The 72,089-nt window shown below is 26.7% G+C and overlaps 5 protein-coding genes across 9 annotated transcripts in view; 2 read left to right on the top strand and 3 right to left on the bottom strand.

Moving 5' to 3' along the window:
• Positions 1-5,942: 5,942 nt before the first annotated feature.
• Positions 5,943-8,984, top strand: LOC112597992. The gene is made up of 3 exons (XM_025344281.1): positions 5,943-6,092; positions 7,473-7,613; positions 8,607-8,984. Exons 1-3 carry the CDS (start codon positions 5,945-5,947, stop codon positions 8,954-8,956), a joined length of 639 nt encoding a protein of 212 aa, XP_025200066.1. The 5' UTR covers positions 5,943-5,944; the 3' UTR covers positions 8,957-8,984.
• Positions 8,985-14,842: 5,858 nt separating this feature from the next.
• Positions 14,843-27,193, top strand: LOC112593015. Its single transcript, XM_025337227.1, has 3 exons — positions 14,843-15,320; positions 21,857-22,211; positions 26,565-27,193. Exons 1-3 carry the CDS (start codon positions 15,111-15,113, stop codon positions 27,029-27,031), a joined length of 1,032 nt encoding a protein of 343 aa, XP_025193012.1. The 5' UTR covers positions 14,843-15,110; the 3' UTR covers positions 27,032-27,193.
• Positions 27,194-29,584: 2,391 nt separating this feature from the next.
• On the bottom strand, positions 29,585-37,208 carry LOC112595399 (repressed by EFG1 protein 1-like). Of its 5 annotated transcripts, none has more exons than XM_025340581.1 (7): positions 37,132-37,201; positions 36,564-36,732; positions 35,721-36,127; positions 32,260-32,403; positions 30,706-30,829; positions 30,528-30,623; positions 29,585-30,431 (listed from the first exon to the last, which is right to left on the bottom strand). In XM_025340581.1, exons 3-7 carry the CDS (start codon positions 36,069-36,071, stop codon positions 30,226-30,228), a joined length of 921 nt encoding a protein of 306 aa, XP_025196366.1. In that variant the 5' UTR covers positions 36,072-36,127; positions 36,564-36,732; positions 37,132-37,201; the 3' UTR covers positions 29,585-30,225. The 5 variants fall into 5 exon arrangements, with proteins under 5 accessions (XP_025196366.1, XP_025196401.1, XP_025196375.1 ...); XM_025340616.1 differs by having other exon boundaries at positions 30,528-30,617; XM_025340590.1 differs by lacking the exon at positions 36,564-36,732 and having other exon boundaries at positions 37,132-37,208.
• A 4,120-nt stretch (positions 37,209-41,328) lies between these two features.
• On the bottom strand, positions 41,329-52,954 carry LOC112591235. The gene is made up of 5 exons (XM_025334995.1): positions 52,316-52,954; positions 45,176-45,448; positions 43,009-43,203; positions 42,739-42,939; positions 41,329-41,882 (listed from the first exon to the last, which is right to left on the bottom strand). Exons 1-5 carry the CDS (start codon positions 52,743-52,745, stop codon positions 41,737-41,739), a joined length of 1,245 nt encoding a protein of 414 aa, XP_025190780.1. The 5' UTR covers positions 52,746-52,954; the 3' UTR covers positions 41,329-41,736.
• Positions 52,955-71,646: 18,692 nt separating this feature from the next.
• The window catches only part of LOC112596672, an 11,508-nt gene continuing 11,065 nt past the window's right edge, over positions 71,647-72,089 (bottom strand). Inside the window, exon 4 of the mRNA XM_025342438.1 lies at positions 71,647-72,089. This exon is cut by the window's right edge and continues 95 nt beyond it. Coding sequence (XP_025198223.1) covers positions 71,769-72,089 — 321 coding nt within the window. The 3' untranslated portion in view covers positions 71,647-71,768.

Here is a 72,089-nt window from a genome sequence, read left to right as displayed (position 1 = left end):
TTATATGTGTGATTGAAAAACAATTATTAGAAGAAGAATTTTAACTATCGCTATAAAATGTTTTTATTTATCAAGATAGCTTCAACATTTGAACCATTAACTAAAAATTGTTCACTTTATATAATTTTTTATACATATAAATAATAAAATAATGGTAATATTAAAAATATTTTAAAGGTTATATATTATTATTATACATACCGTACAATATGTATTTATTTTTTTTTTAAACTAGTTTATTTAACATTATAATTTTCTACAGTTTAGTTTAGATATCTTCTACTTTATAAATTAATATGCATCAGTAGATATAAATGTATAAGATATTACTATTTTAAAAAAAATATAATAAAATCCATGTTATTAACATTTTTTTCGGGCGATCAGACTTCATTTTTTTTTTCTATTAGGATTAGTCCAAAACTTTCTCTTTCCTTAAAGTGGTTTTAATGGTGAAACATCGTTAGATCCGGGTCCACTGCTGTATTATAAATACATCACAAGTAGTAGTTATCATTCCATATTAAATATTACTATAGACTATTGTAATAATTTACTCATACGTTTTCTTCGAAAATATTTAAACATACAATAATAAGTTAAATAGGTAATGAAATTATGACTTGAAAAAACTGTTAAATTAATCAAAAATGTACAAAAAAATAAAATTTTATATCAGTATCGATGTTATATTAAGCTTCATCCTTAACTCATAAAAACGCATAATAACTATTTTTATACTTTTACTATGATTATAACACATAATACAATCGTTTCGATAAAATATAAAAGTCAGAGATACATACAATATTAACGTTTAGGTATTATTATATTTTAATTCAACTAAAAGATGCACTCGGAAAATTAATTCTTAAATATTTGCTTATTTTTTACAACAAAATTTGCCTATATTATGTTAGTACCTATAAAGAATAGTTTTATAATACAGAAATTTTATAAAAAATGTGTTTATTTTACAATATTGAAAATTATACTATGTAAGCTAAATAAGAACAACTCATGATTGAAGTTAGTAATAGTGTTGGGTGTATAAAAATGCATTGTGTTTCTCAAATAATATAAAATAGTATTTTATTGTCATAATTTATCCTGAAATATCTTAAAGAAAATTATAAAACATTATAATATAGTTATTAATATTATATACAATTTTAAAGAAAATACGTCATGCTGTAAGGATATGATAATAAATATCTATATTTAATATGTGTACGGAATGTTAATGTCATTTTAAACTTTTGTTTAGTATGTATATTATATTAAACAAATTATTAAAATTTAATTTTTAGGCTGTTGTGTCATAAATTTATATTTAAATTATATTATTCAATTTAATCTAAAACTAAGTTACTAATTGATTGAATAATATTTCTAGCGTTATTAACTATATGCTTATATCTACTATAACTAACATAATCTATACATTATGAAAATATTTTTGTAAAATAAAAATTAATTATAGTATATAATATATATATATATAAATAATATGGTTATTATAATGATATGCATAATTTCAAAAGTAAAACGTTATATTATTGTTTATTAATATTGATATTTAAGATGAATAGAAAACATTTAAAAAAAATCATATATATATAAATATATATATTATATCCGTTAAATTCAAATCAATTTAGTTTATCTATCCTTTATAAAACGTTACATACCTCTGTTTTCAAATATTTAATAATTAATTTTAATATTTTAACTGTAATAAATTTGAATCACTAAGGTTTAAAGTTGGTCAGAGAATCATAATAAATATGAGTGTTGCTCGTAAATAATATTATTCATAATATGATGAAGAAAATATTTTGAACATTTATAAAAATTCTTTATTATTAAATACATTAAAAAAATAAAATCTATCTTAAAGATAACATAATATTATGAAGTAAATTAGGAAGTTTCGATAGATTTTATACTTTTAGATTTATCCAATATAAAACTTAAAATCATCACTAAATATAAAATATATTTATTTATTACGAATTTGAGAAACACAACTCCTCCTACCATTATACTATTATTATAAATCTGAGTTCTTCAGCGTGTAATAAATTGATTAATTGAATAAAATAACTGTTTACCTTTTCGAAACATGTCGAGACGTGAAAATAATTCTAATGTGATTTATAATATAACTCGAAAATAAAAATAAAATATCTTTAAAATCCTTATAATTTAAATTTTTAAACAATTTTTAGTATAATATATTAAACAATGATGAACGAGTTAATTACAAATTGTAAAGACTCGAATAAAAAAAAAAAAAACTCGGTTATTTAGACTAATTTATCAACAATATGAAGTACAGTAAAGATGTAAATTAATTTTATACTTTTATAATATATTTATAAACTAGACAATCAACAACTATTTTATTATTATTAAATATATATTATACCTGTTGTAGCAATGACCATATTAAATAACAGAAAATTTACAAAGGTATGCTTAAAATTAAAATAGTAGATAAATTATTGTTTATATTTCTTGGTAGGTATTAACTATTTTAATAAATTTGAGTAGTATTATTGTTGCGGTAGGATCCAGGTTGAATATTACAGGTATTTGAAGGTAAATAGAGGAAAGCGTTGTTTCACGCTCTTGTTGGAGATTGCGGCATTCTAAAGGAGAGCTATGTTTTACCGTGAGCTGTACGTCATAAATATATTAGGTAGTAGGTACCTATGATTCAATTTTTCTCCAACACGAAGAATCGATAGGTTAATAATGTATGTCCTATTTTGAGTAGGTTAATAATTATTTCTGTCTTTAAGTGAGGTTTTTGTAGATGAGCCAGCCGCTAGAAGTAATCAATTTTTTTATTTAGTTATTATTTATTTTTATTTTTTTTTTATAACTATTAGTACACAATAATATGATAGCTTGACAATTCTTATTAATATAAAATATTTCAATTTGTTTAATAAATAAATTTTTCCAATAATTTGTTTAGGACTTTATAGTACGTTATTTTTTAATATCCAAGTATAATGCGCTTGGTTTTTGTATACCTATGCGGTGGTGTGGGAATGTTATGAGAGATTGCTGAGGATATAGCTATACCATTGAATCTATATAAAATATATATTTTTATTATTTGACTAAAATATAAAAAAGTCATTATGAATATTTCTTACTGTATTTGTTGAGGTGTTGAGTATTTTGGGCAACGTGCTTAGTATTATGAAACAGTTGTCTTCCACTTATTGTTTAATACATTTGATTACCTTGACAATTGCTAAGATTTCTGTGGTGTATATCGAACAGTTTTTCAATAATTTTAGTTGAATTTTGATGTCTATACATAATTGCTGCTTCTAATCATTTAGACTTTTATTAATGGTTCTATAAAAATCTGAATGTAAGATTGGCCTTATGCTATGATATTATTTTAATATGCATTACAAACAAATTTTAGACGAAATAATTTGTAAAGTTGAATATTTATTTTGGATAAGGTGGAATTACATATTAAAGCTAAAGATGTTCATGTACTTTTATTTTAAATACATTTATAAGACAAAAATATTCCCAAGAGGGTATTGAGATACTAGCAGCAAAACATTCGTAATCAGAATATAAGCCAAAATTTAGTATACCAATGTGTCAGTTCAAAAATTATGAATTATAAATAGTAAATAAGTCGAAAAACTCGTAAAAGTGATAATTTTCATTTATTATGATTGAGCTTTTAATTCTGTATTTGAATAGTAGCTGTTTCAACGAGTAGAATGAAATATAACGAAAGCAGCAACAATAAACCGTGCGTTTAAATCTCTAACATATATAAAACGACTCTCAATTTTTTGAATAAATATCATCATGTATTTATAGCATTATTATGATGAAAATTAAACAAAAATGTTATTATTTTAGTGATCTATAAGTTATGAGTTCACAGCTATATTATTATATTAAGGTGTAACACCATGTTTAATACATTTTCTTCCTCGAATATTAAACGGTTGTAACGACTTAACATTTTTATTTTATTTTTTTTCATTATTCGAACGTAGGTAGCGTAGGTATAACTTAACCCATCTAAAATAATTACAACAAGTCGTGGATAGGCGGTATATATATGACCTGAATTCGTGTCCTTGATGTATGCGTGTGTGTATATACACATGGATGGATGGGAAACGTACGTCGGAATGTTACGGCCAAGGTTGTGTTGACCCACAATAAGAAACTAGTCGCAAGCGCACAGTCCCTATACAGTCATAGATATATAGGTATTCTAAGTGCATGAAATAAATAAAATGAACATCGATCCGCGGCCTCCAGACTACTTTCCATCGTCAATCGCCCATCAGGCATCTGCAGCACTTTCTTCTCTCTTTTCGAACGCGCGTGCGCGCGTGTGAATCAACCGCGGCTACTAGGTGGGTTAGGTATATATAATATAAAAAAAATTACCGACATAAAACGTGCGCACACCAAGCAGACACACCTAGCTATAGAACCGATGATTCTATTCCAGGTCCAATGTACTGGCTTTACATTACTAATTTTCTTATAGTAATATAATTTTCTTTTTACATTCTACTATTGTTATATATATATATATATAGTATTATAATACACACTATTATTGTGAATGAATCTTAGCTTAGAATAAAATCCTCCAGAAACTTCTAGATACATAATAAAAAGTTTATATTATAGCATATAAGAGAACAAAATATAAGAATGCTGTTAGAATAGTGTACGATTTTTAAGTTCTAGAGCTTAAAATATTTTCTTTAAAGCCAAGAATATACATATTACATTATAAATACGTTTTGAAAATTATTAAGTTCATACTAAAGATCTTTTTATTGCACATGTTTTAATAAATTTTCAATTTCTTAGGTTTTTCTTCGTATTGTATTCTAAATTTTATTTATTTATATCATATTTATAGTTGTTCTTTTACTCCAATAATTAAAAATTTGTGGTAATAATAAGATTTTTATTTATGATATATTATCTGCTTATCAAATGTCTACATCTAATAGTTTTGTTAGGTACTTAATTAAAAAAAAACTACGTGCAAATTAAAAGAAATTATATTTTATCAACATTAATTTATTATTGTATATTGTTAGATCGACACAAATACAATGTAATTTATGTATTGTATAGTCTGATAGACTATAGTTATGTCAAAAAAATTAATATAATGTATAATTTATGTTTTTTTTTCAAGTAAAAAAAAGGACTTTAACTCACTTGTATGATTTTAGTTAACTAAAATAATATTTGTAAACAACAAAAATACACATTGTTATTGAATATAGAGGACTCTAATGAACTATATTATTATAGGATTAATTCATAAAAAATTATAATAATAATTTTAAATAAATAGTTATAATGAATTATTTTCTTACATATTTTTTTCTTATAATTAAACGGTTTTAATGTGGACTGTAATATCTGACATACATATTCACATAATATGATATTTCTAATAATGATAAATATTCAAACATTGATATTTAAAAAAAAAAAATTGAGACACAATTTATTCTTTTATAATTATTATATATATGCATGAGTTGTTAAAGAACAATATAATACACCCACGCTATACGACTGAATAGAAAACACAAAATACTCATTTACATTACAAATGTGTGATACGAGTAATCGATTTCAGTAAACACTTCATTGTGGCTAACAAGAAGAAAGAAAAAAAAATTACCAAAGCAAAACATTACAGTCAAAGATGACTATTTTGACTTGAAGAAGATGTGCGCTATTGTTCTAAAAACATGCACTCAATTGTTTACACAAAGACACACGTAAAAAAATTAAATAAATCACAAACAGTTCACACACTAGCTGACTTGGCATTTGCTAAGTTTTATTAATAAAAGACATGTAAACATTATGTTCAGTCTTCATCGAGGTGTTATCATAGTCGATGGCAATGTGTTTTCAAACCATAATGTCTCTGAAATTAATTTGTGTGGCTACTCTTGCTACTGTGATACCTATGTCAGCGTTTAACCATAGTGCCGCGAAAAAAGAATCTGAATTTAACAAGTTTTGGGAAACATCGATGAAACAAGGTATTAAAATATAGAATGTTATTTCTAATTATTGGTATTGTAATTTATTATAAAAAAACGACTTGTCATTTGAAAAGCAAAAGATTCGATAAATTTCTTTAGACGTTTATATTAAACAAATAACGGTTTACATGATATTATTATATTTGTTCAAATATTATAATGTTAAAAAACTTCTTTTTTTCAATAGTTAAATTCCTTAGTTAAAATGTAATTAATATATTATTTAAAAAAATTAAAACAAAAACATAATTTATTTAATTTTGAAAACTATGTACGTAATATATTACGTCTTTGAATATTTTAATTGTTTTAACCCCATTATGTGTTTAATTTTTAACTAATAATGTGATAATCATTTAACATATTTTCAAATGATTACTAATATGCCGCGCGTATATTATATTTACTCATGCATTAAAATCAGAATACACATATGAATCATTGTTCAAAGACTATTTTGCAACGATCAAACATAGAATATTGAATGATTTACAATACGAAATTATTACATGCATCAAATTAAATTCTTAATATTTTATTTATGTCAACATAAAAAAAAAAAAAAACTTTAATAAATTTATCAATAGAGCATTTAAAATATGTTGAGCATAGTGATGTCATATTTAATAACAATAAAAATGTCTGAGTACTTATAATAGCATTTTCAGATTAGGTACGTAAAATATTAAAAATAATAAAAAGGGGAGGAGGTTAGAATCACTGACTGCACATATTCGACGACGTAGTGATTCATTGAAACATTTGAAACTATATTGTTTTAAGAACGATAAATGCAAAAAAGAAATTATATTATGTTAGGAAAAATATACAAGAACTTTGAAAAGGATTTAGGAGAATAATTAAGGTGAATTAATTTGGAAAGTCGCGATAACAAAAAAAAAAAAAAACTATTTATTAAATTATATTGCTATGTATGATTGATGCAATTTAATACCTTTAAACAACAAAACTATCATTATTGCTCCGAATTTCAAAACAGTTGGATGATATACTGTTCTTATCTGCCAGTATAGTTGCCTATTCCATTTAACTGTTATCGACTTAATACTTTCAAAATAAACAGATTTAATATAATCAGAGTGCTTTCTAGCGATTAAAGAACGAACTAAAATAATAAATTTCATTATTTCTTGTATTGTATGGAATTGATACTTCCACACTCAGATATAGTTTATTTATATTTATCTTTACAACTATTGGGTGTAATAATGCTACAGTATTTTAACAAACATCCAAACACACATTGAAACTCATGGTTTTTTTTTTTCTATAAACACATTTTTTCCGTTTAAATTTAATTACGTATAATATAGGAATCAGTGCGAATAAAACATTAATACAGGCTTGGATTTTCAGAAGAATTTGATGGCATGCCACTACCCGAGAATTCAGATCTACCGACATCCACACAAATTACACCAGCAGTTGTGAACATCGGACAACGTTATGGTGTCCCGTACACACAACTTTTGGGAAAAAAGAAACATCACTCTCCTGGTTAGTAAAAATAATAAAAATGAAGTCTACATTCTACAATGTTAACTCTACATTATACCATTAAAACATTACCTTTAAATAAACTATGATAACTGAATAAAAAAAAATATTATTTTTTTTTTTTTGCATTGTTATGATGATATTATATTAGTTATGAAGAAAAAATTTCCAAAACTATTTTATTACTAATAACAAAAAAAAAAGAGATAATTATTTTATCATTTCACTATTTTAAATTGTATTATTAAAATATTTTAATGTTTTTATTTATTACTTCAATCTAAAAAATATACACACGTACTTTTTTTATTGATCTATGAATGTTGTGATGCACAAGACGTAAGCTATTAATATTTTAACAACATTTTATTAAGACATAAAATAAATCATGTCACGAATATTTTATATTCATGTGTAAAATTATAAATTTATCTTTTTTACTTTCTTAATGAAAATACATAAAATATTAATGAAAAACCATAGTTTTAAAAAACTTAAATTTAAAAATATAGGCAAACCATTCGACACCTTTTATTGTTTATTTGATATTTTAAGTAATACAATTTTCTCTTCGTTATATTGATAGATATTTTTTATTTAAAAATAATAAATTTATATGTGTGTTCATATTATTGATATGTATTGATCTTGGTGCGTTTAATATATCTTACAAGTTTTTATCTATTTTAGTATTTTAAAGTGCATTAGTCGATATAAATAAATAAATCGAATTTGCTTAAGAATGCCATTATAATATTTTTTTGGTATGAACATTATAGTTTAAAATAAAATATTTATTTCTTATACAAACGGTGTAATGTTTTAGTATGACTATTAAGTGTGATAATTTTTAATGATTTGCCGTCGCCTTGGACTTCAGAAGTGTGGGGAATCGCTATGGTTAACATGAAATATACCTTTTTAATATTAATATTATTAGCCAACAGATTATAATATTGTTATAATTTATTAATATACGTTATATTTTTTCAGGAAAAAAAGACGATATCATGGAGCATGTGGTGGGTGCGTCGCTCATTTCGGGCGGTACACTGTTCTCACTGGGCGCACTGTCGATGGTCATAATGGCCAGCAAAGCGCTGTTGTTTGCGTTCGGCGCTATCATGTTGACGTGCTTGAGCTCCGGTTGGATATCAGGATGGCACAAGTCTGGAGACAAGGCAGGAACTGTATATGAAGTTGTCGCCAAACCACAGATTACGCATGGTCACAGCTACTCGTCAGAAGTGCACCATGAACCTTATACTGCAGGGTACCCACAGCAGCAGCAGCAATCGATCGGAGAGTACTACAATGGATATCCGTTACAACCGCCGCATTAATACAGTAGCCCACCACATTCTTATTCGTTTACACGTCATGATTATATTTGTTATTATTTATTATTATTATTATCCTTATAATATTATGAATGTAATTGTTGTTATTATTATTATTATTATTATTATTATTATTATTATTATATTAATGTATTCGATTGTCTTTTCTAAAAAAAGTATAATACACAGATCTATAAAGAGTTTTATTGAAACGTGTTTATTGCTGTTGCTGAACTTTAATTGAACCGAATTTGTAGGACAATACTGAAAATATTTACTAATATCATTAATCACACAAATGACAAGATGTCAAGCCAGACGATCAAAAATGGGTGATCTACAAGGTTGCTGTGTTTGAAGAAAGCTGCAGGAAACAACAAACGACTGCGGGGACGACTGGAATTCGCATACCACCAAGTCAAAGGGTCTAAAAACGTCAATTAACACTAAAAAAATATTCGACTGTCGTATATTCGTGGAAATCGCGTCGGAGAAAAATCAACGAATCGTCATACGATATTATTCTATTGGCGATGTGATTTTATTGTTGCCGTTATTATAACTGATTTTCATACGCGTTCCGACAATGACGATGTCAACGAATTTCCACGACTTTGCACAGATTTCCTCCGTGTCTGGGTATATCCGTCAAATAATAAAAACTTCTAAATTCGTACGTAACTATTATTGTACATTATACCGCATGATATATTAGGCATACCGACAACAGCTGCATTTCACGCATTTTATGCCGAAAACAATGTGATTTCTCGTCGAATATCATCACGTTTAATCGAACAGTACAAAATATTATTTATTATTATTTATCATACTATTATTATTAGCTGTCGATTTGCTGGCGCGTATTCTGCCCCTACGTGTTCATTTAAATGTCCGTCAATATACTCGAATAAGTCCATCGTCCGTACGATTATATTTAATATTATATTCGTTTCACAATAGTAGGCGATCAACCGTAATCGAGTCAACGATGTATTGAAAAATAATTCAATGACGCATAATCTCGCCAATTATTATCTCTGCAATCTTAGTTAACCCATTCGACTGTGACGTACAATCTGTATTTAAACAGCAACCATGTAAATTGTTCAAGCCTATATCTTACCTTATGTTTTTAGATTAATACTCAAATACTGTTCTACCAAAAAAATGTTTTCCTATGTGGTGGATAGAGCTCATACAAAACTGTGTGTATTCTTAAGTATAATATTTTCTTGAGCCAAGTATAAAATATATAAACATATTATTATTTAATTTGAGTCAACGCAATAACTTTATAAGACCGGATTTTTACTCAATATTGCTTAGATTTTTTTTTACCTACTGTTTACATATTATAGTCAAAGACATTTTCAATAGATAAAGTACCTAGCTTTTTAACCTATGAGGTAATAATTCCTCTTAGTTTATTCTCTTAGAATTTATTGATTAAAAAATATTTATCGAACTTTAGGAATTAAAGTAATAACTTAACCCATCCTTCTCAAGTATAATGGATTATATTATGAAAAATCATATGGAACAGATATAATTTTTTTCTAATTAAAACGTATCACTCATAAAAAAATTTTAATATACAGTATGCTATAAATAAATTATTATGTAAAAATAGAATAAAATATATTTATGATTTTAAGGCACATATTTTTATGGCTAAATTATTATTATAATTTAATTAATTTTAAGTTAAATTATCTAAATCAATGAATATAGTAATACAACGTTGTATAACAATTTCTTAAGTCTAACATAGTTATGTTCAATTTAAAAATAAATTATATTTACCAAGTGATTAGTTTTAAATTATTAGTGTATATATTATCTAAAATATATTCATTAAATATAATTTTAGGTAGCTGTACTTTCTTCAAAGGTGTTTGACTTGTGATTATATACTTAATGACTTGTTAGTTGTTACTAGTATCCTAATAATCGTATAACGTTTTTCGATGCGGTTTAAATAAATAATAATTGTAGAAACGTGACAAGCGATAGCAGCTATTCATATAATACAATACTTAAAAGATACCGATGTGTGCATAAATATTTTACTATTCGATATTATAAATTGCATATGCTCAATTAGCAATCGTGAATGCCAGATTTCTAGTACTATTGTCAAAAAATACACTAAATGTCCAAATAAAAAATTTCTAATTGAATAAAAAGCGATATCTCGGGATCATCTTTCTGTCTATACAAAAATAAAGTAATGATATGCAGTAGATGTCTAACGTAAAATATTAACTGTCAATAAAAGTGAAAATAAAAATATGATCAAATTTTTATTTCTAAAACATTTTTTGAACTAGAAACATTTTTTTTTTTGCAGTTAAATGTATTTTTAAAAATGTTTGAATTATTTTAAACATGAAATAATAGTGTTGATCTATATGATTTTCAATACTATAATATAATACCGACTTTACATGAAAACAAACAAATAGAAATTTATTACGATTGAAATATTGTACATATACAAAAAATATCAAACTATATAATAGTATTAATATTTATTATATAAATATTATACTATTTGAAAGTACTTACTTATATATACATAAATTTGTTTATAAGTTTTTGATAAGTCTAAATTGTTGGTGAGTTATTCATTTTTTTTTTTTTTTATACTAAAGAAAAAAGCTTAGATGACGGAACCATTGGTTTGTTTTACATAGATACTTAAATAATTTAAACTAAATTTATAATTTAATATTTTTCATAAATGATAATATGTTTTTGGTGGATTCTTTGTTAGGTCCGAATGTGTCGTGCTAAATTTTTCTATTTCTTCTAGATTTATACTATTTTTATATTGATCGTACCTATATTTCAATTATTCCATATTTATTTTGCATTGAAAATATTTGCAGAATGTAACGGTGTGGTAATGCGCTATTAAAGTTTTTTGATATAACATGAGAATCTACTAAGCAATATTATAATATAGATACATTGTTATTTATTACCGTTTTATTTTTATAACAATGTTGAAACTTATATGCGTGTTATATATTGTATTTGTTTTGAGCCGAATATTATTTTGATTTTTGGTTGTTTGATTTTTGATCAAAGATTTCTTATTACACGTTCATCTAAACAAAAAATATAATATTTATCACTCGTCTCATATTTACCGTAGTGAGAATAATCACGTAATTGAGTCTAAATTGATCAGTTCGTCAACGTTATACTAACTTAATAAACTTAACTGTCATAATTTTCTGAATTTTGTGCTAAGATAACGATCATAATGTACCAACAAGCAAGTCGCACAAATATTTTGTTTCGTTGTACAACACTTTAAATCCGACCACCATTACTACGAGTCATGGCATACGCATTATATTTTACTTACGCTTAGAACCTAAGAAGTATGATAATTGGAATAACTTGCCAGACCTTACCGAGGCGGACGTGACTTATGATCAAGTTCAGCAGTTTATCTCTGTTGCTGAAAAATCAGACAACAAAGCAATTATATATATACATAGCGAGATTATTATATGTTATTATTATGTTGTCATTATGAGTATTTTTACTTCTGCAAACGAACATCGTATATAGTACATGTATATAATTTATAGACCTTATTAAATACTTAAAACGCACAATCGTAATGAGTATTTATACTTATTTTAAGTTAAACAAAAATGCAAAAGGTTTATAATATGTATGTGTTTTCGAACAAATGGGCTTCGACGGGAAAATCTGTCTGAGAATATTTACGACCATAATGAGATTATTTACATGCTGTAGGTACACCAATACTATTATATTCCACATCTGAGATCCAGCATGGAAAACGTTATGCACTCAACAAGTAATTTAAGTGGTATTTATATTTGTTTCATAATTATATTCAATATAATATATTGTTTTTTACATACATATTAATCACCGTGTATTTTCTCCTAAAGTAAAATCTGTTAAAAAAACCGATCCTAATAAATAATAATATATATTTTAAGTCATGTCGTTTGGATAGGTATAAACAAGTAAATTACATTAAAAATATTTTAAGACTCTTGTTACAACATTTTACTGATAAGTTTGTATTTTACTAATAATAATTACAACAAAATCCAACAATTCCAGATTTATCTTTACCCTTACAGCGTAACCAAATCGGTAGTCGTTATACATTCACGTGGAACCACATCTAGCGGTAGCTGTTGACGAGTGACGTACTAACGTGATATTAAATTAAGCAAAACGATATCGTTGTCACGCAACGTTCCGTAGTATTCATATAGGTATAGTTATGTTTATGTAGTTGTACTCTGAGCATATTTAGGTACGCGCGTATGATGAGCTCCGGATCGGATCGTGTAAAAATGGTCAACGCACGTCGCGCGCGCGTAAATTTTAATAGTCTTTTATGCTACGTGAATATAATAGTAATAATAATATTATTATTATATTATATTATACATTATGACAACAATAAACACATGCGCTATAATGGGGCAGTCCGGTCGTGATATGATCGGCTCCAGCGACGCATTGTGTTTCCTTTCTTTTTCCGACGCGTAGGCGCAATAACTATTAACCATGCATATACATACATCATACAAGTTTTTTATGTGCCTAAGTGAAGTCAAAAATTTATCTGCAAAATGTATACGACTTTTTCAAATGGGTCCATAAAAGCTTAACATAATAATGTGGCAATTTTGAGATGCATCTTTCATACCCCCTTCATCACCATTTTTTTGAATCATTTGCGTAAAGCAATTACAATAAATATGAATAAATACATAATTTATTAAATGGTGTATTATTATAAACAAGGTGGTTCATTAATTACGCTCATCCGTTTTTTTGTTCTATGACAACAAATTTATTCAAATATTCCGATTTTCAGAATTCTTTAATACTCACTTAAAGTCTATATTAGGTATTTTAAAATAATTAGATATTTCAAAGACAAACTTAACTACCATTTTTTACTGTGAATTATTCATCAGATGATTTCTATGAACATTTTTAAGGCGTCTAAATCAAAATTCAAACTAGTAGTTTTTTTGAGTCTTCTTTATATATCAATAGTTAAAACCTGATAATCCTTAACAATGGTTTTACACTTTTACATAAAATGTATAATATATTTAATAATTTATATAGCATTTATTATATTCAAATAATTTTTACAAACAAACATTAATTACTTACTTTAAATTATTAATAGCTTTCATAATTCTATGTATTCTAAGTATATTATTATGGAATATATCCTTTGTACTTAAGGTTTAATAACTTAAAAACTACTCATAGGAGTTTCATTCTCTATAAATCAATACCATTAGATACATTTTAAATTACACACAAATCTAAGTATTTAAAAAAATAGTCTTAATATTCCAAAATTCTTATCGTTTAACGAAAAAATGGGGATGAATATAGTTGATAAGCAATCCAATAAATAGCCAACTATAATACTATTGAGTCGTATTTAGGACATTGCTTAGGAAATTTGGATTAAGTAATGCATACAGTCGACACATAAAATAAATAGTTTTGGTCAAACGCATCGAGCTTCAGTAATTTCTGTTTGTTAGTATGTCTCTAATCGAGTAATTTATCGAGATAGAACTTCTGAATAACCCATTAAACACTTCTAATCGCTTTTGAGTCCTAACTCATACACATCGTATACACTAAATACCATACTTCCCGTACGCATGAAATATCGTTAAGTCGTACATTATTTTCTTATGTTATAAAAATATGTTGATATAGTGTTTACACGAGTGTGTATACACACGGCTGTTTTCCCTACCGTGGTTTTTTCGCGAGGCGGGATGAACAGTTGCCGCGCGACCCAAATCGCCGGCCCCGCCGTCCGCCTATAACTGATCTCGCAGCGTCCCGGCGCATCACACAACCTCGCGACCGTCACAGCGTTCGATCGCCCTCCGCTCACAACTGTCGTGTAAAGACAAGCACGCGATTCATCTACATTATACACGACGTCATAACATTTTAATATTGTCGTGTACACGTGACGTTAATAATTATCACACGCACACACATTTCCGATTGGTCTTAATAGTCGTATAATATCAACGTCTGCCGTTCAGTAGACGCGTATAGGACCATTATATCGTACGTTGTATCACATCAAACCATCGTCATGTATGGTCGCCGCGACTTCGCGGTCCTGATGACCGCTCTTATGCTGTTGACGTTGTCCGAAACTCGGAGCCAACCGACTTCCGACGCCCCAGTATCGCCGGAAACAGCAGCGTTTGACAAGTCTGCTGCTGATATCAACTCCGACAACTCTTCCACAGCCGCCGCATTTTTCAGATCCTACAATGAATCAGCCGAGAGCATGAAAAAAGTATGTATATATATATACACGCGCTGTTCTATATTCCGTATAATAACTGTCTTACATCCTGTTGGACGACAAAAGCGTCTGTCTCTCCGTTCACATCGTTTCGTATATATCATTTACAGATGAATCAGAGTCAAAACTCGATGCATTACAAAAAAGGCGTAAAAAATTATGAAAGTTTATCTAAGTACCTCGAATTCACTTTAAGTTTAAATTTTAAATCATTTCAAAAGTTTTTTTTTTTTTTTGATATTTGCGTTAGTTACGAGAATATTCTTTCAATAATATAATTATTTTTTATCCCGTGTATTAATGCATATTAATTATTTGAACTATAGGTACGAATTATTCAAATACATTGTAGGTATTTTAGATCACCCGAATAATAAGATTAAAAATCAACATTAAACGCTTTACATTATTATTTTTACATTTATAGACTTCATATTACACCTGTATGCTTTACCGACATCTCCGTTCATGTACTTAACTGTTAATCGATTTTCGAACGGATTACGTTCATATTATTTGAGTATGTGCACACTGCGATAGAAGAAAAAAAATACAATACAATGAATGTCGAATTATGTACATAATATTATTATGATTTTTATAAAAATCTGTGAATAGCACGATAATATGAGTCTATTATTGAACAAAATACGATAATGGTGATCGGCATGGTTTTTTAGGGTTTGAATGAACTATCAAAGATATTAAATATTATACCAATTTGCTAGGATGCAACTAAAAGGTGATGCATGTGACATACCGGTGCTTTGTCATCGTTGGGATACCTAAAATTAAATTATTTTCAAATTGGATATGTGAAGAAAACAGACAATAGTTTTTAAGGTTTATAGATTTTGATTTTTGACACAAAATAATATGTCAGCGGGTATTCAAATCATAACTATAACATTTGCGTTCATGGTTTATGAACTCAATTATTAATGACCTCCGTCCAGAACATTTTTATAATTTTGTAGATAATATGATTTGTAAAAAAAAAGAAAAATTGATAGTACGACTGAATTGTAAGTTTCACGCGTAGGTAACTGTGGCAAAATATCAAAGAAAATATTAAATCAGTTTAACAACACCGTGGTTTAAATATATGCATTGTTAATTAACTCACGCTGAGAAAATAGATGCATTATTCGAAAACATCACGTTTTTGACGTTAGATTTTAGTTTATTATAAATGATTATATCGACTCACCAACGAAAAATAATATTGACGGTTAATGAAACAAACGTTTAAGTCTAACTTTTTCTCTAGTTTTTCATTACATAGGAAATATAATAATATTGCGGTTTAATGAATGAGCAACGTATATTGAATTATAAATAATAATATATAGTGACTGGACTTTTTTAATTTAAACTATTCTGATAACAATATAGTTCCTGGGTACCCAGAAAAAAAATATTGATAGTAAATAAATGACAAGAGTTATGATGAACTTCGGACAATGTCATCGTTATTACTCGAAGGTAATATTATGTATAAATTAACGGTTTTTATTTTTTGTCTTCGTATCATCAAATTGCTGTTTTTACTATGACATAATATGTTATCGATATCTATAATATTATAGGTTGTATTGTCTAATTTAGACTCACCATTTGAGAGTGAATTTCCTTGAGTTAAAAAGTGATGAGAAACAAACACAGAAACTCCTCATGATGTCTAAAATAATTATAACAACACCATGCGATCGGAAATATAAAAGTATCAAAAGATTTTTCTTAATTTAGTTTTCATCGATACTTCATATGATACATTTTCGTTTTATTTTATATTGATAGGTTTATATTATGTACCGAGTTTTCACTGTGTTATAAACCGATTATTAAACACTATATATTTTTCTTTTCATACATATCGGTTGATAAACTCAAATCCATAAGACATACAAATACGATTCCGATTGCGACGATATAGAAAATATAACATTATTGATGATACATATAAGTAGGTACAATAATATTATTACATTGAAATCCGTTTTCTTATTGTAATTATTTTTGCAATAGATACGAATTCGATCATTGATCGTATTTCGTACATATCGAAAGCGACATCGGTACTTTCATGTTACAAGTATAATTTCTAAAAAAAAAAAAAAAATACAACAACAATAATAACAATAACTCATGTATTATTCCCGATTCAACAATAATAATATTATACCGATTACGAGCCATTACGATCGTTCCGCGCGGACTGTTCACCAACACCATTCAAATATTTCAAATAGCATATACTAGTTAAAGAGGAGGTTAATTTTTTTTCTAGGAGGTATCGATTTTCTTAAATATGTGTAGGCCTTAAAATTGGTTTTCTAATGAAAATTATATCATCAATTATTCACTTAAAGTGGAAAAAATGAAATCGGTATAATGATTATAAACAGTTGTATTATATTATTATAATATTTGTATTGTGTTGGTGAATTGTTTTCTACCATGTTGAATTAAATTATATGATTTTTATTTTTTGTATTAATTTTTTTTATTGAGCTTGAAACCATGATGTATTATTTTAAAACTTTTTTGAAATCATAAACGTTGATAATTATCAATTTAACATAGATTCAAAACAAATCTCTAAAAAAGTAAGTTTTTGTTTTGTATAAATTAAGTTGCGCGCCTGAGTGCGTACAATCAAATAGGTAAGCCATATTAGCTTAACGATGGTAAAATATTAAAAAAAAGTAAGTTGTATTCTTTTTTTTTTTTAAACAAAGTAATTAAAATATTCTTATATTATTAAGATACTTTAATATTCATCATGTTAAGATATACAATCTAAACATATATCTAATGAAGTTTTAGTTCTTTTTTTGTGGGAAACTCAGCAAACTATTTTTTTGAATTTCACAGCATATATTGATAGTTGAGATCTGTATAACTTTGTATCTGTGCATAATATTACTATATTTTATCATTTTTTATATGTGTTTATTCAAATTATCTACTTATTAATATTGAAATAACCTAAAAAATAAATAAGAACCGTGAGATTCTAGGTATAAAATTCTTTAAGGTAAATATAATAACCTCGATACATACATACGAATCGTTCCATACCTATTTATTTGGTAAAAGTATACACTAAAGAAATAAAATTACGTCATTATACAAGTGTGATGAATTATTAAAATAAGTATTTATTTTTATTTTTTTTATTGATTTTATAATATCATTTTTATCTGGATATTAATTACAATAAATATAAAACTAACTCAATGACTATATTAAAATAGTTAGACTAGTGTTTTTCAACTAGTGTGTTACTGAATAAAATCAAATGTGTCAAGAAGTTTATTATTTTTGACACGATTAACAGAAGTTAATAGATATTTGTTATTATTTTTACGGTGATTAAAAATAAGTTATCTATTATCAAAATTTATCATTACTTTTAATGTTATATTTTTAATTTTACATCACCATTTAAAATTAAATATTTATTTTTACCCTTTATTCTTATATTTTTTAATTGTATCGTTAAGTATAAAATATTTTAATAGTTAGTCATCATAATTCAAATGTTGAAAATTACTAAATAAGAGACTTAGTTAAAATCATCATTATCAAAAAACACATTAATAAAAAAAAAAATTACAATAATAGCGTTTTAGGCACTAGTCGTTTAGTATACGAATACGTGTAGCAAAATTATAATTACATGATTATTATAATAATCATATTTCAACAATTATCTACCATCATGTTGCATGAATAGTTTATAAAACATTAATACATGCTAGGTTTTTAACATTGAATTTAAATTTAAATATATCTAAAGACCACATTAAAGATTTGGTCGCGTTTTATTATTGTTTTAGTTTTCGAGAGATAATTTTCACAGAGGGTTTTTAAGTAGTTTCAGAAATAATGTTAAAAATTTGGAGGCCTACTCATATAATACTATGTCCCGGTGACGATGCGTTTCGAATTCAGGCAGTCAAAGAAACGAAGTGTCGTGTGTTATCGCTTAACCTAAAAATTATAGATTTCAAATGATTTTTGTTCGCAAAATCTGGGTTGGAAAGTCACATGCTCACGCGGTCGCATACAATACACAGTCGCAAATACGTGACCATAATGTTGGCGGTGGTGACGAAGAGTGAAAACTGCTAGCCATACAACTATCCGATATATCGGTTGTTATTCAATTGCAAGTTGTACCTATATGCATCAGATCCAATAAACAGACACGTGTCAATTTCTTCGAAATCGATAATTTCGACAAGGAAGTCCGATTATAATATAAACGTGTAATAGGTACGCATTATTTTTACGTCATTTTACAATACATGTGCGTGCGTGTGTGATTTAGATTTTTGAGCGTCGACGAAACAATAGTAATTGGAATTAAAAAATGGAAACCGTCAATCCGTATTGCATTATAATTTTCTATCCACTATCGTAAAATCAGTTTTCTTGTTATAATTTTTCGTGTCCTAATTAATCATATCCATTAATTTATCTGCGAAAATGTATACATTATAAAATACGCGTGTTAGCATTTTTCGAGCGATTCCGCCAACAACCGTTTTCGACGCTATGACTACTCGTTAGTTAGACACAAACACGATCATAACACATCCTACATAATATTATAACAATATATTTTGTATTTTGACGTGAATGAAAACTAGCCAACGACCACGACGTCCCGCTGATCTGTCGCAAACACGCGTCCTAGGTATTCAGACGACAATGCATGTAGCGACTGTTTCGGGCGTACGTCCGTCGTAAAAAAATGTAGGTTTGCATTTGAACGGTTTTTGAAAATATTTTTCTCGATTATTATATTGTTCATCTCACGGTCGAATACCACAAGAATAATATACTTAAACGAAGAAACGCCTAATTGATTTTCTGTGTAAAAACCTTTCGAACACTCCGCTAATAGTTATTCTTTTCGAAACGTTAAAATGTGGTCACGGCAACGATGAAAAAATGTATTGCCTAATGTGTAGGTGCCAAATTTTATTCACTATTAAAAAATCAAATAAAACTATTTGTGTAATTATTTGCATACGCTTATTTATAAAATAGCTCTATAGAACAATTTATTGATGTTCTGTCAAATGTATTTTTTTGATGAGTGCTCGACCTACTTGTATCGATGCATTCATGAAACAACGGTGTTTAAATATTTTTTGTAAAATAATTTGTTATCTCCGGATCATCTCTAAATGATTTTTTCACGGACATACTTAAGATAGTTTTACGATAACGATTACAAACGTTTTCCGTTCTGAGATAATTGAAAAAAAAATTCAAGTAAAATCGACGTTTGGGGAAGACGACGGCAAAGTTTTTGATTTCGAGGTACATGTGGCCGTAAACGGTAGAAGCTATCCTATTATACAATATTACAATTTAAAGTATAATGTTTACCTATACATACGTTTAATGGAAATTATTTGAAAAACCAATTCTTCCACATTATTATATTAATATTTATGCGTGCGAAAACTGATTTGTTAACCATTTCTGTAAATTGATGTCATCCGCAAATCGAGTGTATGTGTTCGATCACCATTATATTGTTATTATTATGATCGAGCGTATCTGTCACGTACCTATAATAATGCGTGTCGTAAGGGGCGTTCAATTTTTCCAATACTAAGGACAATCGATAAAATGAAACTGGAGTGTGCATGTGTGTGTCCTATGCGAGCTGCTGTGAATTTCCAATAAATTCGATTCTGACAAAAATGAACAATGATCGTTGGCGTGCCTAGTTAACAGGTTTTCGCGATTGACAATTTGATTATTTCACATGACGATTATTGCGTTTGCGCGCGACTACCGTCAATTGAGCTCGCTGCACCTTTTTATTTATTTTCCATCACTCGGAAATTTTCACTTATCCGATTCTTCAATGTGGAAACAATGTTATATATTGGGAAATATAACAATATTATGCATGGTTACTGACGACTACTACAGTATGAAGTGTATATTTAAACATATTTTTAAAATTTTAAACTTAACTAGCATTATTTAAAATATTATTTTAACAACAATATAATTTATTTTGATAATACCTTAAACATCATTAGAGATCGGTGAACAAAACTGATATTAACGGTAATGCGTTTATTTTTACATTAAAATTCAGCCGAGAAGAAATATCGTACAAAATCGTTTACACATCCAAAATATTTTTGCACCATAATATTATATTTATTTTGGTGTTTAAATAATAATTTAGTACACAGTTAATAGATGATACACACTACTGATATTCTGGACGGTCGGGAAAAGTCGATATTTCATTCAACTGATGAGAACAAAAAAATTGGATCTATTATTGTTTGATTTTATAGGCCTAAACACAGCTGCAGGCCGCCCCTTTAGCGCTATATTATGTTAGTACATCCAATATTTAATTTATCAACTTATTAATCGACCTACGTCGTCTCTTGTTATATTTTTTTTTTTATCATTGTAACATTAATACATTATTGTTATTGTTAATATTGCGTTTTCACAACGACTGTTAAATTTAGGCCATGTGGAAGAGATGCGTGTCCAAGAACTACGTGACGTGTGCAAAGCTGGCACTGGTGCATCTGGTGGACCGTCTGGAGCGAGCCAACGACAGCTACTCGCTGGTGCCCGGCGTGACGGTGTCCAGCGAAAAGTTCCACGATCGGGCAGATAACAACGACAACGACGGTGGAGACGTAGCCGCACAAAAAATCACAGACCGTGACTCCTCTGAGGCATTTGACCGGTTACTTGTCGACAAGTTGGGTCGATACTTCGGTACCCTTACGCTTAACGTCAAACTGTTAGACGACGCAACCGTTCAGTCGGTCCGGAAGTTGGGAGAAGCTGCAGCCGATGCGACCATTCAATCAGGTATGAAACTTGTTTTTTTGTGTTGACGGTAATCAAATTAAAAAAATAAAAATAAAAATTGCATTTTTTTCTATACGAATTTTTTGTCTGAAAATTGGAAAAAAACTTTTATTTACTGCGTATATTTTATTGCTAATTTTAGAAATTGTATACGAGGTGATAAATATTTTTAAATAGGTATTAAAAATAAAAAAAGTGCAATCACACCGATGCAATTTACTACGTAATTCATGACTAATATTAAAATTTAGAAAACTTAAGAATATTTCGGTAAACTTTTTATAAATTAGTATCAATATCTTGATTCGAATTGTATCTCCTATTCAGTGATTTGTCTTCTGTAGTCGTCTGAATTGTACACCATTAATGTTATGGGCTGCTTAATTTATCATAGTTTATTAAATATTTCTATTAAAAATTACCTTTAATTTATTATATTAAAAATATTAGGAGAAAATAACTGTGTGTTATTTTTTACTTTTATGATTTTATTTTTCAGTATTCAAACTAAAATGTAAAAATAAATCCAATTATTAAGGTCACTTTTTAAACATATTAGATTCCCATTTTTTAAACATATTTTAATACAATTATCTAACTAATTATAAATTAATTTGCAATTTAAAAATAATTAATTTAATATAAATAATCGTAATAATCTAAATTGATAACCAATGGACGGACAAATTAGGGAAATAAAAGGTTTTAGATTTAAAATTAAGTAACTTAAAACTTTATAAGGTATTTTAAACCTTTGTTTAAAAACCTAAAATGAATAACTTAACCCTTTCAGTCCCTTGTACTATTTAAATGGCATAATCAAAGAAATGTCGTTATCAAATTCAATTAAAATTATTTTTGCTATGTAATCATTGATTTATACGTAAACACATGTGTAGAGTACGTCAAAAATAATAAGAGATTAATATGGACCCAAATAAAACAAAAGTATAAGTTAATTGATTACAAAATTGTAAGTATTTTTTTTTTTTCATATCATCTTTTCTTATAATTCCAAAATAATACAAACACTAAAAATCCCATTTCTTATTTTATTGAAGCTAAATTGTTATTATTAACATATTATGAAATGATTTTGTATTTACCACTTATCTTCATCATCTTATTGTGCCGTAAACATTATGCCATTGAAATGGCAATTGGATATCAAAATCATCATACATTTTTTACAATAAATGTAAACACTGCTTTGTTGATTTGTTCTTTAGCCTTCCTTTTTGTAATAATGTTTATTTTGTTTGTAAAACATTTTTTTTTTTTAATTGTAAAATATTTAAGATTAATTAAAAAACAAAAAAAAAAAAACTAAAAGTACTTGATTTATTGTTTTATATCTATATCCGTTGTAGCCCAATTGGATTTAGTAATCAAAAAATTCTCAAACTCAAAATAATTCTTAGTTTGGTCACGTATATAAATAATAATTACGTAACAAATATTTATTTTTCATCATAACATAATTTGAGAATGAAAGGGTTAATTTAAAATAATTAGAAACAATAAAATCTAAAAATTTTGATTATTTTCCTCATTTAAAAAAGTAAAAATTATTGTTTAAAAATTATTAATTTTTATAAAATAAAATAAATGAAATAAGTTCAAGTAAAAATGTAATGCAATGTAAATAAACACAAGTTTTTACGCATGCATTGCATTTCAACGAAATACCTATAATAGGTATAATCACTATTAATTTAAACGTGGATTAATTGTATTATGATTTATGACCAACGCTCACTATTTACGAACACAATCGCACGAGACGCATTATAATAATATGTAGTAAATTTGATAACAATCCTACAAAATCACGATTTTGCTTGTACAACAGATTGGGAGATTTAATACATATTTAAACATTTAATTTTTAAAGTTATACCTTTATTATTTTTATTTTTTATAACGTGTAATTTATGGAAGATTACATGATTTTTGCAATCTTCGTAAAGCCCTTTAAAATAATATCATATCAAATTTTTAAATATAATTATTTGAAACTATGATTATTAAAACCACTCAATTTCCATCCATCAACTTCTTTATTCATTAAATTCACCTGTTATTCGTTTATGCAACACAGTCGCTAATATTTTCAACATAAAATTATGTCGGTTGACCGAAAAAAATTAGAGCTTGCGTTCTCAGTAGGTCATATAATAATAATGTAGTTCCATTAACACGTTGACGGACACTCGATCAATTTTACTGCTGTGTCTATAATGGCAGGTTAAAATATTACAGCTAAAGCAGTACTCTAAAAACTTTCATAAAAGTGGCATTACTGCGATAGCAGTGATAATTCCAATGGTTTTTTATGAAAGATGAAGTTGTGTTGCCCACATTAAGCATATTGCACATTTGAGCGCTGTCGAATTTCAGCGAATTTTTATAGATAATTATTTCAATTTTATTTATAAACTCACATAGGTAATTCCAATAATATTTATCGAATATCAACAACAACGTTTTGCTTTATGGACGCGTAGCAATATTTAGTATTTACCAGTTATATTCGGCTTGTTGGACGTAATAGTTATTATAATTTAGTTACTGCTTCATGTTTATTATATTATTTGTGTACTATATTAAAGTTAAAATGACTGATTGTGAAGAAAATCTATTTAAACCAATTTAATTATTTGTTATTTTGCCAAGATTAATGTATTATTTTATTATTTATCATAATATCAACAAAAGTACTAATGTAATTAAATTAAAAATTTATTTTGACATGTTTCAATAAAAATAAAAGGCAAAAATCGAAGAAAATTAATAAAAATTATTATACTGCTGTAGAAAAATTTAATGATTTAAACATATTATTTACATCAAAATTTAGGCGTGTTATGGCAATATTGATATAGCAGTAATGAAAAAGTGACATTTTAAAGCATGCCTGTAGAACAAAATAGTATTTCTGACTGTCCGTTAACATGTTAATTATGATATCATTATCGAACTAAGTAATTATATAAACGAGATCGTAAACCATTTTAGAAATCAAATCTTCGTATGACATCAAGTTTGATCGAACGTGTAAAGTTTGTAAAAATCATTGTAAATCTGATATAGGTGTCATATATTATTTCTATTAAGTGTGTCTGTGCGTTCATAAATAAAAACATCGTATCAATATTATATTTGTCAAAATATATTTATGGCAATTAAAAAAGTGTAAATATTATAAGAGGAATTGAATTCAAAAATACATTTCTGGAAGAAAACTATTTTTGTACACTTATTTTCCAGGAAATCAGAATAGAATCATATTAATTGTTATTTATTTTAACGGATCGATCTGACTTTTTTTTTTGTTTAATAATTTAACCATCACGTCTACATTTTTTTTTATTAAAAAAATTACATTGTATTTAGAACCGATTCATCTTCATTTTGACAACCACTCAATTAAATATTATTGTATCCGAGTTATTCGCATCAGATTAGGAAATAAAAAATATTGTTTTCCGTAAGAATTAAAATTGAAATTAAAATTAAACAATAATAATAATAGTTCGAAGTTTTTTCTTACCCGTTTAAGAGGATGTCAGCACACTGTTTATTTTCTCTCTCTGGCTGATGCTTAACATAGACAAAACGTATTTAAACAGAATCTTTTTTTTTTATGTTTTTGAGTGATTTTACTCTAAAATCACTCATCAAGAAAATTATAGAAGATAATATTTTTGAAGGTATATAATATGACATATCAATTTGTCTAAATATTATCTCAAAACAATTTTTAACATAATTTAAATTTATAATTATATTTTTTACTTTTTTATTTATTTATTTTATATTTGAAGTTGAATATTCGGTCAAATAATAATAAAATACAAAACCAATATGTTAAACTCTTAAAAATATTATCCTCTATAATTTTTGTCTATTGTTTTTACACTATGATTAACTTAAAAATATCAAAAACAATAATTCTACGTAAATGCATTTTGTTACGGCTGGGTCAGAGAGAGAAAACAGTGTGCTGACATGTTCTCGAGTGTTTATAAGTTATACTCGAGGTGTGCGTCACTCTAAGAACGCATAAGTTAAACGCATTTATTTCCTTTTTTGAAACTCGAGGGGCACCAGACACTCGATTGCTGCACATCAGATCGATAATTATTATTGATGAAACAAATACGATAAAATATTATACACGCGATCGGTGATGACCCGATCATGGTTAGGTTAGGTTAGGTCATGTTCGCCCCGAAAACCCACACACACCGCCCAAATTGTGACGCGACAATAACAACACAAAAATTATAACAACAACAACAACAACAACAACAACAATAATAACAATAAATAATATCCCGTTGTCCGCAGGCAGGGGCAAGAAGCAAAAGTACGCGCAGTCCATCCTGCTGGCCGGATGGGTGACCGGGGCCATGCTGCTGGCGCTCGGCATGAAGGCGATCGCCGTGCTCGCGGGCAAGGCGCTGATGACAGCGCTGATGTCGCTGCTCTTGTCCGGGCTCGCGTCGTTCCGCGGTGGCCACTCCGAGCCCAAGAGCACCACGTACGAGATCGTCACCAAACCGGTGTACTCGCACTCGCACTCGACGGCCGACGACACGCACGCCGCCGGCACTCAGAACAACCCGGCTTACAGGCGGTCCATCGGTAGTGGAGCCGCGGGTGGCGGGGGCGGCGGCGTCGTGGGACTGCAACACGTGCCGGCCCTGTCGTCGGCCGAGGACGCCGACCACATCGTGTACCGGATCCACACTTCCGACAAGACGCCCATTTACATACCCATCATCGACCGCCGCCGACGCCGCCGCCGTCGCTGATCGCTTTTTTGTGCCCGCCAGCCGAATCGCGTTTAACTCGTTTGTGTGTGTGTGTGTGTGTGCATTTGTTATCGTTTTATTCCATTCGTCGGTGGCGATTTTTAATTTATTTATATTAACGTACCTATATCTCGTGTTTACGTTATTATTATTATCATCATCATCGCTATTATTTTTATTATTTATTAATCGTTTGATTATTTTATATATTTTATATTATCAATTTTATATCGCATGATATTATGCTGCTTTAAGTTAATATAATATGTTTATCTACGTACACACCAATGTGTCGAAGAAACAAAACAATTGTTAATTTTTTTTTTATTTTATACGTTTTTATGCAGATTTTGTGTGATTTTTTTTTTAAATTTATACGAAATAAATTAAATATTACACTTTAAACAGGCTTTATAAATTTTTCAAAAATGTATTTATTATTGTTTATAATATTTATAACAATCGACTATAATCCACGATTAAAATAATTCTGCTAATTGTCCATTCTTTAACCCGATTAATTTTATTGAATGAAGAGTTTTTGATTTGTGTTTAATTTGATTAAGCTTGCTAAAAAATTAATCACATCTACACTCAAAAACGTATTTTTTATCAATATTGCCCTGCATTTTATTATTTAGAAATGTTTCTGTAAGTCATTTCAAAAAATGTCTGTGTGCAGTATTAATACCAGCATCAATGAAAAATTGTTTCTGAAACATAACAAGACGTATATTACACTCGAACAAAAAGCAACAAGTTTTTTTTGCCGTTTTAAATGTATATCAAATAATTAAAAATGTAATATTGATTTAAGTTTATTAAACGTTGTAATAAACAAGACCATTTTTTATTGAATAATTCATTAATTGATTATAATAAAATAATTATTTGTATTGATTAAAAAATGTGATTTAAAAGTGTACAAATTAAAAATGTAATATTTTTTGTATAATTTACATATAACCTAAGTGTTTTATTTTAAGAAGAACAACTAAATTAAGTTCAAAATATGAAATTATAAGCATAATTATTAATCTATTATCAATAACTAATAACAATAATAACTGTTATTATTTTAAAATGTTCTTAATAATTAGATTAAGTTTTTTTAAAACGCTTTGTGTAATGCAACAATAATTATTTCTATGTTTTGTATTATAACATTTAAAAAAATAATAGAAAATGCACGCTAAAAAAGGTAAATCAATTATCTTTTATCAAAAACTGTCATTCAAATAATAAGTAATTGTATGGATAAAATTAAAATTGTTAAAATGAATATCAAATTTATGTTTCATACAAATATCTATAATAAACTAGACAGTCTCTCAAGTTAATGTAAATTAGTCAGTTTACCATAAATCACCTAGAATTCTAGTGAGATCGTCTCTGGTTTTGTATTTATTATATTAATATGGATAACACTTTTGAATTTGTTTTCATTGTTTAATTGTTACCAAACTTATAACAACATTATAAATTTCAGAAAAAAATATGAAATTAATAAAAACAGAAACAAAATAATACACAGTAAAAAGAAAATGAATTATATAGTTTATCAAGTTGAATATTAAAAAAAAAAGGTTTATAAATAGCTCAAAGAGTCCAAATATATTATTAACTATACTATGTGTAGGAAACGATAACGTAAACTTCTGGGGGAAATTATGAATACCTAGTTGATTTTAAAATTATGTCTTAAGATACACTAAAAAACAAGATTGATTTTTTTCAAAAATCAGTTTTGTGTTAAAGTTCCTGTTTGTTCTATTTTTTTTTTTTTTTTTTTGATTTGTTTAATATTTTGAATAATACTGGGAAATTTTAATTTAAACCTCTTTAAAATACAAACTAAATCTAATTTAATATCGAAAACTAACCTTATAGTAAAAATTGAAGTATTTTAGTATTTATTTTGTACCTACACTGTACATAGATGTATTGTAGGTAAAAAATGATAAAATCTTAAATCAACACAATCGCCGCTCCGTTTAAAATCCAAAATATTGTCCATTAATACTATGTTATGTAACTATATTGCCTATATAATGCGCCATGTTGTAAATTTTATCGTTTATTTTTCATAACAATTTTATAAAATAATAGATCAGTTACCGAGAACTAGATTTTAGTGAAATGTAGTACGATACAGTTCATGTACAATGTAAAAACACATATTATTATGATCCTTACAACATTGATAATTATTATTGGGAGTATTCATCATTCCCATCTAACCCAATTGATAACACCATATTTAATCAATAAAACAGTGTAATATTAAATACATATTTTATTCGTGTGTATTTCTTACATTAAACTGTATTTATAACAAAAACTAATTCTCATATTACCATTGAATACTAGGAGTGAAACCTGCTGTACGATACTAAAAAAAATTTATAGTGTACATCAGATAGCACACATCTTGTTAAAAAAAAAAAAAAAAAAAAAAATATGTAATATTTTATAAACACAGTTTCATTAATTGTATATCACATTTTATTAGTAAAAATTTAATACATAATAATCATATTATATTGTGTTAAAATCAATTTTTAATATAAACATATGGTTAGAGTGCAACATAATACATGGACGATCAGAAATTCTTATTTCGAAAGTGTATTGACATTTATACCAGAGCATAAATGCAATAATTACATTTATACGTTCCATAAAAATGTGGTGTCTAAGTTTAGAACAACCACAAACAAAACGTATTTTTAACGTGCATATAACTGATTTTTCAAAAACGGTTATAATACATTATTATACGATCGATGCCTAATATATTATATTTTTTTAAATGAGTTACTAAGATAGTTACTATGTTCCATACAATAATACAGTAATATTTAAGACTTAAGAATAAAACAGTCGTTTATATTTATATTGTATATAACATAAATAGTACAAAATCCAATACGTATCGATCAGTCGTGTGTATCATATAATTATATTAATATACTCGTATTAATGTATGAAATCGATTATGAAGTAATACCGTGTCAGGTCCTGCGATAGATTGAACGTACATATACATAAATAATAATAATAAAAAAAAATGATGGTGATAATTTACTGTGAAAACTCACGAAACCATAATTACACTATGGCAATATTCAAACACAGTCATTGATGTTCACTTTTTTTTTTCTTTTACGACTTTTAAACAGTATTTGAGCTATCTATTCTTCGTGTCTGGTTATGAATTCTAATTTCTTCTTGTTGGCGGGCAAAAAGTATTGGTTCATGTGCACGTTGTTGGCGTACTGTCCATTCACGTTTCCTTTCGGGTAGTAATTTGCCACAACGATTATCCGACCAGACCGACTGCACGCTTTTCCGATACCCAACTCTTTCGTGTTTGACCATACAAGTTGCGTGAAAGGACCTATATATATTGTTTTAATTAATATTGGTATATTTTTTTACCATTTAAAACTTTTAATATATTTGTGTTTGGGAAAAATAGATACCGCAGATTTACCTGAATTTATGTTGGCCGAGTACATTTTTGGATTTTTTCTCGGCTTGTAAACTCTTGAAGACGAATACCATTCACGGACCACATCCTTTCCTGCAGCTCAAATAAAAAAATATAGTTAAAAACAAAATATTTATTTTACCTTGGCTATAACTTAATGTGTTGCAACGAAAATATTTACCTTCGACTTCAGTTTTCGTCAATTTTCGGCAGAACAGATTCTGTCCATAATTTATTTTATTCTGATAAGCAAACGTCTCCGTGTGAGCTAAATGATTGGCCCAGTTTTGTGCTTCTTCGCATAACTATAAAAATCGAATCGTTAACTTGAATAGATATAATTAATCGATACTACATTAAGCACAATATAAATATTTAGTGTTTTGTAGTTATTACAAAATAATAACTATGAACTTTGTTAAAAATGTATAGACTATATTCTTAGATATAATGATATAGCCCTAAAACATTTATGCATCTATCATTTAATCAAATTCTTTTGAAACACGTACGGCAGTAACGGCTCTATAATTCTAAATTATATCTATTGTTTATAGAAAAAAAATAAAAATAATATTATTGTTTTTAACTACATAAATGTTCCATAACAGTAACCATATAACGTTCCTAATTTCTAACAATAGTCTTCCTGCAAGGTGTTTAATGAATATCCGTAATAATTGTTTCTATAATATTATTATTATAATTACTTAACGTCTAAATTTTACTAATTGGATTTTGAACAGTTGTGAAGTCACTGTTTTAAATTTCGATTTACCTTTGCTGGGCGTGTCCTCATGGAAACCATGGTGCGTGTGGAAATAAATCGCTTTTAACTAAATTAAATTAAAACAAAACGGATTTCCACGAAACAAGATAGCAATTCGAACCACGTTTACATTAAAATATTATAATAACAGTTATAAGTAAAATTCTCGACTATAATTGAACGAGTGTAGCTAAGATGGATAACAATTTAAATATTTATTTTATAAATTACATGAACTTAATTTTAGAGAGAATAATGATACATATTATATTTAATTTGATTAAGTACTTAATATTTTATTTTCGTGTTCTTGTATTATAATATATGTTAATTTTCATATTATTTTAATGATATTCAGTCATGATTAAACATAAAAAATTAAAATTTGAATTTTGAGGCAAATTACTATATATTTATTATATTGTACAAAAAAAAAAAAAAAACAAACATGCCTGTTGAGTAAAATTAATATAATCAAATAAACTATTAGTTAATATCATATGAAATGGAAAATAATCGATCAAAAACAAATTTATTTTTTATTTTTTTTATGTAGGTACCATGAACCATGAAACTGTTTTGATACTTATAATAATATTACTGTAGGATTAAAGTGTACAATGAATTATTTTTTTTCTTTTCGACTCAATTAATAATATCAAATTATTTTAAACGTTGTATAAATTAAAAATACATTACATTTTAAAATATATTTAATTTAATTATATCGATAAATCATGTTATTTTATTTGTTTGTATATTTTTTATTACTAATTAACTAATTTTTTATTATAACTAAATTAAAAAATACATTTTTTACTGTTACAAATCTTATTGATCATGTTATAAGACCAAATTTAAGTATTTTAACAAAAACAAGATACATTAACTATTATTTATTAAATATTCAATGTTTAATTTTTGGTAATAAGTTAACATGTCCCTACTTCTAAGATAACGACTCACGTGTGGACTTAAGACCAATTCAGTCGATCTATGAAAGTGTCTGTAGAAATTGTGCCAAAACAAACAATTTTTCACGAACTCACTAGGTGTCCAGTAGTTGACAAACTTGTGGTCTCTGTTACTCCGAATCTTGTTTTCGAGTACCTGCGTAAAATGAAAACAATCATAATATTTTATATTACAAATACAAGCAAGTAGAGGGTTGACGGTGACGTATTTGCGGTTAGGTATATATCTTACACGTTAATTTATATTTTATAAATAGAGGTCTCTGCGTTTTTTTACCGTGATTGCTTTTGGTCATGAACATTATAGTACCCTTAAGGTCAGTGTATAATATATTACAATAATAATAATAATTATTTAATATGATGATAATAATATTCTGAATATATATATATATAAACATGTATGGGTAGGATGTTTTAATCGCCGAGGACCTTGCACCACACGTGATTTATGGGGACGGTGTGGCGCCGCCACGCTATCCAATCCACTGTACCTTGTAACAGCTGAATAATAATATTAAAAGTAAGGAGATTATATGGAAAAACAGATAAGAACGAACGTCAAGCCGATAAAATAACTGCACGCTATTTCGACCAATCATTCACCGTCGGGGTTCGACGAGTATTCAGGGCGTCATGCTAAAAACGAATAAACTTAAATCGTCTTTGGCACAGTAGAATACAATAATAGTATGGTGTACTTATGCAGCTCTCAGAGGGTTAGTATAAAACGGAAAGCATTCGTAATTTGCTGGGTATTCGAAATACTGTCAACACCCAGCGATAAATATATAATCGATTTAAAGATGAAATTTAATAATCCATTGATGTGCATAAATTATTTTATCGTCAAAAAATGTGATTAAAAAACACGTTTCTCTGTAGTTTTAAATGTAAACATAATGCTTCTGGGACCACAATAAACAACGATCGATAAAGAGCGGTGAATAACTTTGGGTATTAAAAAAATATGTGGTAACTGTAGATACTCCTTATGCAATCAACGTCAAAACGTTTAAATAATAATAGTGTAGTCTTACTTAGATATATTATTATAGTGTATAAGTGGAGATACTCGTATAAAATCAGAATTTATATTCTAGTATTCTACAAAAATTATTATAAGGTTTTTGCTTTGAAAACCTTTCTTTGTCAGTAAAGTGATTATTATTCTTGAAAACAATTTTTTTTTATACATTTCAATAAAGAAATCATTAAAAACGTAGCGTAGGGTTTAAATAATTTTTAGTTTACGTTTTTCGTCCAACATTATGTAGTTTGCAAAATTATCTGTTAGATAATAATTAATAACTTTAATTACACAAAAATGACAATTATAGCATTTATTTATGCGTACTTAAAAAGATCCACTAAAGTGTCCGCCAATAAAAATACGTATGTTCCAACTACTATACGAATACCTAGATAGCTCCTCTATGTTGTGAGACTTTGAATTTTTCGCACTTATTTTGCAGCAAACGAAAAAGTTAGGTATAATAACAACAAATAAAATATACATAATATAATATATAACTACACGTACCTATTATACTATATCTATCAATTCGCGCACGCGATCCCGACGCAGTGCATGACGATTTACACGAACTCACGCGCGTGGGTCATTACATTATCATAGTCGACGTGTTAATTTTTTGTTTTTTCTTTCTTATCTAAAACTACTTTGTAATACAATGCGTATTATTATTATTAGTGCATTGTTTAAATAGGATAGTTATTATTATTATTATTATTTTTTTTTTTACACGGAAATATATAAAAAAAAAAATGTTTTGTTTTGAAATATTTATTATACTCTCGACATTTCATTTTAGTGTGTATTTTTTTTTTTTTTTTTTGTTTCTCGTTAATTTTAATGACATGTATCCATCTACCTACCATCCTACCTACGGCGTTTTTATTATTTCTCAACGTGTTATAAAACCATTTCCAAATTAAATAAATTCGTTCATATTTTATATTTACGATTTACGTGTACGATATTCTTGAGAACATTTCTTTTGTGTTTCTTTAATATTATTTCATATGTACCTAAACATTTTTATAGTTTTATTTTTCAATTATTACAACATTTCAAGCTCAAACAATATACATTAAGTATTAAGTGTTGTTTAGGAACAATGAACTATATAGAATTATATTCTATATAATTATCACGGTATTACTCAGATATAATAAATAAAATGCTCAATCTGTTTATTTGAACGATTTCTATAAAATAGTATTATTCATCTACTTTTGAACATTCATTGGAAATCAATCACGTAGAAGCAAATAAAAAAAATAATTATACGCAAAAAGCTAATGAGAAATTCTGTATAATATTGTGATGCATGTTTGTTTAATATATATCATATTTTTTACATGACATTGAAACGTTTTAATTTACTTATATGATCGACATGCAAAAGCAATGTAAATAAAAACGCTTCTTATTTTTACCATTGCATGACTAAAGTATAGATTTTAGACAAACTTTTTGAAACGATTTCGTGAGTCGTTAAACCAGTGGCTATTATTTTTGTTTCCTGGGTAAAGAAAAAGAATATTCAAATAAATTACCAACCGTATACGAATCTAGGTTTATGAATAAATCTACCTAAACGATCTATACTATATTCAAGCCTGTATAAATAATCGATTACATTATAACAAATACAATATTGTTCTTTCGCATTATCAATAGCTTTTAATAGATTTATTAATTTTGAGTGTTGATGTATGAGTAACGTAGCATATAGGTCTTGACTTATAAAAAAATATATTCTTTAGTGTTAAATATAAATAATATTAATATAGTAATACATACATTGATACTATTTAGCTAAATATAACTATTATTTGGTGCACAATTTTAATTTAAAAAACTGATGATGCTGAAGCACTTATTTTTTTAATTAGTTATGTAACCTGAAATTATGAGAATGTTTAAAATAATATACTCATATAAACAGTTACATAGGTGTGTTAAAATAAAGTTTTATTTTCATTTCACTATAGCCATCATACATTAAAAGTTATTACTTTGTTAAATTGGACGTTCATAGTTTATGAAAATTGTATTTTTAACCAGGGTAGTATGAAAAATTGAAATTATTTTGTATATTAAAATTTTTCACTGAGTTGTATTTTTATGTTCTGATATAATATACTTGACATGTTTTTTTTTTTTTTAATATTCTTGAATAAACGATAACATTTTTACTAATCATAATATTGTCTGTACCATACTTAATAATAGTCTGATACATAGCATATTGTAACTTTAAATGTAATCATCACATCAGAAAGAAAGAAATTGCTAGTCTCATTAAGCTTGTCTGATTTCACATATAACAACATTAATAACTTTTTATATACTACTTACCCACTTAGTACTTACCTACCTAATTGATAAGTGTCTGTAAACACCTAACTTAACCATTTAGTTACCTTTTGCATTATTCTCGGCAACTGGTCCATCGTCACCTTGGTCCGGGTCTGGGGTGGCGACGATGTTTGGTTATCAGTTGCAATCCACGGTTTGATAGCCTCACAGGTCTGCACCAGACATCGGATGTATCTAACCGTTTCCGCGTTGTCCCTGCGTTTATTTGGCGTCCAATAGCGGCCATTGTGCGCGACTGGTGACGGCCCTGTGGTTCTGATCGGCCGTAACTGTAGCGCATCCATCGCCAATATTTTCCGGCCAACGCATACTAGGGCAGCTGAGTATCCAGCATCGGAAGGTGAACCGGAACCTTCGCCTCTGCCACCCCCACCAGCCACCCCACGAATGTTCATTGTGAATTGGATATGGGTGTTTTATGCACATCTGATTTTTTTCGTTGTCAACATGGCTGAAAATGTGAATACATCGATAAATTATTTACGAATATCATCGACAATATTAGCGTGTACGAATAACAAAAAACTAAATATTAAAAATATTAATTGTTAGTGATTTTGATTTTAATTTAAGGTTATTAATCATTACTCTGAATTGTAATATGAAATATAGTAAACATAGCTACATTTTATATTATATACAAACTTCGAATTTATTTTAATTATTCACCAATGATTAATGTTTAGATGATTGGATTACGGCAAAGAAATTTCAACACAGATATTATTGCGTGTTGATTATTTCATAAATTTGATGAAAAATCTTTAAACTATGAAACACATTAAATTGCGATGGATTAAAATTGTATTTATTGAAAACCGAGGTCATTACAAACGAATAATAGACAAACAATTTTGTAAGTAAAAAAAAAAATTGTTTTAACTCACCAAAAAATCCAGCATTATTCGTGAAAATAAAATTAACACTATTCTATATTTTTTTAAATAATACATAACTGAGCAGGTACAATGTCAAATCAATTTTCTTTTTATCAGTTCTTATGTCAAATACACATCGAAATGACGGGACACCCGGCAGCTAATATTCCACATGAGTCTATAAATTGTATTATAACGCCGTTTTAAATGTTAAATAATAATAAGCAATTTTAACTTTTTTTCGTGTCGTTTTACTATGATAACAATAATAATAAACAATAGAAATAATCGACAAGAATAATATCAATATAATATTATTGATTACTTTGCTATAGTTAATATAATTATAATATACTTAGATATTTTGCACACCCGGCGTTACTTGTACTGGACAACATTATGAAGTGTTGACGAAAGTAAAATAAATAAATACAATTTACCACAACTATTTTTATTATTATCATTAATACAACGATGAAAAAGTAAAATTAATTTAATAATATAAAAATTCCACAAGTCACAGATTGTTGTATTGTGCACAAAAATTACTGTTAGGTATTAGGTTTAATAATACTACCTTCGATATTTCGGCGCAGTACACAGGACTGACCGTGTTGTATAGCCGACGTGCTCCGCGTGAAGTGAATTCGCGAGTGAGCCAGTCGCGACTATGACAATAGTGTTTTAATAACAATATAATCCTGCGCTTGAAGCGTTTCAAAAAAAAAAAAAACAGTTGACATCGAAGCGCACAACCCTAGGAAAAAGTGGTAAGAGTTTTAACACACATGTTTATTCTTTTTCAACATAGTAATGTAAGTAGTTAAATTATATAACCCAAGGTACAATATAAAAATAACGTTATGTTCGAGTTGTATGTTCGACGATAACAAAGTTTGATAAATAATATTCTCACGTGACTGTGTTAAGACGAATTTTACCTATCGACATAATAATATACAGAATTGAACTAAAGTAAAATATGAGAAGTTATTTCATATTCTATTACCAAACAACCGTATCTGAAGGTTTTTTCATCGGATTTATTATAAAAACAAAACTACAATAAAACAATGAAAATCGCCGTGAATTAAATTTTTTTTTATTTATTATTATTTTTTTTTTTTTATTAACCTAAGAGCTAAGACTCATTCATTATAAGTTTATTACATTTCGGTTTATTTCTATTCATATGTGCATATTCGTGCGCAATTCATATTATAATAATATATGACATTATTTCTATCGTAATACTGTTAACTTGCAGATATTAAACTATTAACTTAATTATACCTCACATAGAATAAGAATACGAGTATTTTATACTTTAAACTGTTTTAACAAACAACGAAAGGCAACATATTTTGGAAAAATAATTAAAAATGTTTGATTGATATTGAGAAATATGCAGATTTAAATATTCAGCCAAAATTATCTATTTAATTTGTTCTTTTATATTGGTAAGCCTGATATCTAAAATTATTCAGTTTGAAAAGTAATACAATTATAACCAAGTAAATAATACTAACACTCATTTTTTTCCAACATTTATTTTTAATTGGAGAGTACGTCGGTTAAAGAAAATAATCAATGCAATTTATTTTATAAAACGAAAACATGTCTCATTTCTTAATAACTATCATAATTTTCATACACAATTTAAGATAAGTAAGAAAAATACAAAACTCACGTATAAAAATTGTTTTCTATAGAATAGTGAGGTAATAAAAAAATAAGGCCAAATTAACTAAATTCTATAACTCACGCACACAAATTGATTTTTTTTCAGATTCATTTTAGATAATATTAACACGATATAAACAATAATAATGATATTGGAAAGACATCATATTATTTTTACCAAAAATTTAACATTTATTATGTCATAATTTCTAACTCTCTTAACGACATTTTAAAAATAAGATAAACTAAATTATAAAATTTTAAATTGTTTAAAAAATTTGAATTCAAATTATTAATAGTCATAATAAAATAAATTTAAACAAATAGAAAAATAATAATATATTTAATATAGGTAGTAGGTATACGTATTACTCTTTACACTAAACTTATACTAGCGTGTATTGATTAAAATAAATGCATTAATTTTAGTAACTTTTCTAAACATTTTTAAGTAATGATTCTTACTACATAAAATAATAATATCAACAAGAACATTTTATTGTTATCATTTTAATAATATTGTGTTTATTATAATACATTTTATATTATGATATAATTTTCACTGAACTAGTTAAGTCAGTAAGTAATAGTGTCCAAGTCAATTTAATCTATACAGATATTAAAAAAAGTTTTTGACATAATAGATAATATTATTTTGATTTATTAATTAGAGTTAATAGGGTCAGTGGGTCAATTTTTTCATGGTTTAAAACATAAATATATCTGACAAAGCCTTATAAGAAAAAATATTAAAAATCTTATTCGTCATATCATCATATCCTCTAGAGTGTTATAGGGTGGTCATTTGTCCCCATTATTATTTCATTTATTTATCAACGATGTCGGGTAGTCATTTCATTATTGTACATTTTTATTATTTGCATATTATCTTAAACTTAATTTTTTAATATTAACAATAAAAGAGTGTACTAAATTACAAAAATACTTAATTAAATTTTAATTTTTCGAATCGGTTAACCGAATGTTAATGTTGGAAAAATAACTAATTTATTAAATAATATATTTTATATTTTACCAGTTTATTATAATAATAAAAAAAAAAATAATAAAGTTTATATTAGCGATATTGAAATTGCATTAAGTATAAAATACTTAATGTTATAATAATATTAAAACGATATTTATAGTATTTATAACATTATATTATGTAATAGCGTATTGAGAGTTGAGACATTACAAGTCCAATCTAAAATTAGAACCCACTCAATACAATTTGCAATATTTGTAAATAGCCATTATTTAAAATATTATGGTTATATATTTGGAATAATATTATATCTTAAAAATAAAAATATTGATCATAAATTTTCTACACATTTGAACAAACAATAATTGAATAGTTTAAACATTGTACATAACTGAATATTTTATAAAAAACCAATATTAAAGTATTTGAATTTATCACATAAATTACTTAAATTATACTGAGAAAATCTTTTTGCAATAAAGGTCAAATAAAGAATATTCTGAAATATGCGGTTGCATCCTTATATTTAAAATAGCCCCAGCTAGCCTGCCAAAATTATAAATGTAAACTAAATAATATATAAAAATACCTAATTATTTTATATTATGGTTAATTAATTAGTTAAAATTAATGAAAATATTAATATGTTAATATGTTATAATACATCTACATTCTACACTTATTATTATTATTTATTTATTTATTTTAGTTTTATTGTTTAAATTGTTCTTTATAATTCTCCATTGAATTTTATCATAGGAAAATGTAGTTTAATTTTACATTACAGTAATATTATTATTATAAATATGAAAACAATGCAAATTTATAAGATGAATCAGATATATATATATATATATATATTAGTATAGTGATTCATCAATATTTTTATTTTTCTATACATGTTTTTATATTTTTATTGGCCAACTATTTATATGCTTTTTGGTTTTCAATAATTTTTTTGAATCTTTGAAATTATAGCCTAATTAAATTTAAAAGTAGACTACTTAAAAACTCGCATTTAAAAAACAACTTAAATTACACCACGAACTTGTGTCATAGTTATACACTATCAAATGCGTTATAATTAAACATAACCTTCTGTAATATATAATATTCTCTCTTTTTTAAAATGTTATGAGAATAATTATTGTTTTTTGTTTTAACTAAAAATTTACCAGTTAGGCATGATTATACGGTACCACATTTCTTACAACATTTGACGAATGCATCTATTTTAGAATTCCACGGTCCAGACAACCTTATTATTTTCATTGGTAATGAAAAAAAGTAGTCAATATTTTCTGAAAACATTGTAATTAAAGCGAATAATATGAATAATATCACAATTATTATTCAAAATATTTTTTAATAAGAGATGATGAAGATTTTTATAAGACAAGCTAATATTAATATATTGATATTTAATATTGTTTGAAGAGGCGAATTTTCTTAAGTCATATTACGATATTGCTGTTATTTGAGATGTGTGACGAGAATAGTCAATATGTAATGTACAATTACTGCGTTGTTGAATGTTTAATATCAATAAAAGAATTTTTCGTGAAATACACGCTGAAAATCGACGATACCGCTAAATCCGTTATTTTGACGTATCAATGATGATCGGAATGCGTGTAAAAAACGTATCGCTTAATAAAGTTAATTCTTATAGTAATTATTATGTCACGGTACAGGTGACGTTTTTTGAGCATTGTCTATATTGTATGTATATGAAGAATATCTATGATATACCAGGACTTTTATATAAGAAAAAATCGTTTCGCCTTATTTATAATTAAACCGTTGTATAACTTTTGCATTCGTCGTCATCATTATTTAAAATTAAAATTATCGATAAATTTTGTAACTATTTTTTTATATTAGTACGCAGTTTTCTCAATGTTAAAATTTGTATTTTTGTATTTATTTTGTATAAATTATTGGTAAATAAAAATATTGTTATGTTGGGTTCGAGTATATATTCTAATAATAGATACCAAATGCTGATGGATTTAAAATAATACAAATTTTGCTTGCAATTTTCTCGATATTTATGTATATATTAGATATATTCGATAATTTACATTTATAAATGTGGTTTACTTCAATAAATAATAAATATTGAGAGTATATAGATAAAAAAATAATATTTACAAATAAATATAAAATAAATACTAATCGACGTGGTCACAAAAGTGCGTAATATTAAATTAAAATAATATATGGGGCATGACGAAAAGGATATTTTTGTTGAAGTACTACACGGCTCACTAAATTTCCAACACCCGTGGTTCGTATTTGCAAGTTTCCCGTATCATCCAAATCGTACATACTACATATATCATACACGCACAGATTGACCATTAAAAATAATAAAATAAATAACTTATGTATAATGTCGTTTATACTTTGCGTAATCGCGAATAACACGTACATAATAATATGATGTACGTTATACGCTACAATAATATAATATGCATTAGGTCATATGTTTTAGTCTAGATTGTCGAGTCATTTTTCGTTGGCATGGTCGTCTTCGGGTGTAGGAATATAAGCTCGGTAAGCCACCCAATGTGGTTCGTGCACCATGGACTTTCTCGCCCAGCCGCTACCGCCATGTCCGTTGACGCCCGCCCAGCCACTGGGCATTCCTGCGCCTAGAAGTAAATAAGTCATTAAAAAAATCATAAATTTGTCATAATAAATTAGCAAATTGCTACGTCAGTCACGGTGGTTTACATCGAGATCGCGATGACGGAGCAGAGTATAATATACATGTGTACGAAAACCGAAGTCTCATCCGACGTTCAGTACAACAATAATATTTAAAATAGACCGCTACTAAGTTACATTGCTATATGTAAATCCACCAAATACGATACGATTTCTTTACACTTTTAGTCTTTGCCCCAGATTGACAAAAATAATGTTTAACGTAGTTTGAAATAAACATACCTATAGTTATTGAAATAAGAATTTTCGAGAGAATCATTATATATTAATATATTATGTCTTGCATAATTTAATTTTCATTAAAATATTTAGGTTTTAAACGTTTAACGTTTTTAAATGTTACCAATATCAAATCAAATTATTAAAAAGGTAAAAAATATCGATTTGCAACAAATTTATAATAATACAGTATTATATGAATGCACCTACAGATATTTTTAGTTAGATTGTTGAAGTGTGTGGGTTTTTCAAAATGTAACAACTTTTTAGTCATTTAGGTTATGTTTTAATTAATCATTAATAATTTGCATACTGTAGAAAACAGCAGTAAAATAAAACTTAAACGAAAATATAGAAATGTCCTTCCTGTTAGCGATGGTTTACGATATATGTTCACCCCGAAAACTAGTGAAGTAATTAAAATAAAATTAAATATTTCTACACCTCAAACGAGACCCCTGTTTTAGCTAGCGATGTCCATCATAATATTAAGCGGGACTGCTGTTCGTGGTTATGATGAGTCCGTGTAAAACGCAAATCATCGTTTATTTTCGCTTATACCTGATGAATAGGAGTCTTGGCCGCCGGCATACGTGTTGTCACCACCGCCGATGTGTGATCCCGCCGAGTAGCTATCACCACCTCCGCCCGTCGACCAACCTGTTGCTGTGTGACCGGACACCCATCCGGCTGCAGTTCCAGCACCGTATTCCGCGCCTCCGCCTCCCCCGTGGTTATCATGTACGATGATCACTTCTTTGCCTAAGTTATTTGACGTAAGTCAGTCACCGGCATAGTCGTTTTTACTACCCACGTGTGATATGTACTTACCAGATGCACCGCTTTTTTTGCCCTTCATCATCTGTCCTAAACTCAACAGAAGTGCGAGTTTACTCAAAAGCAGCGCTTTAATGGCCTTCACTTTGATCATCAACATCATGAGCGGACCCATAAGCGCCATTTTACCCATTAGCCCCATCATCATCATGTGCATCATTTTCTTGTACTTTTTATTCTTTCCTCTCCCTTACCAAACAAAAAAAAAAGATAAAAACTCGATTAAATAATTACAACAATTTGGTACATTTCTTGAAAATTAATCAAATCTTGATTGTTATGATAATATTATTAATAATAATTAATAATTAATCAGTAATAAGCATTCGATGATGATAGTTATTTTTTAATTCTTTACGAAATTGAATTTTATAATAATGTATTATTGAACATTAAGCATGAAATTAAATATGTTTTATCTTAATAACAATTTCCTATATTATTTAGGAACTACAATTAGCACATACTGTGGCATAGATTTTTTTTTTTTTATTGAAAGTACAACGGATGTTTAAAAATATAATGTGTGCCTAAATATTAAAATAATTATGTATATATTTAAAAGTATACGTTTTTCACATTATAATGTGTTACAATTTGTAACACGTTTTAAATTGTCATCGAAGAGTTTCCTAATAATATCGTTAATTAAGCTATACGGAAAGTATAAGTAATTTTCCACCGTCATCATTTTCGTATACTACGGGTTTTCGAATAACTTTAATACTCCGAATCTAATCGCAGCGACGCCTAAAAGTGAAAATTCAACATTACGTGTAAAATATATCATACTATTATTATTATTTGTAACTTTTCCATCGTCCACGACGATCGCCGTCGCGGATTATGTCCGTTTTACTCTTTTCATTTCATCCGGAGCCGACCGGGAGATGCGTATCGATAATTTGGATGCCGCTACAGTTGTCCACTTGCAAGCCGTTGATTAAGGAAAAATAATTGACGATCGATTCATCAACAATCTAACGACTCGATTCGTCAGGGTGTATTGACAAAATGTATGGAGTTTTATATGATACACAGAACTGTGACGATTAAAAAGCGGTAATCAAGTGACTGTTGTGCGTGCCATACTATGTACAAAACAACTATATAATATAATATACTTTGATGGTAATTTATGTGATCGGTGGCCTGTAAAAGTCGGATCCAGGTCAGATCATATCGCGTCAAATAATTATATCATCATATTGTATTATAGCTAGGAATAATAAAATAAATAATAGTGAAAAGAGCAACATAAAAATACAAAATACGGTGTTTAGACGTATATACCTACTGAAAACTTTATAGAAATGTAGTAATTAGTAATTATGTACGGCCGCAGTTCACGATTATCGTTCGTATGTTAACAAACATGACTTTCTCAGCGCGCATATAAATTAAGACGTTAAACGGTTCACCGCCGACCAAACATTAAACAGATGTTTGTTAAATTAATTAAACAAAATATCAGTCATAGACGGTTATTAGTTTTGGATGAAAAAAACAAAACTTTTAATATACACGTATATATAATGATATGGTATAATGTGTTATGTGTTTAGTTACTATATGTAACGGACATTGCAAAAAACTAAATTTTAAAGCTCCAATTTTAACAGTGTGGGAAATGTTATTTTCATCACGTTATGAAAGAACAGTGATGTGAAATTTTAGTGTGACATTGCAACTCTTAGTGGTTTATGTGAGAACAAATAAAATAATAATACAAATCGTTTCAGATAAAATATTTTTGTGATATTATATTTAGTTAAAAAAGTTAAATAATATTATACTTATCATTAAAATGAAAATGAAAATTGTTTTTAATTAAAAAAAAAAAAAAAATACTCATTGTTTGCCATGTCCATGTTCAATTCGGTTACTTTATTAAATGTTTTTGATTTTTTTCAATACTTGGTACAAATTAATTTATTTTAACAAGTTTTATCTGCTTATATTGTGCATTATTTTTAATTTTTTTCCTACCATAGGTATCAATCGTATAATAATATACCTATACTTATTGTATCGACATTGCTCCTTATAGTCGTTTCAATTATATCTTCGGGATATTAAAACAGACGTGATCAGAAAAAAAAGACTTAATAGTTAATATAGTGACCTATTTTATTCTTTAATATTAAATTAGTTCCCATACCTTCTCCAATAGCCCTAGACAAGTTTATGTCTAAAGTGTTGCCGGCGATGGATCGAGCGTTTCCTTTAAGCGCTGCTGTAATCCCAGATGGCAAAGTTACGCGGAGTATGTGTGACCCGATAAAACGGTCGAGGGTGTGCACCATGAGCGCAGATAGAGCGCTTTGTTCATCAACAGTGTTTAATCTGGCCATCAAGTCAGTCTCGTTCAGCGGTGGTCGCATGTCCCTTTTGATCCTGACCACCGATAGCAGATCACCCAGAACACTGAATCCTGTAAAAATGTAATCATTTGTAAGAAATACAACAAAATATTTAAACTTCGATAATTTAAAATTATCTATGTATATCCAAAAATTAATATTTAAAAATAAATAAATATAGATTTTTGAATTTATTGTTATAGTTTAAAATTATTTTATTTTTAGAGTGTATTTCTCAAATTAATTATATACTATCAAGTCATGCAAATTTACTAACAATATATAATTAATTAAATTTACAACCCTGTTTATGAGTAATTGTATTGTTATTTTATTTTGATACAACTCGTTATGAGAGACCAACAAATGAATAAAGTTTGGTCAGCTTTTGACTGATTTTAATATACATTAATATATGACTCAGAGAGATAATATATTAGAGACAAGTATATGAGCCCGACAATGACACCAATCGACCGGATTGTCATATTTTTTTTAATAATGTTGATCTAGATTTAAAACGTCTAACCAGTCAGAGTATTAATAATATTATCAACTAGAGTTGTAGTACTGTTGTTGATAATCTCAATTCGCAACTCTCATTTGGAGAAATTTTATCAACCTAGAAGGTGGCCTGTTAAAATATAAATGTTTCAAAGAAACAACTCGATAACCTTGCCCTAGACCGAAGATTTGTCACGCCTGTTTAATCAAATTATTCTGTAAATTGTTATTCCTGTATTTTGTCTACATAATTTTTTTCATAATTTTTTTTTTTTTTTGACATTCTCGGACGTAATAAGTTTATTTTATTTTCCGTCATTTTGACCAGAGAAAAATCGTGAATTGTTATTTGAACGAATGCAGCAATAGAGTGGTTGGCCATCTGATGGACGTTACTAAGAAAATGGCGACGGATTCATAGGATTCCCACATGAAAAAAAAAGAAAGTCGAAAAGTAATGCGTTATTACAATTATATACGTATAGGTTCAGAATGGAGCGGCGGAGAAGTGACATCGTGACTGGTCAAAGATCAGATGCAAACTTGTGTTGTATGAAAAAAATCCAAAAAGAAAATAAAGAAAAATTTCCACACCGAGTAGCTGATGAAATTATCATTACAAAGGGTTTTGTGCACATAAGTATACACTATATAATAATATTATTGTATTTTCTATACACACAGAAAATAGGATTTATATTTAGTACTATAATGTGAATGAATGAAAAACACAATGGTCCGTCTTTGCGGCGTCGTGTGACCCATTAATGGTGTTTAAATACGACGGATCCGAATAGGTGACAATATGATGATGATGATAATAACAGAAACGAAAATAATAATAATAATAGATAAATAATAGTTGTCGCATAGAGTCGTGTGGACGATATAAATATGAAAATATAGTTATAATATATTATTATTATTATTATTATAATTATCATTATCACATATAGGACTTGACTTCAGCATATTATGTCGGCCGATGTGGGTTACGGAGTTTCCCCGACAGTTTTTCCTGCGTCCTACGCGGCAATCGAAATCGCAACTCGCCACAGAAGAAACCGTCGCGAATGATGGCGGCGGATCCTTTTTATTATATTGTAATAGCCTGGTCCGCGGTAAATAGACGAAAACTAGAATATAATATTAAGTGTGAAAACAAAAGTAAACAACAACGCGTACAATAATAATAATAATAACAACACTATCGTCTAGCTGCATATTATATATATATATATATATATATATTTGCGGTTTGTAGGCGTTTCTAATTCACCGGGAAAACTGACAGATTTTGCTAATTTCCGGAGACGAAGACAATAATAATACATTGTTGTTTTTTTTTTTTCTAAGCTCTCCTATCATTTTCTGCAGATCCTTCTAAAATTACGGTCTATTATAATACCTAACTATCGCGTGAAGTACTATCGTTTCGTATTATTTGTGAATTCGGCATAAATATAATATATAGGTAGTAATAATTATTAATTAAATTGTATAAGTTCTCGAAACAATAAGACACGCACTATTATATTATTTATTGCTTTGTGAACGTATTTACATAGTTTATTACAACTATCTATTATTATAGTGACAATTGTATTAACGCATCAAAAGAATGATTGACGGATAAAAAGGAAAATTTATGGTTTTTCTTAATAATAATATTGTATTTAAAAATGTCTATTGACAAACACACAGTATTACGAAAATAGTTTATCTTTGCTTATATTTTTTGTACTACGTTTTCCATTTTTTTTTTTAACGTATTTAATTATATACACCCAATATTTAGTACTAAACAACATGACTTGTCAAAATCCGATTCGATCTTAATCGTTAGATTATAATAGTGAGGTTTTATACTGTGTTAGAACGTTTAAGTATAATCGAACTTGGTTATCTCGAATTTCTTTAACTCGAAATTGTCGATATCTTGAACTTTTTCCCCGTTCCTTAGAATTTTCTATTTAAACAATGTAAAAAAATCTTGTATAACTCAAATATTTTTCTGGATAACTCGAAGTTTGAATTTTATTAATATTATAAATTGTGATATTTCCCTTGTGTATCTATGTATATATTTTAATATCGAAAATAAGGTCATTACTCATTAATGTTATCGTTATTGATAAATGGTTTAAAACGATTTATTACAAACGCTACGACCAACAGCAAAACTCAAACAAAAATAAATAACTTTTTGAAATAATTGTCTAACCTCATTTTTATTTGTACATATATACATACCTATTTAAAATTACATATTATACATAAGTCATATATAAATACACATTAAATATTTTTTATTACATTACTTCATTCGTAATAAATATATAGAAATTAATATATTTTGTACTGTTTTAAACATTTTCAATTTGAGTAACTCGAATTCTTGGATAGCTCGAACTTTTTTCCCGTCCCTTCAACTTCGAGTTAACCAAGTTCGACTGTATATTATTATATCGTGAAAGTCAATTATAATTCCTATTTGGTTTTGTCACTCTTGCTCTCGTAATATATTTAGATAATTCCATCTCAAAACGTTCCAAAAAAAGTTATTTGTAAATAAATTATTAAAAATTATTGATGAAAACCATTATAATATTATAAAAAGAGTTTAAACATTTTTAAATTTCGATCTAATTATATTTAATCTCTTTTTAAATAAATCTCAAAAGTATCTAGGTACCTATATAATATATATATATATATATATATATATATATACATCAATTATAATAATATAAATCGACTCGTATTCAAAGAGTTTCTATTTTTTTTTTTTTTTATTCGTTACAATTTAACACATTTTTATAAAAATATTGTTTAATATGAATCATAGATAGTACGTACACTGAAGTCCACTCTTTACGTTATCCATTCTTCTGTAGTACTATGCACGCAATGATGTTCGGTTTATTTTTTTTACTCTTCCTATTCTAGTAGTGAGAGAATTATATAGAAATTCCATCACCCCATAGCCTAGTAATTTATGGCACGGAACACAATAGAACATTCGACGTATTATATTAAATATTATATGTACCTTCCACTAAAATACGTCATTGTGCTTATTTTATAGATTGTGAATACAAAACAATATTATAATGAGAACGAGTTATTATGTTGTACATTTATATTATTATAGAAATGTTGTAAAATATTACTTGAAGCAAAAATACCGATTAATCGGATATTAAAAAATAAGACCAAATACCAACAGTATTCATACAGACAACACATTTAATACATATTATATAATATCATAGACATCGCGTTGTGTACAAAACGTGTGTTTAGTTTTTCAATAATAAAATAAGATTCGGCGATTGACGGTTAATACAAATTCGGCATGTCACGTACAACAAGATTCGGACGTCACGTCGTCGTACGCTTTAAACGAGCCTACTCATATTGTAATATTATAATGTATGCTTAAATTATTATATGTAGTAAATAATATATTATTAAATATAACGAATATTGTAGGAACGTGTTATTATTATTATTGATCGAAGAGAAAAATATAATACACTTTTAATACCAATATTTAACAATACATTGTTCTTTAATCACTACAATATAAAAATCACGTTCAATAAATATTAGAACATCATAATATATTATAACAAACTGCAATATGTACACTTGACTTAGTAAAATGAACTCAAGGAACCGTGACATATTTGTGTGTATTTAAAATTGAATTATACCGAATCTTAAAAAAAATATATATTTATAATAATATATACATTTAAAAAAAATGATGAATATATTAATTTATTACAATATATATATACTTTAAATATATATCATGAATAGTATTTAAATGTTTTACATTTGGTGCAACTGAAAATGAAAACCAAGGCCGATTTCACCATGCTTTCAACTTAATTCTGTCATTTTCCACGGGAACCTGCATCTGTTTCTAAACAATTGTTTGACTAGGTATTGAATTGATCATTGTGTATTTACTACCTATTTAAAATAATGGATTCCCTGAAATTAGTTTCAAATTATCGAGTCATTTGTATTTGTTTTGTTACACAATACAATCAATTTTTTTCTCTGTCAAGTTGTAACTTATCTGATAAAATATCCTATAAGTATGTGCTCATTTTTTTTTCTAAGTGTGAATAATTAATTAACATTTTTTTTTATAAAAAATTGATAATAAAACATCAATAAAATATAAATATTACTCCATGGCTTTCTAATCGTTTTAATAAAATATTGAATTTGGTTGTTGACGATTGTTGTCGGAAAAAAGATATTCAGATCTAACCGAAAGTGAACAGTTGAATTATATACCTATATTTCGGCCACTGGTATTAAGCGTTTCACTTCAGTAAAACCTATTGTCAAGTTCATGAATAGATATTTGGTGCTAGTTCAACAACTACCTATAATCTAACTATACACTACTTGAAATGCTTTTCCGACTTTTCTATACATATTTTTTTTTTTTTTTTGCTATAGAATAACATATTGAAACAAACATGACAGTAAAAATCGACTGAGACGATCAAAGTACGTAAACATTATTATGACATTATAATTTTAAATATTGAGAAACTAAAAAAAAATACTAGATATGTAAATTAATTATTGTTATTATTATTTTTTTATCTGTGAAATGTATATTAAAACGAGAATTTTTAATCAATATTCCTTTTATTTGCCTTTATCCCATAAAAGTATATATAGTACTGAAAAAATAATTATACATGTATTGTATACTATATAGCAGAAGTCACCAAATAGAAGTCCGCGAACAAATTTTATCCAGCCCGCAGATGAAGAATAGTTTTTTTCAAATATTTGTAATATCACTAACCAATTTTTTTTTTTTATTGTATTTATAATTTATTTTAATTTTAATTTTTTTCATATATTTGTGATATTAATAATGTTCTTAATGTTTATAAACAATAGTAAATATTAAAAAAAAAAATCAGATTCTTAATTTGACCCTTCAGAAATATTAATTGATGACCCTTGCTATATAATATTTATTTAATGACATGTTTACATAGGTTTTACATATAGGTACTTAAAAAAAACTCTCAAATTAGGCAGGTGTAGATCTTTAAAATTGTAAATATTATATGACATCTTTAAAGCACCTATACTTTCAGTATACATGATTATATTTAAATAAATATAAAAAGAACTCACTGGTATATAATAATACATGTTGAAAAAGTTTTTGCAAACGGTAAACGTGATATTAGTATAATATGTATATTATACCATAATAATTTAATAATGTAGAAAAAAATTACACAAATTATACCGAAAATATAGTGAAAGGTTAATAATTTATGAAACAGCTATAAAATAGATTAAATATTAAATACCTATCTATAAAATATGTGTTTAATGAGCAACAATTTTGGTAATGTTACCATGTACGCATCTATAATACAATCAAATTATGTGAGCGTGTATCTGCGCAACTATATTACTTACGTATAAACACTTAAGTACTTTTATAGTTATATCATTTTTTTGTTTAAAATATTATTGCAATGATATTTTGGTTTTATTTTTTTTTTTTTTTGTGCATTACAATGGTATAATTTAATTTATAATATAAACTTTTTTTTTTATTTTCGAAACTACACAATATATAGGTAATAACATAGTCGCATATCAAATTTTCAACGGTATTAATATAATAAAACTCGAATAAAACGTTTATTGTCTAAATTTTTTGTAAGAATATTGAATATTATACAGAAGAAAAAACAATTTAGCAATGGGAGAGTTTTTTTTTCAAACTGATTACATGATAACATATCGGATAGGCACTTATAATACTTATATCAACTGTTCAACGGTAATATTTTAAATTTAACAAAAATCATTCTCGTCTTTATTTTACTTTTATGTGATACGCTGCGTTATGATACTTTTATTATTATTGTTTATATAATATAAAATTGTATTATACATTATACTTGTGGCGCATAAAAAAATCTTCTTAACAGATTTCACGGATGGAATACACAGACCGATAATTTGTGTTTCAAACGAATAAAGCGCGTTAAACGCCCAGAAACCGATTTAGCACCAAACCATTTTCACGGCATAACTCCACACAACCATGCGTATAATACATATAATTTCTTTTTATTATTCGCTCAATCATCGGACGAAGCTATATGTGTAGGTACTTTTGCAGACAGGTTAAAAGTATACCATGCCGGTATAATAATGGCGACGAATGCATTTCAGGTAATATGTCAAAAGCTTTATTCGAAGATCTCGCGTTTAAATACTTTATAAAAGTTATTAGATATTTATCGAATCGATTATATTTAAACTAAAAATTGGTTATAAATTGTACTGTTGAGTCGCTTTGCTGATGAATAGATACCCAGAGAGTAAATAAAAACAAAATTACAACGACCTCTGAAACTCACCTTTCATTCTGCCAAGTTTGTCGAGGAACAACAGTAATTTGCGTTGGACACATGGGAACGATAGCTGCATCAGACAGTCAGTGTAAATGTCGACTAGATGGGCGCTTGGGTCGGTGGTCGGCTCGTCCTGTTTTTCTTGCAATAGCGAATTGGTGGCGGTTCCGGCCGCCTGGTCTGAGCCCATTGAGAAACTCAGGAACCTGGAGTCTCTGTTGTCGTCGTCAGCACTGCTACTATTGTACACAACTATGGTCGGTGAAGATTCGGTGGCTTCTGCTGTAAAGGTCACAGACGGTGTAGTCCAGTCTGCGGTCACCGACGAGCCGTTCGTTAACACGGTTGCGGTCATAATCTCCGGGACGGCAAGGGCACTGGCGGATATGCACCAAGCCGCCGTGGTCAGCAATATTGACACTACGCACGACACCATGGTAATAATATCGTACGTCGTGCCAGAAACGGAAGAAAGATAGCTAGTTTATGTATTGTATAAATCTATTGAGCAAATACGAAATTATGATAAGTAATCGTGAACGCAAATCGAAGAAATGAAAGAGACTTGACGAAAATGAATTTCAATAAAACACTGAGCACCGGACGCGAACGTTACCAGAGCAATATAACTGCGATGAACAAGAACCCAAGACGTTTTATACGACTGTTTAAGCGGGCCTTCTAGTATTATAGTGGCTGTGGCGGACTCCCCTTCCTAAGCGACACCCGCGAGAACTATGCGTGACGTATCCAGTGGCGGTGGCGTTTAGGCGAGACTGCGACGAAGGTGATACGCGCGTTGTTTTTTACCGTTGATATTTTAAAATCGTTTTTTGAAAATTACAAGACATACACGATGTAATATTATCCCGATAATGATATACACGAGTTAATATATATTAATATCATACTATCTACCTATAAAATAATTTTCGGTTACAAATTATCATTACCTGAAACACTTTAAGATCCGTCAAGATAATGATTTGATTGTCGAACAGATATTCACATGTATTAATGAACATCGGCTAATTATGTTACTTGAATTGAGTATAACTACAATATTAAGTATGGACAACTACTGCAAAAATCATTCACTCTAAAAAAAAAAATGAATACGAAAAGCTTAAAAATTAGAAAAAGTAGATAATCACTCCATTGTAAGAATCATTACGATGGGTATTGAGTGTACCTCATCATCAAGGAAATCACTGTTATACATTTATTAGTTAAATTATTAATCTCTGTGAAAGATTGACGGTTGCAATAATTATTATTCTATACAACCAAGTATATTTTAAGATACATTTAAATTGTTGTTATACAATAATGTTTTTAAAATTTAACTATAGGTTTTTTTAATATATTAAATATTAATATAATATAACTGTTATATTTTGAGCCATACCAAATTATCTTTGAACGTTATCAATAGGTTCGTGGACTATGGTATAGATAGGGAATAGCATACAATTAATCTTAATGTTTTTAAAATATTATTGTGTAAATAAAATTTAATTATATACCTACAATACAGTTTATATTCTCTAACATTTTTGAATATTTGACCCAACCACTCTCAAGCTAAAAAATACATCCTAAAATAAAATTACAAATTATAACTATATAAAAAAAATGTCGAACAGAAATAGCAAAGTCTATAGAAACTACAAAACATTGAATTAAACCAAATTAAAAACAAGATAATAAAATAGAATAATCCGTAACTCAAATAAAAATACAACATTTTTACAAACCGTTTTCGAATAAAATACTCACACCTAATCTATGAATTCCTTATGACCAAAGAAGAATCTACTTAATGTGAATAACTAAGACCGTTTTTCTATGTTTAAATATTTACCTAATATTTTTCAAATTCTAACTTAATTAAATTATGTTGTACTGTACTTTTTAATAATCGTTTCAATACAGATTACTTATGTGGAACCTTGTATTACATTTTTAAGTTTTACCTATATAAATTGAGTACTTATATGAATTCTTAGTCATGAAAAAATTGGTGAATTTTTGTAATATTAACGAATCATGTTAACTTTGAATTTAAAATGAAAAAAAAAGCCGTGTCTGTATAGCTATATACATATCTTTAATATTTTTCGAATAGCTATAATTAGCTAATGAGAAACTTAGTATTAAATTTTCATAAATTAACGTGAATTTTTACACAAATATTATTTATAAGAATAAATAATAATTGTAGAAACTTGTTTTTTTTTTCAAATAATAATGTAAACATTTTCTATAACTGATATAAATTTCAAAATATTTTTTCCATTTTCAACATATTAAATTTCAAATTTGTCATCATATTAAGTTTTTTTCAAATTATATGTTTGTATAAAAAAGTTTTCGGTGAATAAAAAATCTTGAAAATGTATCACAAGATTCCCAATAAATTTTTTTTAAAGCTATACAATTCATATCGAAAATATATAACCACAATCTATAAGCGTTTAAAGTTCAACATTTTACAAATTCATAAAAATCACAAAAATATGTCAATTATTTCATTATTAAATGATTTTTAATTTTAATACCCAACATTTTAAATATTAATACAGGAATTTGTGGAAACACCGAACAAGTTTGTTTTTAAAATATGCTTATAACAATTGGAGAAAACAAATGCAGGTGAGACAACTCATTAAATTATATTTTTTTTACCTAATGAAATTTAAAAATTATTGATATCAATTTTTAGCTATTTCTGGTATTTTTAAATTTTAAATGTTTTCTATAAATGTTGAAAATGTAAAACAAAATATAAACTATATTTTAAAAATTAATAAATATCAAAAACATACAGGCTTAATTTTTCATAATATAAAATTCATTACAATCACAAAAAATTGAAAATAATTTTTACTGCAAATTTTATAACTGAATTCAATTTTTTTTTACAAAGATAAATATTATAATAGAAAAATTAATTACTAACAGTAATAAGCAATATAAAATATAAATATATAATAAAATTTCTTTAAAAATATTGTCTGATAAAATGACTTTACTCAGAATCGATTTTCATTACATATATAAATATTAAATATAGAATACCTATTATATCTTTGAATTTATATGTAACATATCCTTTATTGGAACCCACTTGACTCAATGTTGGAAATCACTTGAAACTTGCTGTACAGCAACTTTTCAAGTTTTTATATTTCTGATTTTATTTTAAAAAATTGTATACTATTTAGTATAAATCTAAATTTGTATTAATTATTAGTATGTGACGATAATTTTGAAAATATTCATAAACTATTGTTTTAATTAATAACACATTTTTGTTAAAAAAAAAAAATCATGAATTATGATCCATCCATTATTATCGACAGTATAAATAAAATTGTATACTATTTAGTATAAATCTAAATTTGTATTAATTTTATTAGTATGTGACGATAATTTTGAAAATATTCATAAACTATTGTTTTAATTAATAACACATTTTTGTTAAAAAAAAAAAAAAAATCATGAATTATGATCCATCCATTATTATCGACAGTTTATAAAACATAATAAATTATACTTTAAAAAAAAAAATCGGATTAGATAGCCAACAATAATTCAAACTTATATGAGGTATGTATTAAAATATTCAATCATGATGTTTTTATCCATATTTATATATATATTTTTTTTTTTACTATATGTTTCTGTACTCTACATAAATATTAACGAAATATATAAACTATTTATCTCATATAATGTCAACATTACAAAGAACACTTATGAATATAAGGATATATTTTATGATATTATGATTGTATGTCATATCAGGAATAAATTTAATTTTTTTTTTTTTTTACACAGAACAGTTTAATCGATATTTTCACTAAGAACTTTAATATGTATATATCGATGATGAACACATAATTATTTCCACTTATTGGTACTTTTTCACACGACAAAGGTTAAAATACTAATTAAAATCAAATAAAATTTGATTGCAGTGACCTCATTGGAAATTTTAATAATTTTGACCCACCTTCTAGATGAGTAGCGAAAATTTGCGTTATACCGGAGGCGACTTCGACGAACGCATCGTGCCTACAGTTCAGTGGTCGTATGGTGTTTAGCTATATGTAGGTAGTCATTATACCTACATATTTCATATAGGTATCGAAGATGAATTGGCCAAAATCGATCGTTTGTTTACGATCTCAACTAATATAAGTACGACGTATCGAATTAACGAATTGGTCAAATAGAAGAGATTCGTAAATTATAATACATGTTGGTTATAGAACATTTTAATATCGTACACACATGCACTATTCCCACAGTTTGACTGCTAGAGCTATACAAACGCGTTGACTATAATAGCAATAATAATAATAATAATATGAATATGAATATAAATATATATTTTATCATTATCTTTAAGATCGACTGAATGCGACGACCTGTGTGAAAGTAGGCTATATAAAGAATAATATATTATAATATCTGCAGAAAAGAATACACGAGAATAGTGTTTACACAAAGAGCTCAACGATCCAAGAGGTTTTCCACACCCTGTGATCGATTTTAAACGATTCACTTTAATAGGTGTACTCGTCGGTCACTTGCATTATGTTCCTGATGTATCTATAATTAAACGGGACGTTCACTTCTACCGAGACCATGGGTCATCGTAGACAAATTTATTATACCGATCGACATTTTACCGAATCGGTATTGTTGCGTCGTTACTATAATATACACGAGTATGCATATTTATAATACGTATTATTATAATATAGTCTAAAAGTATACTCAACCGAGCGTGGTAAGAAAAAAAAATAATGGAAATTATTTTAGGAATGTGTTTTAGCGCAAACTTAATGGACGTGAACAAAAAAAAAAAAAAAACACTTACACGAAAGACGAAAAAACATTGTTTGAATTGTTGATAATTATAATAATAATTTAACAGTAACTGTGTGTGTCTAAATACTCTAAATTATTGAAATATAAGGGTACTTTCTTTTGAGTCGCGCGTCATTTGTAATATTATATCAACATAGTTTAATGTATTAATAATCTATAATTATTAATTGTGATTTATTTATAGATTGGGTATGTATTCAAGAAAAAAACCTACACACTATTGAACACAGTGCAAATGAAAATAACAGGCATTATTATCACCACGGACTATAATATTATTATAAGTTCGATACGGATTGTTATAATTTACAACAATATGCTCATAATTTGTGTTTTATTAGAATTTTGTTTTTGTTTTTTTTTGTATTTTTAGTGATTTTAATTTGTTTAAAGCAATGTTTATTACACTTTGCAATTAAATTATTATTCTCACCTTTTTTTTTACTATATCTTTTCAGATAATCAGTTTTTTACCAACATTTTACTAAATGGTAAATAAATAATTACAGATAAATATTTGAACATGACATCGTTTTTTATGATTTCAATTATTGATTGAACTGTCATCACTGGTGACACATTCAATTCGAAATGTTTTGTGCTTTTATTTATGCTACTTATTTACAGCTAATTATTTACCAATCGTTGTATAAGATTTTTCTATAAAAACATATAAGATTTGAACTTTTTTAAACAGTTAGATGTTTGGGTTCATTTCAATGATGTAAAATTATTATAATATAATTATGATTTATAAAATTATATTTATTTTTAAAAAATATAACTAACAATAATAATAATACATAGTAGTGAAACCGTACAGTAAACTAATAAAATTAGTTCTGCTTCAATAAAAGAACGTTTTCACTATCTAATAAATTAATTATTACAATGTAAATCAAAGTTGGAAATTATAAAGTAAAATGTACCGTTTCATAATAATAATAATAATTATTATTATAATTGAACATAGAACGCCTTATAAATTTGTACATATTTTACACTGTAAATATTACTGTTTAGTTTTAGCATCATATTACGACTTACGGACAAAATGTTAATGTTTTCTATTCTTTATAGGTTCAATACAAATTTAAAAATTATTAAATTCTTAGTATTTCCTTATCAATTGAAAGTACTTTTTAAATTTGTACCTTATTGCCCATTGAATTTGCTATAATTAGTTTAATTTTTAAATTTCAAGAATATTTATTTGTACTTTTAAATATTTAGATCTTTAACATAAAATTATTATTTATTTCTTATAGATTTGTATCATTGTTGAAATATTGAGCTAAATAAAATGAAATTATTTGGACTACAGAAAATATAGATTTGCATATTTAAAATTCTATAGCTTATCATTTTTTTTTTTTTTTTTTTTTTTTTTTACTCACATAAATTCCTTTTGATTCTCAATGTGCAGTGTTATTCTCAAAAATAGAATGGGCTGTTTAAAATGTCACGTACTAAATATTAAATTAAATGACACCATCACTGACATACTATAATAATTTATTAAATTTTCTGACAAGAGTAGGTTTTGATTTATTTTTAGAACTTAAGCTTTGAATTTATTATGAATATAAAATTTGGTCTGATAAATTATCACAAATAACACTTGATGAGTTTAAGCAAACGTGCATTTATTCGTTCATAAAAGCGATGTAAAATGCAAAACTAAAAGATTTTTTTATTTGTCAGTTTTAACGCAACTATCTCAAAATCTCACGGGGACCATAATATTTTTTTATATTCTCTTGGTTATTGTTTATGAGGTACAAGTCACGATATAACTTGTGTCTTAACAATCTTCAAGTAGATTTCTCTTTCCAGATGATTGTAAATAAAAATAACTTAAAAACGTATTCTTATTTTTCAGGATATATCTAGTTTACAATTTGATATTTTAATCAAACAAAATACAAACAGGATGAAATTAAATGTTAAATATTTATTTTTCTCATAAAAAAGATGCATTAATAAGTATAATGCTACGCATTATATAACAATAATATATCATAAAAAAAAAAATGAGAATACTTTTTTTGATTCTTAGTTTTCTCTATTAATCCAAATGCATTTTAAAGTATATAAAAAATAGATCTTGATAATATTTGACTAGATATTTTCTTTAAAGAAACTGTAAATAATGTTTCCGCCCTTTTGATGTACTTTCCTTTAGTTTGAATAAGGCTCACTTATTTGGTTCATCAATGAAATAAATTATTACCAGGTATTTGAATTAATAACAAATAACTTTCTCTGTTACTTGTAATACGTATCCAATGTTATATTGTACTATTATAATGGTGACATTTCAGAATAATATTTTTAAACTATAAGTTCGTTGACGATGAATTATATATATAATTGTTAAATTTCGATCAGATTGTTTTATTTTCAAACTCTACAATATTAGATAAGTCGATAGCAGCAATTTACATTTATTAAATATTCAAATTTATGTAATAATTATTATAACATCAAAAATATATCATATTATATCCAAACGAACGTAGCATAAAATAACAAAATTACACATCTTTTGAAAAAAATTACGTTTGACAAAAATTATTGTATTAATTTATATTATATTATAACACACATAATATTAGATTCGTAAAAATCAAAATAAGGCTAAGCAATAATTCTACATTTTTAGCGGATCAAAATCACAATTCGTTTATGTTTTTTAATTTTTAAGTTAAGATGAAGTTTTTTTTATGAAAGCTCTAAGAATTAGGTTGTTCATATATTTTTTATATTACATTATAATTTTAAAAATGCAAAACAGAACACTATGTCATAAACATTGGGCATGTGCTTCATTTGTTAGTTTTAGCAATGATATCATTTATACCATGCAAGTTATACATTTGCGTACATATTTTACAGAGATTCTAGCCTGCATAAAAATATGCATATAAAAAAATAGATGAATCCACTGTTAGTTAGCCTAAATGGTAGACTCTAAATTCTCAATGAAACATCAGCGCTTATACAATCTAATGTTTGAACTTTTGATTTTCCAATAAAGTATACCTTGCGGAGCTTAACCTCATAAGCTTTTTATCAATTATGATAGTGTTCGAACAACTTTTTCCTTGAACGACAAATCGCCATACAAGTGTATATATAATATAATATTAATAATAATAATATACATTTATATACAGTCCGAGTCTAATTGTCGTGAAGAGATAACAATATGAAGTATATTTTATCGTGGACACCGCATGACAATAACAATAAAAATAATAATAATAATAATAATAATAATGATGCACGCAGAAAGCGCATGCAGATTATACCGAGGGCGCGATTGGTACACGTAGTGTGACAACCGTTTATAATATTTTATGCTTATACTCATCCCATACGTAAATGTCATGTTTATTTTTCGAGAACTATGTCAACTCGAATATAATAGCGATACAATATTAACATTGTTACTATTAAAAGAATCATTGCATATATGGTGTGGTAGAGGAATTCCACCACTTTGATTTCTGAATTATCACAAATGTTTATACGTATATATCACACTACGGCCGGACCAAGTACATTTGTATTGTCATAATATATTTTATTAAACGCGTCTTCTCCATCTGTTTTTTTTTTTTTTTTAGAAAGAGCAATGGCTATGATAATGATAGACGGCAGCGGTGTCTTTCTGTGTACACGTCCGGTATCTGTACAAACATTAGAAACGACAACGACGACAAATGGACAGACGTCCGTGTCCAGTCCGCGTTGACGATTATATTAGTATATAATATATTGTATGTGATATAGAGTGTGAGTGTACGCTTTTCATGATGTATTGTTTTTTAAAACGTCCGGCCAAAAGGAACAAAAAAAAGTAATAAAATAATATACGACCGAATTTCGGCAGTACACCTGCAGTTATACTCATATAGTACACTTTAGTTACCTACTACAATAAAATATGTTATATTGTTGGGCAGTCGAAAATTACCGAGTGTGGTTATTAAATATTATCGTTGTCTTCTCTCTTTTTTTTCGCAGGGAAAATATTTATCTTTTCGTCCGGTCAGACAACAGTGGAGGAGCTTATGTTATTTTCTGACCGATTCGTCTCGAACCGAATTGCCCCACATATATGTATATAATAATATATTATTAAATTATACTTGCATGACACTGTATGCATGGTTCCTACAGTTGAATGTCATACACAGATTTGTGTACGTATTATGATATTTTATATTCTGCATTGTATTGTAATCGTTATTATTACATTTTTCCTTTTCGTTATCGCCAAAATAAGAGTTGGGACGAGGCCGGTTGTGTATTCAATATAATAGATATTAATATTATTTTAAAAATTGCGATCCGGTATTGATATAGAGGAGAGGTCTATCTAAACAGCTTTATTTGAAAAGAGCCGTTTAGGATTATAATATATTATGTATTTATTTATGTAATAAGCGTACGTCTTAAAATCCATAAATTCAAAGTGTAAATATAATTATTATTATTTTTATTAAATCGTATATCTATAATATTATTTATAATTTGTTACGCACTAAAATTATAGTAATATTTTTTTTGAAAAAAAATATAATTTACCTCTTTCTTATTTTAGATTTCTAGATTTGTGCCTGACTACAGTGCTGAGCCAGACGACGATATTATATTATATGGCCGATTTTAATAGATTTTTCGCGTCTATAAATAATTATTATCGTTGGTAGTACCTACATAGCCATCTCGTAAGTATAACCGAAAATTTAACATAATAACAATATTATCAGACATGGAATTTATATTATAGTACTTTGCAATGAACGAAAAACCACTCTCTAAGTTATCATAATAGTTTTTCGCAATGACCCATGTGAGTTGTAGCACGACCATGATACGCGAGTTCTTTTGTGGGGCCTATTATTATTTTTCAGGAAATTTACATGCGCGCTTATTGTTGCCGAGGTTGACTTGCTGGAATGTAGGTTACATTTTTAAGCACACTATGACAATATATCATAATATAACATGTATCTTAAAGTATTAAAAACGTTTTATTTTAATTTAATTTTTTATTTTTTTAATTTTTTTAATGTGTCTTTAGTACTTTAAGGTGTTGAGCTTCGTAGTTTTTTTTTTCAAAAAACACATTTCATAAATGTTAATTCTATAATATAACAACAATAACGTGACAAATAAATCATTATTTCCTTATATAGTTAGCATTTTTAGTACTAAATAGTAAATAGTTTTCATTATTAATTTCATATTGAGTAAACACTATATGATATACTTAGTTCAGAGCCAAGTACGCCTATACTCGTATTTGTTTGGCGTATAGAATTAAGTCATATATTATGATGTTAAATACTTAGGGATAATTTTGAACTTTTATACTAATACAAATTCTAACATAACTCAATAGAGTACATTATTTTAATTAATTGTAAAATGTAATGAGTTGAATTTCGATTTAATTCTAGAAAGTCTTATTTTTTATCTCCATAGTCAAATAAAGGTCTACTAATTTAGTAAAATAATCTGTAAAAACAAAAATATATTGAAAAAAGTTAATTTGTATTATAAATTCATATTGTTTATTCGGAAAATCAAATCAATTCATAATAAATTGTTTTTATTAAATTAATTATAAGCTTATTTAGAGTCGACAAATAATAAATATTTTTGTAACTTTTGAATAAGAGTGTTATATATTATACTATATACTCACTACATCGTTCACTTGCGGCAGAGAAGCTAAATAATCTCACTCTCTCTAAGTGCTCCATCTAATCGGCCTAAAAGAAAAAAGTATAGTATATCTGTTAAAAACAGTGTTTATGGGAAATCACATTTTTGTTTATTTTTTTTTTTTGTACATTTATGACGTTATAGTATACTATAATATCTATTATATGGCATGCGTATATAATAAATATGATATCAAATATTTAGTGTATTGTTGTACATAGAAACCGGCAGGAATTAAATGTAGGTATATATAGTTTCCATTCGTCAAAAGAAATAACTAAAATATATGTTTGTATACACTGTTAATGTTCCGTTTTTTTTCTCATTTTCCTAGAATTTATCTTTTTTTTTTTTAAATTCACAATGTGAAAGTTTTAAACCAATTAAACATAAATAAATATAATAGGTAGGTAGTAACGTAAAATTTTAATATAAAATAAACACAATCAAATCATAAACTTAGTATGGTTTGACTATTATAACACTATCATATTGAATTTGATAATTTTAAATTATCAACATAAATTTTTAATTTAATGTTTTTATAATTTCATTTTTTGATTAATAGTTGATAGTTAATACCTACGTTCATAAATTATATATCAGAACCTATTTATCAAGTATATATTTTAATCAAACCTATATAATTATAATCAGAGAAATTTACTATTTTGGTTATTACGTTTATTTCAAATCTCACTGATTTCATTATTAATGTTTAATAAATATTTAATTTTTGATATTTTGATATTTTTTTTTTTTTTTAATTAAAATATCTAGGTATTTAGGTACAAATATGAAAACATGAAAACACACAATTATGTACGTTAATAACCAAGACCATATAATACCCAAAATTAGACTTAATAATAATTATTCTTGTATGATTAAAGTAAAATATATCGTACTAAATAATATAAATTAATAAATACATATACGTGTATATATTATATACATATTTATATATATTATATATATTAATGCATATATGTATATTTTATACATTAATGAGGGTTAAATTTAAGGATAAATAAGTCTGTACCTACAAAAAAACTTTTGATCAACACCTCTGTATAATGAGTTTCGTTAAGAATAGTTAACTGATCGCATTATTATTTTGTATCGTATTACAATTATAATAACAATATAACATTATATTACATCAGATGCCAACTTGAAAGAACTGAGACGAGTTTCAGACACCCTATCTTTTTTCTAGTTTTAATATCTAAGGTAAAAGTGTATTCTTGAAAATGCATTAATAGATATTTTTTTATTATAATTTAACGCATCAATACATTTTATAAAAGAGCTGTTTGTATATCACACTCTTATCACTAGGTATAATGTGTATCATTGTTTTTATTGAGAAATGAAAGCATCAATGTCAAGGTTACTAGTATAGAACGACAACTTTTTTATATTTTTGTATATTTTAAAGACTTAGATAAGCAGTTATGGCAGTGATGTATATGGCACAATTAGTATTTGAAATGTATATGTTGTATTACTATAATATATCAGTCTGCAGTGTCAATGATTATTATAGAAAATTATTAACTGTATGAGTAAATCTATATTATAATCACAGAAACAAATAAATAATTTTTAATCTCTCTGAATTCAGTAATTTAAAATTTGTGTTTTTTCGTTGAATATTTACAATTTGTATGATATACTTTTAAATATATTGAAATACGTGATTAATATTTATTTAATTTTTTTTTTTTTTTTAAATAATATTATATTACACTTTTTTATACTTTTAATTATTCTTAATTTTTTTTAACTCGCAAAACTGTATTAAATAAACATAAAACATAATTATTATATTCTCAATGTAACCCACGAGAAAAGTGAGTATATATATATATAACACATTTAATATAACATAAACTTATGAAACGTATTATAAGTATAAGACCAATAGTAAAGGAATTTCTTCGTTGAGATAAAGTAAAACGTATAATTTACATATACAATGTAATGCCAGACACCTGCAAGGTTTCAATAATACATTTTATTTAATATATTTTATGGTACTATTAATATCTCTAACACATTTAGAAATAATATTGTTGAAAATCTGTTTTATTTGATAATAGCCGATATTGATAAAATAATAATTTAAAAATAATATATAATGATATTAAATTTATTGCCATAGCTCAAAGATTATATTATAATATTAAGATGAATAATGAGCTTCATGAAAATATTGATAGGTATATCACTTATTATTTTGTAGAATACATATTTATATTAATTTTACTATTTATAGTAAGGTTTTTGTTAATTGAACAATTATTAATTCATGACAATAATTATAATATAATATTAAATCGAAATAATATTTTTATAATAAAAATTAAAACTTTTACTATATTAATAATTTAAAATCATATTTTATTAATTTATTTAAGTTAATCAATCGCATACAAACCTAACTTGTATCATTTATCTCTAAAAAAAATTATTTTGACTGTAATATTAATTAAGTATTATATTCATTGAACGTTAGTTTCATTTTTCTTTTCGGTAGATAACACATACATAATAACAGCTTCTACAATTTTTGGATGCTCATTTACTAAATTGTTTACTCGTAATGCATGGTTTTCAAAGTTTCACTTTATAGTTTATAATATGAATATAAAATGAATTGAAAATATAAAATATAGCTTAATTAATTCAGAAAGCTATGCGCCCAAAACATTTTTAAACAAAGGTTATTATAAATAACCTACTTTTAAAAAATGAAATATTTATAAACTCGTGATGCAGAAGAAACGCGTACTTATATTATCATGCACGTTCATTTATTTTGCAGATTAATGATAGGTATACTGCATATGTATGCCTAAACATAGAGATCCGTTTATTAATCATTCCGAAATAATTGTATGAACCTACTTCTTTATGTAACTGTTTATGAACATATCCCACTATGGTAAGGATTATTTCTGAAAATGTATAATTTGTTGAAATAATATACCTATATAAATCTAAACACAGTATAGCACAGTGGCGTGACATTATATATTATTATTACACTAGGTACTTTACAAATCATTTTTTTAATATCTCTTTGTTTACTTTTTTTTTTAAATAATATTTTGTTGTCATTATGGAAAGTTTACATTGCAAATATAGTAAAATTATATAATTTTATATTTTATTGAATTTAAAACAACCCTAATTAAACAAACCATATTTAAAAATATTTCTTTAAAATAAATAAATATTTAAACAAAATAACAATAATATTTTCACGATTATGTAATACAAATAGGTACCATAATACCTAAAGTTATTTTGTACGAAATAAAAATTAACTAACAATTGGTTTCAAAATAAATATTTTTATATTATTATCTTTATCGTTGGAAATATTGTATAATAGTTTAAGTTCATTTATTTAGTTATTAGTTAAACGCATAGTGTGCTTCGAATCGTTATAAATAATGTCCTTTAAAAACACACACATTTTGATTGATGTAAAGAGTAATAAAAAAGCTGTCAGATAATTATCAGAACATAAATAACAATTCATTTTACGCCTGTACTTCGTTAATACACAATAGAACATGAACGCATAAATGAGTTCTCGAATTTGAATTTAAATTATTATTCAAATAAATCGTGTAAACACTGAACATTATAATTTTTCAAACAATAAGTGTGTATATACTTATAAGAATGTGCAGTTTTATCGGTTATAAATTCAAAAATAATATTTTTAACATATTTAAAAATACTTTTTACAACAATTATATAATATTACACATTTTACGACACCTCAAAAGCTTCTTTTTTTTAAAGGTATTTCATAATATAAACGTTATCCATACTTAGACTTACACGGTTTTTATAAAGATTTATGTCAAACACTTATACGATAACGCCGTAAATCATAAGCATAATAACAAATTAAATATGTGTTAAAAAGAAATCGAAAATATTTAATTTTTTTACGTATGAATCTTTTACCGTGATATTTTCCTATATGTGTGCATGGTTTTTTAGATCAGATACACCCAAGTAGTCTGAACAACGTGCCGTGGAAATACGCGCCGTAAAAAAATGATATCCTAGTGGGCGATCGGCGGTAAAATAACAATAACAATAATAATGTAATAATAATATCTGTGCCGCGTTCTACACAGCTTATCAACTTTTCAACGTTCTATACAAACCAATCTCGCGTCGTACACCATAACTCGCTGCAATATTACATTATTCGCGTATTATGCGCGCGCGTATATGTGGCGTACGATTTTCATTTGTATCTCCTCGGCGACGACTAATGTGAAGTATACTGGCCGTTGTATGGGTATAAATAAAATGATAGTACACCTATTCGATATTATATTATATTCTACGCGAGTGTATCGAATGAAAACACACTGTCACTTAATAAATGCGTATTTCTACTTGGGAATGTATGTCAAGTGGAGATGTGTCGGTACAATTATTATATTATGCGTCCGGTACGAATGCAAAATTAATTCGTACACTCGAAACTATATATATATATATATATATATACACATTCATACGTATAATATTTATGTATTGTGTGTGTATATGTGTGTATGTGTGTATGTGTATGTGTTTGTGTGCGTGTAGGTAAAATATATAATATTATACAGACGAATAGATTTGATATTGTTACTTTCAGATTCGGATGGCTATTTTCGAACCATCACATTCCGAAAAAAAAAATAAACAATACAGTGTCCTGCTCACGTATTATGATTGTTGGGCGCAATATGTTTTTAGACCGTATGGGTATCGTTTGAAGATCATGAGTTTGCATGAACCGATAGTAGGTAATACAATTTTTGATATTGTGTTATCTTCACTTTTTTTTTTTTTTTTTTTGCTGATCTCGATTTCACGCCACTGCGCAGTCGCAATTAATATTTTTAGAAAAATAACAATAATAATAATTTTTCAGACGTTTCAGTATCAAAAATGGAGGACGAACTTCAACATCAGATTTTTTAACTGATTCATATCCAACTGTTACGGAAACAGGCTGTTGTTAATCTGTACTATATTTAATTGAGATATTATTATACGAACGCGAGTCGTGGAAGATACACCTAATTTGAGGCACCGAGGATGAACTGTACAAATGTGTTATTCCCATTACAATTAAAAATTCTCGCTCTACTATGTTCATTAATCGCAATTTGTATCATCTTTTATGAAACAAAAGACAAACATTCCTTTGAAATAAACCAAGTTGATTTAAAAAATGACTAAAATATTTTCTTGAGATAATTAGTTCGTTTTATTAATAAATATTATTGTTTTGAATAAATCAAATTTGAAAGTGATTATTTTTTCTACAATTGAGTATTTACAAATATTTAAGAGCAGCTATTGTATAGTTATCACTGTTTTTAGGTACCAATGTTTTTCACACATTTAAAATTTAAAAAAAATATAGATTTTCGTTTGATATATATCATGTGAAATTTTTATGCTCATATAGTCATAAGATCAATTATAATAAAAAAACATAATGATTGAAAAACTTTTTTGAATCGTGCGATATAATTGAAATAAATTAATTTACGACTAAATCTGGGTATCTTGTCATATACATTATTCTATTTGAAAAAAAATTCATCAAAACAAAAAGTAAAACCATTTTAAAAAGTCAAGTTGATTTGAAACACAGGACATTAAATGGTTCAATATAAATGTTAAAGTTAAGTGAGGAAAATTAGGATAATAAGTTATAATTTTGCTTTTACTATTACGTAGAGATATGTTTTCATTATTATGCAAAACTATACAAATCGGTCCCAAATTTTAAATTATACGTATGATTGAGTTTTATCTAATAATACTCCAATTGAGTCCGCTAAAACGAGTTCATATTTTATTTTTCTATTTCTTTACCTATCTCATTTAGGTAATTTTTAACTATAATAAGTAGAATAAAATGAGATGACTATTTCTATACTAATATAAATTTAAGGTAAAGTCTTTAATTAGTATTTTATGGCGATAGTTATCAATAATAACTAATTAGAAAAATATTCATTTGCAATGAAATGCATGTGTATTTTACTAGTTATTATTTTATTAATAATTATGTTAATTTTTAACTTTTGATACTGTAACTATACTTTTTTTGACAAACTATAAAATTACAGTCAAAATTCTTATGTATACAAAATAATAAGAAGAATAAATTTATTATTATTTTCACACTCGATAAGGTTATTTTTCGGATCAGTTAATGTGTAAATTTGAGTTTATAGATTCAACTTACTATAATATTTCCACTTATATTATGTCAAATGTAACTTATACATAAATAAAGAATAATTCTTATATAAATAAATGTAAAGCAATCCACAATTTTAAGTCTATGAATTTAGAAATATGAATATTACAAGAATATAAACTATGAAATAATATGTAATGTGGTAAATTCATTATAAAAGTTAGGTGTTTTACAAATCTGTAAAAAAATAAATAGATTCACATATTTGGTTGATAACGTTAAACAATAATAATTTATAAATATTTAGACGAAGTACACATCACTGATAATTATCATAATTTTCTTAAAATTAAATTAATCATTAAGAATGGATAATAATTAATATATTATACAGTCTCAATAGATATTATTTTTTTCAACAAGTAAAACATCAACAGCTTGATCGTTTATGTATTTTCTGTTGCATCACAAGATTCTGAAAGGAGTAATAAACTTTACCCATAGTATGAGTGAAAATGATTTTTATTAGTATTATAATAAGTATAATGAGAGAATATAGTTAAACTAATTATTTATATCGTTTTAATTCATTAACATATAAAAATTATCCAGTTTGTTTCATGAGAGTATTATGTATTTTTAATTTTTATATATTGATTAATTTTTTGATTTCTGCGCAATTTAAATAGTATAGGAAAATATGTTTGATACTCACTGCAATTTTAAATCGAATAATGGATATAATAAAGGCTTAAATTTTTCAATCTGGTATCCATGTAAGATTTATATATGATCAATTATTTTAAGCCTATTTAGTGTAACTTCTTTCTCACCGTATGTAATTAATTGTAAGTAGTTGTATACTGATAATTGATTTTAGTACTATATTTAAATAATATAAATTATTTATTTATTTAAAATTCGAAAACATTGTATTTACATTAAGAATATTACGTTATTTTATCAATTAAGCTTATGGTATGCAAAAATTGTTGTTTTCTATCAATTTTCTTATATAATTACTATATATATAAGTATAAGGTGTCAGTGCTATTATTTCAAAACACTGAAGACAAAAAATATATTACACACTTAAAATAAAGTTCCAAAAGAGTTCTCCACTAAAACTATTAGAGAAAAAACATTTAAACCTAGGCTAAAACCATGCTTACCAAATAATATTTTCCTAAAATACTACGATAACGACAAATCAAAGAGCTTTTAAACAAAATGCTTTCTTATACATAAATTATGATTATAACAACCACGGTTAGTATCTTTATGTAATATTTCAAGGCATATCGTAAACACATTAACTATATTAATATAATGAACAGAAAATATTATAATAAACTTATAATTAAAGATTATAATAAAATAATTATATAATAAATTATGCTGTTACTACATAATTCAAAAAATACTTTATGATATCCCAATTTTTAATCCAGACACGTGTAGAAAAATAAATACAATTTTCCTATGAATAATAATTTATTGATTACAAAAAATAAAAATAAAATGCAAATTTTATTAATTGGCATACATCTATCAATCACCTTATATGAAATATATAAGTATATAACTATAATTTTATATAATTATTATAATAATAATTAAAATATTACACTAACACCAGATTTTTATAATCTTCTTATAAACATGACGAAGATTTAAAAATTAAAACTATAAAATATCGCATATCAAAAAATATACCTATAAAAATACTACTATTAGTTATCACAACATCGCAGCGTAAATATATCCACACACGTCACCATCGAACGTTTACACATTTTACAGAACGATTTTTATATTTTATCATAGAAAATATAAAAGAATATTATTTAAAGTATAATGATTATAATAGATGGGCCGACGACAGTGGCGCCGAAAAAGGTTAGTATAAAAGCTAATATAGTATAGTGTTTCTGGTTTAAAAATATAACAACGAAGCACAAATGAATTCCTTAATTAAGCACATGTATAACGAACTCAAGCAAGACATTTTTATTCTTACAGAGTATGTAGAGAATAAGAAAGTGCGTATAAATCATTAAATTCTGAACAATAAAATTGATTAACTACTAACTAGATTGTATTTGTTGTAAGATAACTATTATTACTTGTAAGACAGTAATAATAATTTTAATATTTAATATTATTAAATAATAAATAAAAATACAAAATTAATGATATTTAAATTATGATAGTTTTTGAATTAAAAAGTTGAGTAGTCATTGTGAACAAGATCCAATAAGACATAAAATCTTAAATTTTCATATAGATTTTAATATTTTAAAATTCAAAATTAAAACAGTTTACGTTTAAGAGCAGCTTAATTCAAATGTGATACTCATTCAACTGAAGGGACAGTCCTATTTTTTGTTTTATTTTATTTATTTATCAAATTTATATTATGAAACAATGTTTTCATTTTTATTAAAATTATTATTATTTAAGTGGACGGTAAGTATATTAATTTTTGAAACATTTTTTGAGTCATCGATGTTCATAAATGCAACTACTATTGCCCTGACTATAACCGACCAAAGCAGTTCAAGAACGTTACGGGTACTGGGCTTGGGACTGAGGTGGACCATACGACGATGAATAGTCGTCAGACGTCTGGTGGATCCTGTAGACGGGCATAGCAGGTGATACAATGTCCAACGTCTTTCTTGACCCAGGATACCGTTCCACATCCACCGGATAGTTATGCATACCCGAAATATCTACCACCGCCTCGGCACACTGCCGGTGTGGAACCAGTGAGCTCTCTTCCATCAGCGTGGCAGTTAGTTGACTGCCACCGCCTTTTCCGCCGCCGCCGCCACCCTTCATGCAGCTGTAGATGGCTAGGGCCAACGCTGCGCCCGCCGTCATCAG

This window comes from Melanaphis sacchari, unplaced genomic scaffold (genome assembly GCF_002803265.2).
Source record: "Melanaphis sacchari strain LSU unplaced genomic scaffold, SCAv2.0 Contig0_pilon_pilon, whole genome shotgun sequence".
Lineage (NCBI taxonomy): Eukaryota > Metazoa > Arthropoda > Insecta > Hemiptera > Aphididae > Melanaphis > Melanaphis sacchari.
This window is presented reverse-complemented; position numbering and strand designations above follow the sequence as displayed.

Coding starts and splice junctions, on each gene's coding strand:
- LOC112597992 (XM_025344281.1), top strand. CDS start 5,945: ATGGCAATGTGTTTTCAAACCATAATGTCTCTGAAATTAATTTGTGTG. Junction 6,093..7,472: donor GGAAACATCGATGAAACAAG/GTATTAAAATAT, acceptor TTGGATTTTCAG/AAGAATTTGATGGCATGCCA. Junction 7,614..8,606: donor AAAGAAACATCACTCTCCTG/GTTAGTAAAAAT, acceptor ATATTTTTTCAG/GAAAAAAAGACGATATCATG.
- LOC112593015 (XM_025337227.1), top strand. CDS start 15,111: ATGTATGGTCGCCGCGACTTCGCGGTCCTGATGACCGCTCTTATGCTG. Junction 15,321..21,856: donor CAGCCGAGAGCATGAAAAAA/GTATGTATATAT, acceptor TGTTAAATTTAG/GCCATGTGGAAGAGATGCGT. Junction 22,212..26,564: donor CGATGCGACCATTCAATCAG/GTATGAAACTTG, acceptor CGTTGTCCGCAG/GCAGGGGCAAGAAGCAAAAG.
- LOC112595399 (XM_025340590.1), bottom strand. CDS start 36,071: ATGAACATTCGTGGGGTGGCTGGTGGGGGTGGCAGAGGCGAAGGTTCC. Junction 30,624..30,705: donor GACGAAAACTGAAGTCGAAG/GTAAATATTTTC, acceptor TTTTTATTTGAG/CTGCAGGAAAGGATGTGGTC. Junction 30,432..30,527: donor CTCGGCCAACATAAATTCAG/GTAAATCTGCGG, acceptor CAATATATATAG/GTCCTTTCACGCAACTTGTA.
- LOC112591235 (XM_025334995.1), bottom strand. CDS start 52,745: ATGGTGTCGTGCGTAGTGTCAATATTGCTGACCACGGCGGCTTGGTGC. Junction 42,940..43,008: donor CAAAAAAAGCGGTGCATCTG/GTAAGTACATAT, acceptor CAAATAACTTAG/GCAAAGAAGTGATCATCGTA. Junction 41,883..42,738: donor CCAAGACTCCTATTCATCAG/GTATAAGCGAAA, acceptor ATTTACTTCTAG/GCGCAGGAATGCCCAGTGGC.